The sequence below is a fragment of the Leopardus geoffroyi genome, chromosome A2 (genome assembly GCF_018350155.1).
Source record: "Leopardus geoffroyi isolate Oge1 chromosome A2, O.geoffroyi_Oge1_pat1.0, whole genome shotgun sequence".
Taxonomy (NCBI): Eukaryota; Metazoa; Chordata; class Mammalia; order Carnivora; family Felidae; genus Leopardus; species Leopardus geoffroyi.
In genome coordinates, this window is record NC_059331.1 from 112,571,191 (window position 1) to 112,643,279 (window position 72,089).

A 72,089-nucleotide genomic window follows, 5' to 3' on the forward strand; every position below is an offset into this window, starting at 1 on the left:
TAGTAGTTAAATAAATTGAAAACTACAGTACTTTGGGGGAAAATGCATGTTTAAAATTTGCCTAATGGGTTTTGGAAATGAAACAAACCTAAGTCTGAACCTATACTAATAGATCAATTAGCTGTTGGTTGATGTCCGATTAGCTATTCTTGTAATTCACAAAATGTGTCAGCAGATGGCATATGTGAGCTTTAAATTTGTAAAGTTTCGTTTTAGCCTAAAGTACTGCAGGAATGGCAAGAATCAAGGCAAATATTTATTGGTGGCTTGTTTTTAACCTACAATCCTTAAAAAAGGAACTGGCATAAATTTTTAACTCTGAAAGCTCTTCCTATTTGCTTATTAGATTGCTTAACTGACGGAATGTGCACTGTGCTTACACTGAGGGAAAAAAAGAAGACATTGTATTTTATTGAATTTGCTAGATTTTATATTTTGCAAACTATAGCTATTGCTGAAAATACATAAAAATGAAGTAATTCAGATGTGTCTGTCTGTAAGTTAAGACACAACTGCTTTAATAACGTTTTGTTTTATTGGTAGTGAAACCATACCCCAGAGGATTAATGAGGTTGAAACTAGCAGTTTAAAGCTTGTTTTTCAGAGAACTAATTTCCCCTAACAAGCTATTGTGTTTTTTCAGACCCTACTAACAAATTCATTAGCTGTCTCTGCAGAAACCTGGACCCAAGGTCAACTGATATGGCTCCTTACCTTGATATAAGGAGTCCAAGTCCCCATCCAGTTGATAGCGGCTCTCGACTCTTGGATCATGCCCATAGTCCTTTCTCCTTGTCCTAAAACAATCTCCTGACATCAGGGGCTGAATCCTGCCTCCTTGCTGTCAAGTCTCCACCCCAAAGTGAACATGGGATATATGTTACATATATGTCTTCTCAGTGCATATACCCCATCTTTCTTCATGAATAGTCATAAATTTTCCTGCCCTTTTCATCAATATGTAATCTCAATCCCCATGATTATAAAAACCTCGCTCTTTTCCCCTTCAGGGGGATGGATTTAAGACTTGTCCTCTGGTCTCCTGGTTTGGCTGCCTCTTGGATAAACCCTTTCCTTGCTACACACCTGATGTCTCAGTGATTGGCATTGCTGTGCATCCATCAGGAAGATGGATTTGGGTTTGGTTCCAATGGCCCTGCCTGTCATCAGCATCACCTGATATATGGTTGGAAATACAAATTCTTAGGCCTCACCTTAGGCTTACTGCATTAGAGCTCTGGGGATGTAGCTCAGTAATCTGTTTACCAGGCCCTACAGGTGATTGTAATACCTGCTGAAGTTTAAGAACCAGTGCCTTGAACGAAATTTGAATTATGGGAGAGACTCTGGACTGATCATTTTTATTCAGATATAATTGACATAAATGCAGTAATAATTAACAATGTAGTTGATTATTTCTTTCATGTGATTTAGTGTTCACACACAGTAAAGTTTGCAAAATAAGGAACATAAAATAGTACACAATTTGCATAGACTCAGAGACATAGAATGCTGTTGCTTAATTGTCACACATTTCCTATACTGAATGAAAATTTGTTTGTGTTCCCTACTAGACTGTACTAAAAGGGGTAAATTATGGTAAATTGTGTGTTGGAACTTACCTAAACTAACAAAATTAAGTCAAAATATGATTATTTCCAAGGAGTAGAGAACAATCTTCAGGAAGGAAGGAAAATAATTACCTATAAAGGGAATTTGTATTAACACGTGTGCATGTTCCGTGCTCTCTCAGGCATAGTTAATTCCCTGCAATTTTGTTACTGCAATAAGAGTCGCAACTATTTAATTTAACAACAAACAGGATTGCCTGGGTGGTTCAGTCGGTTAAGCAGCCCACTTTGGCTCAGGTCATGATCTCGTGGTTCACGAGTTTGAGCCCAGCATGGAGCTATGTGCTGACAGTGCAGAGCCTGGAGCCTGCTTCAGATCTTGTGTTTCCATCTCTCTCTGCCCTCCCCTGCTCCCACTCTGTCTCCCTCTCTCTTTCTCTCTCTCAAAATTAAATTAATTAATTAGTTACAAATATACACAGGCCACGTTTTCATTTGTAAATAAGAGAAGTTATGCAAAAATTGTTTATCACTGTGAAAATTTTATTATAAATACTGTTTTGCCTCAATTACCTTCCTACCTGAAAATGTTTTTATTAATTTTTGTGTTAATTCAGAATTTCTCAACGAACACATAAACTTCTGGTTCCCATGAAGAGGCAGTGTTTATTCAACTTCCGCAGTCTAAACGCAACCTGTCTTCTTCTCCATAATGCATAAACACAATTTTTACAGTTTTAATAAATGGATTATTTGTAAATCACATTAGATTCTCACTCTCTAACAATGGAATTATTTGTGTCTTTCTCACTTGTGTGGTAACCACATACAATAATGTTCAAACATCCTCCCTGATCTTTATGCTTGGATTTTACCTCTTGGCTGTAGTTGAGATTCTCTGATTATTACCTAAGAATATGTATTATATTTGTGTATTATAATTCAATAGATAGATCTAGATATATACATATATAATTTAAAATATGGACTTTGATAAAAATCATACTAATTTTCAGCTCTACTTACCTGAGGTTGCAAGTATCTATCTAGGTATCAATTATTAACAGGAAGGCAACTACATACCATTTGGATGAAAGATTCTAGTTAAAAAGGATTGGTTTAAACAGTAAAATGAAGATTATACTTTCTAGCTTCATCCATGTTGTTGCAAATAACAAGATTTCGTTCTTTTCTATGGCTGAATAATATCCCACTATATATATATATATATATATATATATATATATATGGTGTATGTGTGTGTGTATATATATTTCATATCTTCTTCATCCAATCATCTATTTTTTACAGATATATATTTTTAGATTTTTTTTAGATATTTATTTATTCTTGAGAGAGAGATCACAAGCAGGGCAGGGGCAGAGAGAGAGAGGGAGACACAGTATGTGAAGCAGGCTCTAGGCTCTGAGCTGTCAGCATAGAGCCCGATGCAGGGCTCAAACCCACAAGAGGTGAAATCATGACCTGAGCCAAAGTCGGACGCTTAACTGACCTAGCCACTTAGGCGCCCCTATCCATTCATCTATTGATGCATACTTGGGTTGCTTCCATCATTTGGCTATTGTAAACAATACTTCTATAAATATGGGATTCATGTATCCCTTTGAATTAGTGTTTTTGTGTTTTTTGGGTAAATACCCAATAGCACAATTAAATTAACTCCAAGATTCACACTGAAAGGGGCATTTCTGGCTGAGAAGGACCAGTGGCTAATTAAAGCAACCCTTGTGTCTCACTTGCCCTTGATTCCTGCTGTCATGCACCATATCAGTGCTAGAGTGACACCTACAGTGTTAGTTCTTTGAATGAAACCTCTTTTTCCAATCTTCTTTGGCACAAGGGAATACGTTAAGCTAGAGATTTAAAAGAAGAAAAAGATACTGCAAGAAAAGAACATATCTGCTATATGACAGCAAAATTTTGTTCAGGACAAAATTAATTTTCTCTGGAGCTTACTGACTTAATCCCCTGATGAAACCCAGGAAAGGAATAATCTTGCCTCAGTTTCTCACTTCTAGCTCCCTGCCTGTCTCCAACGATCTCATATATTTTCCAACCTTCGTATATTCAAGGTATGGTCAGCTCACGTTTTCTGTTTACTTATCTGGGATCCTTCTTTTGAATTCTGTTTCCTACTGGAGCACATGTCTGTTTACCAGGTGACTAGCATTTTTGTCGAAGCTGCTTCTGTCACCACTAGCTGCTGCTGGCTGGATTTCACTAGCTGATTCAGAAGTAGGGAGTCCTGTTAAACAAACCTGCGTGCCTTGAGTAAAGTGAGTAGCTTTTGTAGTCAAACTTGACAACTACAGAGATAAGGTTTCAGGTCCAAGTGCAGGAACTAAAAAATGAAATCAAAGCACTGTCACAAAACCAGAAATTTGGATCTGAAATCAAAAGAAGCAGAACAAATAAAGGGCAGTGGATCCCAGGGGTTGGAGTTGTGGTTTGTTTTATGGACTTAAGGGTGTCCAAATCGCATTATTTGGTTGAATAGCTTTAAGATTCATGGGTACAACCAGAAATGACCTTATCTTTCAGGTGAAATATAAATGTCTTACTGCTTTATCCATATTTCATATTAAATAAGTTATATTAATATGATAGAGGAATATTCACATTTATAGACAATGTACATTATATAGCACTTGACCAAAGGCTACCTTTCACCTGCTGCACTACCATCCTTTCTTTTGATAGATAGCAATAGGCTAATATCACAATGATTTATGATGACTTAAAAAATATCCTCTCCAACAGTTTTTTTTATTATAAAAGAACTAGAGCCTTTTAAAATTAAATTAAATTTAAAAATGTATTTTGTCTCAGAGATTTGATGCAGAAGTTATTAATAAAATAAATGGCAAAGACACAGAAGTCCAGATCTCAAAAGACTTTAGATAGTATTGAGGGGGAGTGAACATCTAGACAGCATAGGGCCCTTAGAGTGTATTTATATGAATAAAACCTTCCTTGGCTGGTTTACAATTAGGGACAGAGCAAGGGATGATAGAGCCCCCCACAAAGGAATCTGCCGCTTTTCTTTCCAGAGCAATGATCTTGGAGAGCCCAAGGGACATCTTCCAGTCCTCCATCGCGATGCCGTGAAATGGCATTTGAGGACCTCTATCTTAGTGAGTAGGTGAGGACAAATATATTGATTAATTAATACAAGGAGAAGTCATGAGTCCTGATTCCTTGAGGCTAATCAAACACTTGATGCACATTTGACAAGATCTTAGGATTTTCTGTGGGGCTTCAGACAACTTCTAGAGTCTCTCTGGCAATTTTCAGTAACAAAATACATAATGGCTTTTGGGGTGGGGCTTGTAATGTATTGTGTGGCTAAGAGAGTAGAGCCCTTGGGTGTTAATGAAGAAAAAACTCTGAAATCAAAAGTCCCTAGTTGATGTGAAGGAAAGTAAAGATGGATCCTAGTTCTTAAAGATTTCCAGTTAAATGAAGGCTATATGCCTATAACTAGTTAATGTAGAAAATATCAAACTATTAAAATTTTAAATACATTTGTTCAGATCTATGGTTTGACTTTTTACAATATGTTCCTGTATATTTACATTCCTGGTAAAAGACCTTTTGTATTCAGTAAATAATTTTCCTGGAAAAAAAAGAGAAAAAAAAAAAACCCTTCTGTATAATTTTACTAGGCATCCACATTTCCAGAAATTTCTGAATTGGTTTCCTCTGCTCTGAGTAACTCACAACCTGTGATTTATGGTTTTGGAATAACTGAATTTCTTGGCTGTCATATACTTTGAATTAAAAAAATATCACATATGTTTCCAGAAAATGATTTAAGGGAGACAAGAGTGAAGTGATGCCAAGTTCTGAAACTTTATTTGGAAACTGTGTTCTAACCAAATGGTACTTAAGATGCTCTCTCTGAATTTCTAGAACGTGTTTGCTAAATCATCTTTGAAAATGTAGCCTTGGACATACGGTTTCTGAACATGCCACTTTTGAGCTAAGTCAGTAAAAAAGTGGAGGGCAGCATATTTTTCTCACCTTCCCAAGCATAAGAAATGCAGAATTTTTCATTGACGCATGGTAATAGGCTGAATAAATTTCTTCAAAAATGGGAGTTACACATCTCATTTTACCTGTTAAACATAAAATATTTAGTTATTTAGTGGAATCTTTCATGAACAGATTTAAACATGAAATCTCTATAGCAACTTTTAGACTTTATAATGGGTTTGGCCTACTATATATATGTGTGTGTGTGTGTGTGTGTACTGTATATATACTGTATATATATATACACACACATACATACATACATACATATATACTGTATATATATGGCAGTTTTTTTCAGTCCATGGATTTAACTGGTCCATCAACTTCAAATTCCATGGAGACTTTACTGATTCTTTTCACACATTTTATTGTAATGATAATTGGCTGACCGAGGGTTGGGGACAGTTCCGCTCTGTGTGCTTTTGATTAGCATTGTCCAATAGAACTTTCTGAGAAATATTCTATAACTGTTGTTCATATGTGGCTATTCAAGCACTTTGAATGTGGTTAGTTCAACTGAGAAACTGAACATTTAATTTTGTTTTGATTGATTTATACATATATTTAATCACACGTGCTTAGATTAGTGGCTACTCTATTAGATAATATAGGTAGACCTTAGAACAGTGAACTTATGATCCTGAGCAATTCAAGTCTACATTTGTAAGTAGCATTAACATTGGCTGCTCTGGATTGTATTAAAGGGTTTTCTTCACTGGTTCTAAATTAGGGGGCAATATTACCTGCCAAAGAGGCGAAAATTTGTTAGGACATTTTTGGTTATTACAGCTGGGGTATCCTCTTGACATTTAGTGGATGGGGACCAGAGATGCTTAATGACCTGAAATGCATAGGACAGTCTGTACAATGAATTACCGTCTACCCCAAATGCCAGTAGCAACCTTTTGACAAACACAGGTCAGCAGAGTTCTCTGAATATTGTGGTTTCATTTGTGAGATCCCCTACAACTTCAGTCCTATTTATAGCTAAATCTGTCTCTTATAATGTGTATCTTATTAACTCCTGCCTCCTCCAGACCTCACTTTCTTACGTGCATCTTGTCCTGTATCTTCAACCACTCCCTCTCTATATTTCAACAGACTTCAGTGTCTCCTATCTCATAAAATAGCTTTTCTGAATACCGTATCCACTACTGGGACTCTTGCTGCCTCTTCGTGCACAGCATCCTGTCCCCTGCCAATCTCAGAACCTATTCGGAGAAACTACTTTTTCATGATGAAAAGAAAGTTCACACCATATGTAGTTTCAAAGCACACCGTTTTATTACATAGACATATCCATAGAGTCATCATACCATGTTCCACTTCTAAACGATTGTATATATATGCGTGTATGTGTGTTTATACATATATGCACATATGTGTTTAAAATTTTCCAGAGTCCACTTTTATTCTTTTATGCTTCTAATAACTGCATCTTTTTGTAGCTAGTCTCTATAGCACACCACCACACTAGTTTCACATATTTTTTTCCTAACTTACTTTCTCCCAAGGGTAGGCTCATACTAAAACTGTAATGCAGTCACTTAAAATGTTCTAGTTCATAGCTCAATTTATTGTGAAAATTAAATTTTCAGGTACTTGAACAATGTCTTCCTAACTTCCCCTGTTTAATTCAGAAAGAATCGCTATAAATCACAAATAAATCCCTCTAAATAACTGAGCCCTGAAAATACTGGGTTAAAATAACTACATTTAAAGACATATCTATACTTGGTTATATACACTGTAGACTATGTGGATAATTGTAATGATAGCATCTCTTCGTAACTCTATATCAAAGCAATGAGATGCTTACTTTTGTCCTTTGATGGGTGATTTCATAGATTATTTCAAAAGGCATTAAAACATCTTACTGGTGTATTATAACTCTGTATTATACAAACATGTCTACAAAGAAATGCCACCTAAAATTAGAGTCAGTGGTTATTCCTTCAGTACAAAACTACATCCTTGTGTAAATTCAGTAGAGCCAGATATATACAAAATATCTGCATTGTATAGTTTATATTTTCAGTGACAATGATTATGCCTGTTTGTGGCATCAATAGAACAGTGATAATGTTGATTCACTATTGAGGTTGCATTTATGGGCAACTTTTGTAATGTGCTGGATAAAGAAGTTATTCATATGAGTTAGAAGACTTCAAACACTACACCAACCATAGTTCAGTTATTTCTTTTGATTATATACAGCCAGAATTTTCTTATGAGTTGACTTAAATGGGGCAGGTGATGATCATGTTGCTCTAAAACTAAAATACCTTCAGATTTCCATTAACTAGAATTATTATTTTGTTATAATTAAAACCCATATTTTGTTTCTAAATTATAACATGTTCTCATCCTGAACATTAAAGGTTCAATTTACCTATGGCTCAATAAGTAACTCATAAAAATGACTTGAAAACTGACTAGCTTTGGGGAAAAAATAAAAGTATACAATACAGTGAGAATAACATATTTTAAAATATTACATTTTTAAAATCTATTACCAGAGGTTTTATTCTCATAAATATGTCAAAGACTATGCTATTTTCTTGCCTATTCATTTTGTCATAGATTTCTATTTTAACATTCCATTATGGAAGATTTAAATCTAGCTATATAAATGTAGGCCTATTTCCTTCTACAAAGAACTCTTTCAGGTTCTTTGAATAAATGTATTTTTAAAAATGGTCTGTATTGTTTCATGTAAATTACAAAGTTAAAAAAAACTAAATTAAGTTCTACCAAAGCTAATTATAACTTTACTTTTTGGGCATACATCATCGGGGCTGTAAGGTGTTGAAATATAAGTATCATGAATAATCACAAGTCATTATGTTTATATTTATAAGGTGGAAGTATGTGATTTAAAGTTGTTATGTTTATAAATCAGTATTGATCATTGTTATTACATAAATACCCTAAAAGTAAAATAGCCAAATAAGTAATCTATCTTTATACTACCCTATTCAGATATCTCAACTCCATAAATGTCAGTCGGAATGAAATTTACACACAGCAGACATAATAAAAAGAATAAAAATGAACAAATTTAGTAGAAATAAAATGTGTGATTTTGTGGGCATATAAAAGCCTTGAAAAATTGCTTTCCCATATCTTTGGGGATAGAATCTTGATAATATCCCAACAGTATTATAATTTCTTTTTGACTACCTATTTACATTCATGAATGCTATAAATATATGCTGTATATATTTTCTATATTTACAGTGTATGTACACACACACACACACACTTTATTTTATTCTTAGGCTCATTCACGAACATGCAGATCAATCTGCACGGTATAATGAAAGCATATTTATTTTCCTTAAATGATGTTCATTTATAATTTTTCACTCTTGTGCAAAAATGCAAAAATATTATACAGATTAGCATTGTCTCTCTCTAAAAAAATTCTTGTTTATGTTTTTGGTTTTTTTTATCATTTACAAATAAATTATGAAATATAGTTCATTCACAAATTGGAAATAATTATAATGTTTTTACAACAAGGCATTGCTGAGGTTTTGAATTGTGGTATTCATGAAGCCATTGTCTTTCAAAACAAAGACATCAGTAGGTTATTGTTACTTCTTGATATTTGTACTTTTGATTATTTATATGAAATATATCATTACAAATCTAACACTCATGCTAGTCAAATAGTGGTTTTGTAGAATATGAATCTGCTTATTCCTCTTTTTTTTTTTTTCCTGAAAAGTCTTTAGAACAATCTGGAAATTCTGCTAAAATTACTGCATTACTGAAGGCTTCACCCAATAAAAAAGCTGAAGAAATAAATGAGGCAAAACTGTGGGAGAATAATTACAGTGGGTGCTCAAGAGAGATAACAGCAAATGCAAGAACTGTTTTAATTTTATCTCCTAGTCCTTTGGTATTTCCTTTCCTCATGAAAATCCTAAAAAATGTTCAGTTCTTTAAAACATTGATTATACTCTTCCATTAAATATCAGTTGTGGTCCTCCGTTGCTCATGTTGTCTGTCATTTCCTGTTAGAAAAAATAAGATGAATTAGTTAAAGTTTACTTCCAGAGTAAGATACTGATTTGGTTAATGAATTTCCAAAACAAATTTCAAGCCACTGAACAACTTGTTGAGTTTTGGGGAAGGACAAGGATTGATATTGTTGTTGCATTTGAGAAAATGAAATTTCATGGCATCTTGGAGCGCATGAAAATGCTGAAATGATAGTCTGTTAGACCAAAGTCTTCTACACACAAAAACAGTTTAATCTGTCCCCAGTGCTCTGAGTCTCTCCTTTTGTTCCTCAACTTTATTTTGGAAATACCTCACCTAGAAACTAGATGATTAAGCCTATGCACATTGCATATTGCATAGGCTTCTCTGCTGAGCATATCAACAAAGTGCCAACATATTCTAGGGGTTACCTTATTCTATAGAAAAATGGGTGGCCTTTTAGGCCCACAAGGTGATCATTGCTTATATGTAATGGTGGGTTACTAATAAATCACAATAACTGGTTTTCATGACACTATCAATGCTACAGTGAAAAAAAAAAAAAACAACCAACCAAACAGTAAAACCTCAACATGTTTTTTAAGGGATCAATTACTAAGATGTTAATAAGGAAAACTACATGGAAGGCAAATGAAATTTAGATATAAAGGATGAACTAACATAAGTTCCATTTGCAATTTTAGAAAATGTTAATTTAAAAAAAATTTAGATGTTTTGAATTCATGTTTATTGAACAGTAAAATCTTCCCTAAACATTAAAGAAATATGAGGAGATATGAAGCCCATTCCCATTTATAATATTAGTACACCATATTATAAAGAATATTTAGGCAAAAAATATCTAAAAGAATTTTACACTTGAACAAGCCTATTTGCAAAATATATAGTAAATAAAATTCAAATCAAAATTATTTGCTCATTTATCTCAAGCCCATCAGTTTATATCTAATTGCTATTTGGGTGAATTGAAATTCACCATTTAAATTCACCTTTTAAGTACATTAAAAGTTAATGTACTTGTTTTTGTAAACTTTAGAAATTCTCCCAAATATTTATTTGAAAAGTAAAAAGGTATCCATGCCTTATTCTGAATCTCTTCTCTTTGAAAATTCAATATAGGAGATGAAATAGAATAAAGATTCATGCTTCTTGTATTGGGTGGTTTGGAAAGTTACTTAGGAGGATCCAGGAAGGACCGGAAGGTAGGAATTGACCTGGTTTTTAGAACTTTGCTTTTGAAAATTTTGTTGTCTTTTAAAGATTTGGTAGAGTTCCTTCCAAGAAAATTCTGAGAAAGGAGACAACATGCATTGGAGACTTAACCTCTTCTTACATCAAGATTTGTGTCTCTTTGCAAAGTGCCTGGCTCCTTCCAGGCCCTAGGGAGTTGTCTTATACCTGGGTGTCCAATGTGCCTCCTCAGTAAGGTGCCAGGGAATTACAAGGTAATAAGTCTAGAAACTCAAACTCTTTGGAGGTAAAGACTGAGGGAAAGTGAAGGTCCTTTGGTGCCAGCAACCTGCTTTGGTGGCCTGGCGATGGTTAAGTCTATCTGAGTGGTTGGCTTTGCTAGATGTGTACATGGTACAAGTAAGTGTGGAAATGCGGTGGAATTGTTGCCCTGAGGTTAAGTTTATAGATAAGAAGCCTGATTTGAGGCTTCATTCATGAACTCACTGTGGGTGGCGAGATAAGATAGAAATGATTCTTCAAAAATGATCTGTAACAGAATTTACTCATTCAGCTTTCTCTATTCCTTCTATTAGTACAAAAACAAATTCCTAATGAATTTATAGAAGTAAGATTCTTAGGTACTTGTTCTCTTAAAGTGAATTTGCATTCAAAAAGTTGCTTCAGGGGCGCCTAAGTCAGTTAAAGGGCCAAATCCTGGTTTTGGTTCAGGTCATGATCTCATGGTTTGTGAGATCAAGTTCTGTGTCAGACTCCATGCTGACAGCACAGAGCCTGCTTGGAATTCTCTCTCTCCCACTCTCTCTGCCCCTCCCCTGCTCAGGTATACACATTCTCTCTCTAAAAATAAATCAAATTTTAAAAAAATTGGCTTAAAACCCATAAAAATTAATCTAATGTATAATATTTTATTTCAGGGTGAAGAAAAAATCCAGTGTTTAAAAATCTTACAAAAGAAAGGAGTTTTTTCTAACTAAATTCATACTAGTATGGACAAAGTAAAATCACTGATAAGAGAATACAGCATAAATTAGGTTTTAAATGTATTAGCATCTTCAGTTTATTTGCAAATAGGCATGTCCAACTTAACACAAAGAATATACTCTAAATTTGGGCAGGATCAAATGGGACTATTTGCAAATGGATAAACTTTCTGCAATGGGGCCAAAGTATCTGTGTAGCTTTCTACATTTCCAATTATATTGCTTAATCAAGGCAAGAATGGTGGGTGACTAAGTTATTTTTAGCAACCAAAAATACAGGAAATAAATTTGAAATGTATCACATCAGAAAATTTTATGAAAAGATGGCTTTGATACAGCATTTTTACTATATTAGTGTCAAACTTAGGTTACCTGCTCATGTAGTTTTGGCACAAAGGAGATATAGTTTGTCTTTATCAGAGTCACCTATTATTAAAAACAAAACTCTGGTCTGTGAATGATGGTATTGAGTCAGAATCATGATGTAGCAGAAAATAAAGAAGTCATGAATCATCCAAACAGAAATGTGTTTGGATGCTTATAGGAGGCTGAATATTTTAAATACTCAACCAAGTTTCAAGCTGCAAGACTCTGCCATGTAGGTTCATGTTGTGTCCTCAAAGTAGTTCTCATGAAAGCAATACTTTGAGGAACAACAGACATTACAGCAGACTGATCTGCTGACATCATGGCTTCCTAGAAGAGGCGTTGCTTCCTGCAGTGACATTACAACATGGTAACTCCCTAAAAATCAGCGTACCTTGTAGGTAACTCTGGTGTCGGGGGCACCACCGGGCAGCTGGGCAAGTCGGTTATTTCAATAGCCCTCAATCTCTAATATAAATATAACAATCATATAATAAATATTGCACATACACACAAAACAAACTAAAGCACACTAGTATACAAATAGAGAACAAAAGAGCCACTATCCAAATATATAATGATAATCTATTTTTAACAACCCATTTCTTTAAATTACCAGTCCTGCTATTTGTACTATAAAATTCTTTTCAAGAACATGTGTACGTCTGTTTAAAATTGCTTTTTTCCACGGAACAATTTAAGAATGAATATCCAATATCTACTCCCCTTATTTGAATGTATCGACTGCATACAAAATGGAAATGCATAAAACTATAGAACAAATATTTTTTTCTTCAAGATAACATTATAAAGGAATATGCAGTAGCAACTCTTGCTACTCTTTCTTCTATCCTGTGATCATGCAGTTTTATTTCCATGATACCAAGTGAAATATGATGTGGCCATTATCTTAGCAAGTTTATTTTACAGATCTTTTATCTTTTCCTTCAGAGGTCGAGTAACAGGAACTGAATTAAGAAATATGTGCAAAATGTAACAGAAACACAGCTCACTATTTGTGCTTTAAGCAATAAGTGTTGTTTCCGGTATAAATGGGTTTCATGAAATAATTATGCAAGAATATTACTTAAAATACAGGCAAAGCTACCCAAATATGCATGAAGTTTAGATGAGAATTTAGTCAAGCTTTATGTGGATTGTAATATGGGCACTGATAGGCAAGGCTTTTTGTGGCCTTATTAAAAGGTCCTTTTATGCTCGAAAATCTAATTTACATAATCAAATGCATCTACTTACAAGCACAAGAGGTGAGCTAGAAAGGGGAATTCATCAGATTTCTGAAACTGGCATTATTGAGTTGCAAGTGTATTTAGTTTATGTGCTTTTCCTCAGTACAATACATACAAATCCATATTTATAAGGCATTCAATATTTTATGAAATGCTATTTTAGGAACGGTGTTTTTATACAGATAGCTATGAGATTGAAAATAGGTATACCCAAAATAGCAGAGAAAAAAATAATAAAAATTTTCTACTCCTAGTCCAATAGGGCCAAACTTTTATAAAATCCCAATTCCTCAAATTCTCATCTAAGCTGCAAATTGGTTCACCAAGGTTTGACGACAGTCTTCATCCCACGCTCTCAGTGAGCAGAAAAGGTACAAAACTCACTTTCTCGGCCATTTCATGAGAGTGGTGCAGCGAATGCTCCCTTTCAGAGAACATCCTCCTCTGCTCGTAGCTGGCTAGTCGACACGTCAGCCAGGAAGACAGGGTGCAGCCACCAATCCCAATGCACGCGAGAGACATGGAGGCGAGATGCAGAGGATAGAGGGAAGAGGTCTTCTTCGTCACTGCCCGCAGGAACTGAAAGTTCAGGATGCCCCCAATGAGTCCACAGATGCAGCAGGCAGAAAAAAGGATCATCTGATAGGAAGAAGGAAGAGAGTGTCAAAGGTGAGGAAGCAAAGCCAACCTAACACAGCGCCCCATCCTGCCGCACCTCCCGGAAGACTGAGCTACAATAAAGAGAAAGCGCTTTGGGTCTTAGAGGACGAGAGCCATAGTTTCACCAAGTTCCCATGCAACCCAACTCAGGGAAGAGAGTGCAGACCAGTGTTTCAGAATTAATAGCTGACTGTGTAAAGGCCGGGGATACATCTTTTTGAAAACCCTGAAGTAAGCAAAATTTGTCTTCAAGGTAGATTCAGATTTAAATATTTACTGTCTATCATGTGCTAGGAACTTGAGCAGATATCATCTCAATTAACCCACCCAGCAAACCTCTGAGAGAAATCGTGATATATACTTAGGAAAATGGTGAACAGGCAAAACTCAAGGTTAGGTAGGGACTGAATCCAGATTTTCTGACTCTAAATCCAGTTTCACTATGTTAATCCCCCTAAAATATCCAAATATCTTCTCATTGAATTGTCATTAGTTCCAACAAACTTCAAACGTTTATACTGCTCTAGCTAAGGGAGCTTAGAGAATATAGTTAACCTGTTTTCTTCATTTATACGAGTTTTATCATGTATCTGTTTCCCCCATAGGATAGGTTAGGGACTCCCTGTGAACTGGTCCTTTATACTACAAATTTTTTTTAAATCTGTGGCACCACAATGAAGAATACACAATATACATTCCAAAAATACTATCTGGTTGTTTTGGGGAAACACAGGATGTGGCTTTACTTTTGATCTCATTATTGGTTTGATTTGGGTCTCTATAAAGAGAGCTGGTGGGGGTGGATGGTATTCAACCTAAATGTTACATAAATATGTAACTGAATATTGAATATTCCAAAAGCTTCAACGTGGGTTTTTTTTTTTTTTTTTTTTTGTATTTGTATTTGTATTCTCTAAGTTCCCCTATGGGCTTCTTTTATACTTTAGCGTGTGATACTAATATAATTATTTAAACTTATTTCCATTTTTGTCCAGAACACAGTCTCTACTCCAGTTGCCTCTCTTGCCAATCATATAGCTTGTTCATTCCCGCCTCAGTGATATTTCCCATTTCCTGGATATTAGTTTGCTTTTTTCTTGGATTGCTAGAAGGAAGACTCAAATCTAGCCTTACCTTCTTCAGAAAGCCTTCCTGGATTTACTGACTTCCTTTGGCATAATTCCATAGGACAAACAGTTATTTAACTTAATTTAGCATTTAATTTTACATTATTAGGAATCATTTGCTGTCGACAATTAGTTGACTTTAGTGAGCATTTATTGAGTACCTGGCATCTGTTAGGCCCTGAGTGAGGCAGCTGTTGGCATTACAAACAATAATAGCTCATAGTTGTTGTCCTTGAGTACACAGCAGTCTTGTGTGAGAGAAGATCCAACATTTCAACATGGCATAGCAGATATTAAGAAAGAGGGATGAATTGGTTGCCCTTAGAGTAGGGTGGAGGAGAATTTAGCATAACCAAGCGTTTCAGACAAGGCTTCCTGATAACATGTCATCTAAACTAAGTGCATGCCACTCCCAGAAAAGGGTAAGACCATGGATGTATGAAATAGCATAATGAAATAGGATGGTGGGCAGAAAGAATACCAAGTAGTTCGTTTTGTTTCTCTCTCTTAATTCAGCATCCTAATTGTGTCCGTCTCACAGTATTTATTACCAAGCCTATAAATCCAATGATGGGTGACTATATCTTTTTATAGTTAATTAAATATAATACTCAATATCAATTACCAAATAACTGAATCATCCAAAGTGGGAACCTGTAGCTCCTAGTTTCACATAGAATCAATATACTACCTTTTAAAGGATATTCAGATGGCATGCAGTTTCTTGGGAAACACTTTGGTGTTTACATATTCTCAGAAAACATGGAAAGATGTGACATTCTAGCCTTCAAATGATGAACTACTATTAATTAAGAAAGTTAATGACAAATTATTTGGCTATCATAAGAGCACAATGTATCTCTCCTAATATTATTCTTATTCATTCTTTAAAGGCATGCTACTTCATTTAACATATGCAAACAGAACATTCTCACCTAGGTATTAACATGTTAAAATCGATACCCACATTTAAAACCATATACGAGGTTTGAATTTCACCAGACTACAGAATTTAGGCTCTAGAGATACTTGGAGTGGAGAAATTACCATGCACTTTGAAGGGTGAGAATCCTTGATAGCTAAATGTCATCAATGGGAATATCAGAGGGTGAAAGAAGTTAAAGTGAATGGTAGTTTCTAAAAAGCTTAGCACTTATGATTTTTTTCTTTTATAACTCTTAAGAGAATCAGAAAGACAGAAAAAAGACACTAGTGCCTTTAAAAAAATTTCTTCCCTCCCCTTCTCCTATGACTGAATATTTGTGTCCCTCTAAATACAGATGTTGAAGCCTAAACCCCAATACTATGGTATTTGCAGATGGGATTTTTGGAAGACTATTAGGTCAGGAGAATAGAGCCCTCATAAATGGGGTCAGTGCCTTTATAAGAGAGACTTTTAGAGAGCTCTCTTTTTCCTTTTGCCACATGAGATCACAGTCAAAAATTTGCAACCTGGAAGAGAACCTTACCAGAACCCAACTACACAGGGACCCTAATCGAGGTCCAGCCTCTAGCACTGTGCGAAACGAATTTCTGTTGTTGATAAGCCACCCAGTATATCCTTCTTTGTTAATAGCCCAAATGGATGAAGACATCTCCCCTGCCTTCCCTTACCCCTCTTCCCTTTCTCCTTCTCTGCCTCTCCCTGTTTTCCCCTCCCTCTCTCATTCTTTCCTTGCCTTTCCTTCCTTCCTCCCTCCCTCCCTCCCTTCCTTCCTTCCTCTCTTTCCCTCTCTCTCCCTCTCTCTCTTTCTTCTAAGTTCTAAGAAATTGTTCTTATATGGCTATAAAGACAGTAGTAAAATAAAATCATACAAAGAATGAAGGCCAAGTCTAAAAAGTGATGGAAGAATCATAGATGAAAATTAAGAGCCTCCAAAAATTTGTATGGAAAGGTTTCCCTTTATATGATTTTAAAAAATTATACCTCGTATGTCTAAAGCAATGGGTGCTTCATTTTTTTTTTGTCACAGTAGATATTTTCACAAAAAAAGATATGATTGAAAAAGTAGTTAAACAAAAATAGCTGTAATACTCCTATCCCTGTCCTCAGATAACTGGCCTCCCCCTGGAAAACTCTTTTTAGGCTCAAAGCCCGCTTTGTAAGGTCCAAGCATAGTATTAATTTTTCCAACTTAGAAAGGTCTACGATCTTTCCTATTGCACATGATAAAATAAACAACACTGTTTCTTTCTTTTGAACTCTCAAAAAAACATCATGGAGGGTGTGGGGAATCCACACTTCAGCATATAGAAATTGTATTCCAGCCATTATCAGAGTTAACTGGGTGAATGTCTTACAACCCGGAGAGTTGTGATAGTACCGTAAAACATCTGAAAACACTTACAATTACATTCACAGTAATAAAATAAAATTAAATAAGAAAATCATTGGGAATTAACTGTAACTACAACAACACAGCTGTTTTGCTGCATTGCAAAATTAACTTCACAGTCAAAGCCAGTAATCTGTAGGCCCAGTTCCACATTTAAACAGTTAAATTTCCCATGAACTCAAGCCATGTCTTTTTTAGCTTACTGAAGAATTCATGTGTGTCTGGGAGTCTATAAACTGGAAAAGTGGAGATTGTCAACCACAGCAGTCATTATGGGTTGCATATTCATGCATTTAAAGAGTATATCAAAGCTTTTCTTTCTTTTTCTTTTGTCATAGTCTGTAATAATCTTGATGGGTTTTGTTTTGTTTTTTGTTGTTGGGTTTTTTTTTTTTTTTTTTTTTTTTTTGCAAATGAAAAAGCCAGTATTTATTTGTCAGTCTTCTTTTCATCCTAAATGAGTAACATTCACTATGTGAAAGTTGGCTTCTCATCATTTCCATTTTTGGGTTCCAACATTTCAAATACGTCAATGCACGATACAAACAAGGCAGAAACTTACGACAAGTCCAGATTTTTTTTTGGCGCACAATATTCCACATATGCCACAAAGAAGAAACTGAAAAGGAAAAGAATAACAATTATTCCACATTCAAAGATAAGAAGACCTCTAGTTTTTAGCTTATAGCTCACTCATGACACTTGTTCCAGGGAAGCTTGAAAATGTTATATTCCCATCAAAAGCTGGAAAGAAAAATGCCTCATTCTAGAATAGTAAGAGATAAAAATGCAAACTTTAATGAAAATTTGTTCTTTGTAAGGTTGATATAAGTAATTGTGGGACTTGAGCAAACCAGAATCAGTTTTACACCAGGCAAAATTAGGAAGTAAATAAATTTAGAGTTTTGTTATTCCTGTTTTCTTTCACTGTCTTCTTATCCCTTTCTATTTTCTCAGGGAGAGAAGTGGTATGATACATTCATTCATAATAGATTTCTAAGCAATTAGAAATCAATGAGCTTTACTACAGGTAGTGAATCTCACACAAACAAAAAATAAGGCATCAGACAGGGAGATGTTTTTCTTTAGAGACATTCTTTGTATCTCTCAAACTATGTCAGTAAAATGGTAACTTCCTTCCTCATTCTATCAGAAATACTGTCCTTGTGGGTATGTTGGAAGAACTCAAGGAGAATATTGGTGGCATGTAATTTCTTGTAAATGAGCATATTGGTGACATAATTGCTTTGCAAAAGCAGCTGCATGAAATCGTCTACCAGTGACATACTATTAGATATTTTGGTTATTGGAAAACAGCAAATCGTTTAAATTGTTTAAAAATATTTAGAGCCATTTCAAGGTATATTTATACATACATCTGGCTAGAAGCAAACCATATAAATAAAATAATACATTCATTAATAAATAATAAGCCTACTAAGGGCTTTCAGACTAGCAAAGAAAGCTTTGAATGCTGTTAAGGTTTTCCTTCTGATTTTCTTTTACATTTTTCTATCTCAAGCCTGAACTAATAACATAAGTGGTTTTAAATGAGTGTTTCACACAGGGGTAGATTTTTAAATATACACATAAAAATAGTCTACTAATTATCTGAAATCAATCATATGCTTGTGAGAAACACCAACAAAATTTGATAAAGAAATAATGAGTAAGGGAAGTTTCCCTTTTCAGGGAACTTTCTATATAGGGGAACAAAATGATTATTAAGCAGGCAATGATGCAGCAAGATAGATCAGGGAACACAAGGATATGCTATAATTTGCTTCTTATATAGATTATCTTTCAAATTAATGGGAAAAAGATCAAGATCCAATGGGATTGGGATAGTTCATTAACTGTCCTTAACATCATACACCAAAATGTCTAGGAAATGGTTTGAATATTTAAGTGTATAAAAAAAGTATAGTAACATTTAACTAAGTTAAGTATTTATATAATTTTGGAGGAGAGGGAAAGATTCACTAAACATAACAGCAAAGTCACAGACAAAAAGGGAAAATACTTATAAATATTAATACATAAAATTATATTTTTGATAGCAAAAAAATAACATATCTTTCAAAGGCATAAAACAGATTGGGATTATATTTAGAAAGCATATGAAAGACAAAGGGTTAATATACTATATAAATTGAGCTAATAAAATAATTTTAATACCATAAAATCATGAGAAGATAAAAGCTCAGAACTTCATAAAACTTAAATACTTGTATACTTTTCAGAAATTTTAAAAAGCTACTTTTGAGTAACCATTTGTCACCCCCCTTTGTGTCCTGGGTCTAGATGAACTTGTCCTCATGTGGACTCTTTCTAAGTGATGACCCCATCTCACGTCTATCAAGGCTGGCTCAAGCCATTCCAGATTTGGACTAGTTCTGTACCTCTCAGTGCTTCCAAGCTTCAGGTCAAAGCCTCAACATGCCCTTTTCCTTGCTTGCCTGACTAACCCATTACTCACCCTGAAAGTCCATTCACCCAGAACTCATTCTTGAAATAATTTGAAAGCAGTGGAGTTTTGTGTTCCTTGGATCTCTTCTGAAATCTGTAAACATTGCCATTATTTATTCACAGCCAAGCCTGAGGGGACCTCAGGAGCTTAGGCAGAGCTCTCCATCCCAGCAACTTGGTTAGAAGATCTGGGTGGCGCGAGTGCCTGGGTGGTTCAGTGGGTTAAGTGTCAGACTTCGGCTTCGGTCCTGATCTCACAGTTCCTGAGTTTGAGCCCCGCATCAAGGTCTGTGCTGACAGCTCAGAGCCTGGAGCCTGCTTTGGATTCTGTGTCTCCCTTTCTCTCTGCCCCTCCCACATTCACAATTGGTCTATCTCATTCTATCTCAAAAATAAAACATTAAAAAAAATTTTTTTTTCAACGTTTTATTTTATTTTTGGGACAGAGAGAGACAGAGCATGAACGGGGGAGGGGCAGAGAGAGAGGGAGACACAGAATCGGAAACAGGCTCCAGGCTCTGAGCCATCAGCCCAGAGCCCGATGCGGGGCTCGAACTCACGGACCGCGAGATCGTGACCTGGCTGAAGTCGGACGCTTAACCGACTGCGCCACCCAGGCGCCCCTTAAAAAAAATTTTTTTTAAAGAAGATCCAGGTGGCAATAAAATCGCTTCGTTCTATCGTCCACTAAGAAAAGGAAGTTCAGGGCTGGGGAGGGGAAAGGTAGAGTTATGAGGTGAGCCAAACAATATTTTCCACTCTCAATCAGGGGTGGAGTGTAAATACTCTTCAATAGTCACATCTGTCAGGGTATCCAAAATTCACATTCCCTGGAGGAAACCTGGAATCTGAGGAAAAAAACTAACCCATGTAATGGGCAGTATATAAAAATCATGGAATTTCTGAGGAGGATTTAAAGGATTTTACCTGAAATTTAGCCATCGCAGTTTATAAAGAAGTATAAAGGAAGCACAAAAAAAAGCAGTATATGATCTTTTATTTCACTGGCTATCTGAACCCCAAGTCAGAGCACTGGAAAGGATCTTAAAAGATGACTTAATTCAGCCCTTGCAGTTTGCATGTCGGGGAAGTAGAGGTCTAGACAGGCTTAGCAACTTGCTCAACGTCACTCATCAAGGTCACAAATCACACATGTAATATTCTTACTTCTTTAAGTTAATTTCTAAAAATGTAATGGAATGCTTTCCAAAAGGATTTTTCAGTGCTAGTACAGTGTACATTATGTCCAACCAGAAGTGTTCAATGAACATCTGGTCATCTATAATGCTTGTTTCCCCCTGCCATGGTTAATTTTTGGTGTAATAAAAATGATCACAAGATGAATCAATTGTATTACAGTCCAAAGTTAAGTGTACCTTATTATACAGAGAATTTGTTATTTTTCAAACTACTGTTTGTGCTCAATAGAACTTTATTAAGAATGCAAAGCACTTGCCCGACATGAAACAAGTGAAAAAATAGTTTTATTAAAAAAAGTAAAAATGATGGCTGGAAACATATCTAAATTAGATATTAAATTTTACATGAGAAAATATAATTTTATTTCTGAGAAGATGGGCTGTTTAAATCCAGGGAGAATCATTTGCTTTGCTCTTACTATGAAGTTACATAAATGAAGTGATCTACTGATAGGAAGTGCCACTATGTAATGAAACCAGTTAGCCCTCCAAAGGGAATTCATTTGATTCCAATTTAGATTACATTTAATAGATAACCAGAGTTGTGACTCATTGTAGGATAAAATGGAGCAATTATGGAAATAGCATCCTATATTTTGAGTGGACTTTCTTAATGGAATGCCCATGGAGGCTTGTGCTTTTGCTTAAGATGTAGAAAGAACAACGATGCCATTTCCACTTAATAAGAGAAAGCAGAAAAACTCTATATAGATTGATAACTTTGAAAGCCCATCAGAATGCCGAGGTCTAGGGCAGTGGAATAACTGCAATTAAAGAGGAAGAAGGCCCTCGAAGAAAAGTCTGGATACACAAACTGTGCCATTTGTTACAGAGATAGGAGGAGGGGACATGGATTGTCACGTAAGTAGGTGTGGGGAGAGGGAGGTTGGTGGTGCCAAGTTCTGTTCTGTCCTTAGGCCTTCTTTCTTATGAAGCAAATGCTTTAAGCCCCTGGCAAAGGGGTAGCAAAGCCTATCATTTCCAGGGTATATGCAAATGTGGATGGCAACTGTAACTACAGGACAAGTAGAAAAAGATATCTGCACCAAAGATAACTAACAGCCTAAAAGAATATTAAGATAAAAATACAAGATTTTGAAAAAAAGAACATTTGAACTTTGAGCTGTATGTATAGTCAAACTCCATTCCCACAAGAGATTACAAAAAAGACAGGAGCATTTGGGCAAAAGTACTGTGGTGGGCTGAATTATGGCTCTCCAAAGATATGTGTGTCCTACTCCCCAGAATCTACGCATGTTACCTTGTATGGTAAAAAAAAGAAAAAAAAAAAAAAAAGCCTTTGCAGATGTGATTAAATGAAGAATCTGAAGATGAGGAGATTATTGTGGATTGTCCAGGTGGGCCCTAAATGTAATCCCAAGAGTCATTTAGGAGGAAGACAAGAAGGTCAAAAGAGAAAGAAGGCTTGAAGAAGACACAAAGAGACACAGAGAAAGAGATCTGAAGAGGCCATACTGCTGGCTTTGAAAGGTGAGGAAGAGGGCCCTGAGGCCAGGATGTAGGCAGCCTCTGTGAGCTGGAAACCGATTCTCCCAGTGGCCTCCAGAAGGAATCTAGTCCCATAGACCTATTTTAGATTTCTGACCTCCAGAACTGAAAGAGAATAGATTTCAGTTGCTTTAAGCCCCTAAGTTTGTGGCAATTTTTTCAGCAGCACTAGGAAACTAATACAGGCTCCAAAACATTATTCCACATGAGACATTCTATAAGAATTACTAGACGTTGTTTAGGAAAACAAACAGGGAAAGACATGAGATAAGAAAGGAATGTAGTAGAAAAAGCACACACACAAAAAAAACCCAGTAAATCTTTTAGGTTGAAAGTATTGGTTGGAAAAATTAATATCTGTTTACAATGAGTATCCCAGGTGATTTGGGTGTAAGAGATGGTGAGGTGGGGGTAAAGATGTAAGTAGTGGTTCTAAAACTCTTTTATCATTTATCAGAATAACAGAGGAACTAACGAGTTTTAGATATTGACAGATAAGTACAACTTTAAATTTGTGCATTACAATATAGCGACTGAGAAAATAAAAATAAAGAGAAAAATACAATTTGACAATAAAGATTGAACCAGTAGATGTCAGGGAAATTTTTTTTTAAAGTGAAAGGAAATAAAGTGAAACTATAAAATAAGTTGGTATAAATAATTTCAATAGTGCAAGCAATCAGACTAAATGTGAATGTGTCCAATTTTCCTAGTAAGAGGGAAAATAGAAGGGAAAAAACAGTCTACGAGGTAAAGAAGGAAAGGGGTTGTTCAAAGATCCCTAAAATGAATAAATGATTGAAAACTTCTTTATTCCTTCTGCTTTTCTCTGTCTCTGTTTCTCTCTCAGCATTGACCTAAATGCTGGTTAATGAATTCCTTATTAGTATTTCTTTCTGTCCAAGAAATTTTATTTTACTTTTAAGAGTAAAAAAGTCACTGTAGAATTTCTCAATTTTAAACTACATAATGGAGAATGTTGAAACCATGGTTGTAATGGAAGCAGACAAAAACAATGGCCAGAACAAGCAAGTATTGGGTGATGAGATTATGAAAGATGGCCAATCTTGTTCTAAGACAGCTTATTATAGTTTTTGCAGCGTAACACTTAACCACCTCAGATGAAACAATTTTCACTGAAATTCATTAGCCATTACAGAAGATATACATACTATAAAGTAGAAATGACACTACTTTTGCCCCCTTAGGGTAATGAGCTGAACCAAAAATTGAACTTAATACTTTGATACCATTAGTGATTTATGCAGTTTTGCCAAAATTGACATTTCTTTAAAATATATAGAAAAATTGCCAGGAAAACAGACGTTAAATGTTGGGGGGATGGATTTAAAAGAAATCTATTTCTGGTTAAATAGTGTATTTCTCCTTGTACATGGATCAAAAGTTTGATAATTTACTTTTCTACCACCAGTTCTTGAATATTTTTATTCTACTTCAATCACCTATTAAAGCATGATAACTGGAGTCTCTTCAAGGATTATTTTGTAATTTAGCACACAAAATGCTAGTGTGCCAACATAGTGCATATTTTTCCTGATACTGTGACGATATGATTGTGATTTTCTTACATGATACTCTGGCTAGACCCATCAGGATGAGTGGTTTTATTCTCAGTTAAATATAATGAATCATAAACCACCGCATATTAAAATAGATGCAGCTTCAATGACCACCATATTTTATTTTTACTCAGAAAAAAATTTTTACTTGTACATATTCATAATAGTGGCTGAAATAAAGCTTTTATGTTGCAAAGCATTTTGATACTCTCTCAATTCTCTAGCAAAAAATGTATTGAAAAAGGGAATTTTGCTTCATGATGGGCAAGTCAATGAAGAAAAGAAATTATGAAGCAAAAAAACAGTTTTGAACTGCATGCTACATAAAAATGGAATTGAATGTGCTGTTTCGTTTGCCATTACTGGTACTGTTGGGGTGAGGGAATCATCTATTTTTATATCCAACCTTGCCATAACTCCTCAGACAAAGCTCTGCTGTTGCGATCAAGTTTCTGGATAATATGATGGAATTTCAAACTGAATGAATGAATTAGTTAGATGGATGGATGAATGTATCACAGTATTAATCAAATTTAGTGAATTCCAAGACACATAACTGGGTGCAATTAGTCTTTTCACTGAATCAAATCCAATTAACTTCTTTTTTGTTTTTCTGGAACACTCATGATTGGTCAGATTAGGGTAATTCTCTTCTCAATGGTGGCATTTGAAAATAATTGGGATGGCGTTGACCTTTTAAATGTCACAATCATAGCTTTGTGGGTTTCAAAAGTTTCCTTCTCAAACCTCAGATGTCCTTGAGATGTCAGCATCAGCGGACCTTTTTCTACACAAAAGGCACTGAAAAAGATATTACCTTGACACTGAGTGGTAATTGCCAGTAGATCCTTTTTAAATGTGAGAAGCAACTTCCCAAACTAGAAAGGGTTGTATTCTTTTTAAATTTTGTATTGATGTATAATTGACATATAACATTATATTAGTTTGTGCTCTTAATTATGTTGGACAGAACACGATTTGGGAAAGGGCCCTAGGAGTATATATTCCAGCTGTTGACTTATTTTCTCTCAATAGACACAGTGTAGGTGTTTCCCCTTGGTGAAACTAGAAATTGAGCAGTGTGTCAACACTCTCAGCTGAATGTTATTACCTACTATTGGCTAGTCTGTTCTGTAAATGACTGAGTGATTATAGGGCAACCTCCCCTTTAAATATCCTTTTTTTACACTTGATCTTAGCCAAAAGGCCGAGAAGCGATAAATATCCTTTTTTTAAATGTTTTTTTTTTTAATTTATTTTTGAGAGAGAGAGAGAGAAAGAGAGAGAGAGAATGGGGGAGGGTCACAGAGAGAGGGAGACTGAGGATCCAAAATGGGCTCTGCACTGATAGCAGCGAGCCTGATGTGGGACTCTAACTCAGGAACTGTGGGATCATGACCTGAGCTGAAACCAAGAGTTGGAGGCTAAATGACTGAACCACCAAGGCATCCTCCCACCCACCCTCACCCCGCCACCTTTAAATACTCTTTATGCAGACAGCATCTCTTGATGCACACACTATTCCAGTAAGATTCTCAAATTTACTCCTGGAAAAATTGGATACTTTTCATTTAGACAAGATCAAATAATGTAAAAAACAGTCAGCGGGTATCACAGAAAAGCTTCAGGACATTAAAAAATCAGAATATAATATTTTAACCATGGGATCAAGTGGTTTGTTACTTTGGAGTTCTTTCAAGCCCTCGGGGTACTATAGCTGGCAAGCCTTTCTGTCTGAAAACAGAGATTCTAAAGGAAGGAGAGTAGTTCCTCATTTTATGATTAGAAGAAATGGCCTGTCCTGGGAGGACTATGATCAGAGGTAGGTAACTACCATCTTCGTGTGTTCCCTTAGAGAATACTATGGTAGGCAGAGAAGGATCCCTAAAAACAACTTCATCCAACTTTAGACCTTAGGTCACAATTACAGCAATCCTGACCTTAGGGATCCTCCTTGAAATCTTTTGTAGGATCTCAAAGTGAAGGGATCTCTTCCCATTTGAGGACATATGTTTCACACGGTAATTCCATCTGAATGTGTATCCATCCAGTTTCGTGTCGTAAGATTTGCCCTAACACTGTTAAGATTTAGGCAGAGAATAAAAGCTACCCATGCTATCTCCCTTTTTGTTCTGCCAGGATAATCTTTGACAATACACTTTTGGCTGCTTTAATGATTTGACCTACTTTGGCTCAAATGATCTTAGATATAAACACTGACAAGAATTTTTTAAACAATGGCATCTGTAAACCATTTTTAACAGAGTGACATGGGGATACTTGTCATAAATGCAGAGTTATGGGCCCCCATTGAATCAATTTTTGGTGGCATGGGATCCAAGACTCTGCATCTTGGATAAATTCCAGGGTAACTGCTTTGCTCCTTATAGTTTGAGAACCTTAGCTATAGAACCGAGGACTGATTTAATTCTCTGGTTTGACTTAGGTGAGCTGGCCCTGCCAAGAACTGGCTGGATGTGGGACCTTAGCATGGGAGTAGTAGCCCTGAAGGGAGCAGCAACGGATGGATGTCTAATATCAGACTTCGAAGACTCCCTAGGCTTATATGATGAACCAAGCTTATTCTCTTTCCTGAAGGATTTAATAGAGAGTATTTGTCTCTTAATTCCCAAGTATTAAGACAGTTATCAGAAGCCTTACAGCAGAAGTAAAGGGGTTTTGTTCAGGCATATCTCCATCAACCATGGTGGGTGGGGTGGGGAAGGAAATTGATGTTGCTTTCTTGGGATCTTATCTTAGACATTCTGTGCCTTTGCAAGGCAAGTTTTAAGTGGCTTATCTTTGCCAGGTACATTTCCCCCATCAAAGAAGGGAGGCTGTTAGGGTCTTCAAGCGCCCCCCCCCCCCCCCATTTTCCCTTGATGATAAATCACTTCTGGTGATCAGAACACCCAGACTGAAGCAAAGGTGGGGCTATCAGTGCTCCATATAGAGCCTCTAAGAAATGGCAGAACTGTTTCTTTAAAGGGCATTAACAAAAGGAAAGTTTTCTTGCCCAACTTTTTCTGTTCATTGTTTTCTGTCTACTCTCTCTTTTAAAAATTTTTTTTAATGTTTATTTTTGAGAGATAAAGACAGAGCATGAGTGGGGAAGGGGCAGAGAGAGAGAGGGAGGCACAGAATCTGAAACCGGCTCCAGGCTCGGAGCTGTGGGCAGAGAGCCTGACATGGGGCTCGAACTCGGAAACAACGAGATCATGACCTGAGCTGAAGTCGGTAGCTCAGCTGACCGAGCCACCCAGGTGCCCCTCTGTCTACTCTCTTTTAAGAGAATCTGGAATCCTGATTAGGGTCTTGCAAAATAAGTACAGAGAAGAATTTTACTCCCACTCTGTGGTTCAGCATTACAGTTTATATTATTTAGCCAGGTTTCTGTGTCTGCTACAGTTCTCATAATGAATATTTTGGATCAGGTAGGAAATTATAGTTTTCTTCCTAAATATATTTATGCCAGAGCCTGTCAGTATACATAATTGGACTGTGAAAACCATTAGGTTGGAAAGAGTCAACTAGAATAAGATGTTTCCAAACTCCATGGGTAATCAAAGTTGCTGAGCACTATTTATAACACACCTGAAAGTTACTAAGGGTGAAGTATCCTTTGTCTCCATTTACCAATTTAGTTAACTTCAAACTGGTTTCAAATGATGGCAAATGTGCCTTATATCTTTCCTATAACTTGGTTCAGTTTTATTGCCAGAGAGCCCTAAAACCTTGACAAGGTAAATAGACTTGTAAGTCAATCCTCAAAAGAGATCATTAACAAATGTACAAAATTGAGAACTGATCAAAAATTTCTCATTGCCTTAAAACATCTAAAACAAGATCTTTAAAGAACTTGAATTAGGCTTTTAAGACTGTCAGATTCTGGGAAGTGAATCTGGAGAGTGAGGTTTTTGAGGACTAAAGTCTGGAAGAAATCATTGTAATTGAGGTGCAATAACGGTGTAGAAGATTTATAAACCTAAGTTAACAAAGGACCCAGGGAAGATGCCGAGTTTCTGAATTGTTTCAGAATAGCTCTGAATGGTGGTTTCTGAGTCTCAATGATTTATGTTATTAATGTGATGGCTTTCAGCTTTCTTTGGATAAAGAAGATTAGCCTAAGATAACTTTGAGCCCTCCTTCCAGCCTCCCACTGATTCATTTCTTCATTGCTCAGCAACTATATTATCCTGGTGAAGTTGTATAGACACTTACCTGTCTTTGTAGTATTATAACGTGATACTACAGTGAATAGAAAATAAGTTAAACATTCGGTAGAGCCAGACAAGAGGTGCTGGCTCTTAAGCAAAAAGATGAAGCCTGACAGATTTTCTATTTCCTGGAGTTAAGGTGTGCTTTTACTGAAAAACCCACAAAGATTACAGGAAGAAATAATAATGTAGCAAAAAGAAATAATTTCGGAACATCTAAAGACACACTTGGGTAATGGGTTTTGGAGAAAATATTAAACACTGCACTCTCCATCAATATCCTTCAGCACAAAGATTATTTGCCTTACTGGAAGAAAGTTTACAAGATATCTTAGCAGATGGACCTTTACCCTCATCTTCCAGTCCTTTTAGTTTGGTTCCTGTTAAAGGACCCCACATGGCAACACTTTCTCAAGTATTCTGTTGGGATAAATTCTCAAATTTCCAAAGTTTACTTTTTCAAAAGTTCACAACACTTACTATTTGGGTTCTCTCTTCCAATATTTCTGGGAAGTCTAAAAAAACAGTCTTTAATATTTCCACTTTGTGGGTAGAAGAATTAAGAAGCCAAAAAAAATCATACAGCAAGTCAGTGGCAGGAGTTCAACCAGAGCTGAACATTGGGGTTTCCAATTCATTGCTTATTGTGCATTATACCCCATTTCATGTTAGCTCTAAGTATATTAGAAACACTTGTCAAAAATATTCTTTTTTTAAGTTTATTTACGTTTATTTACTTTGAAAGAGAGAGAGTGAGAGAGCGAGCGAGCTAGGAGTGGCAAAGAGAGAGAGTTCCAAGCAGGCTCCACACTGCCAGCGCAGCGCCTGATGTGGGGCTCAAACTCACAAACTGGGAGATCATGACCTGAGCTGAACTCCAGCCGGAGGCTTAACAGACTGAACCACCCAGGCACCCCCAAAGATAGCCTTTTTAATACACAAGTCATAAAATGTTCCTAATGAAAAGCCTGTGAGAGAAATCTCCCTGGTGGGAAGGACAGGTATACAAGAATGACTATCACCTTAGTTTTAACTTTCCTCTGGAATCTGTTTTCTTGTTTTTATTAAAAAAAATTTTTTTTTTACATTTATTTATTTTTGATAGAGTCAGAGCACACGTGGGGAGGGGCAGAGTGAGAAGGAGACACAGAATCTGAAGCAGGCTCCAGGCTTCGAGATGTCAGCACAGAGCCCCACGCGGGGTTCGAACTCACAAACCGCGAAATCATGACCTGAGCAGAAGTCAGACGCTTAATCGACTAAGCCCCCCAGGTACCCGTTTTCTCTTTTTCCTATAGTCGCTATCATATTTGGCCTCAGGTTCCCAGCTGTATCTCGAGCCCAGTGTGGATAAAACCTAAAGTAAGGTAAACCTCTATCTCCTCAAGACAACTAAAACAAGCTGACATTTACAAAAGGACTTGATAAAAAACCAAGAGGTACAAGAGCAAAACTGACAGAGAAATTGTAAGATGCAGGGCAATGGTCCCCTCCTGATGCATATCTCATCTAATATGCATGCCTGTGCCATCCCACATCCCCTCTGAAGGACCCAGGGTTGCGGATTCTAAGAGGATGCCAAACCTAAGAAACAATGTATAAGGGGCCACTCCGGGTTCTTCTGCTCCCAGTTAAAATTACTTTTTTGAGTATTATGTGAGTTGATTTGATAAAAATGGTGATTCTTTTGCATTTCATTCTCTTTTCTATCCAGATTTTTTTTGATGAAATAACTCAGAGAACCTTTATTTTTATTTATTTTAAAGTGCTAAGACCATAAAAATGCCTGTCTATAAGATTACCTGATTCAAACGTAAGTGCTTCTGGTTCTGCAGGACGTGTGTACTCATAGGGTGAAATGAGGACTAGCCAAAATTCTCTTCATTGATGTATCTGGGAAATGGGGGCAGTTCAAAATGTTGCTGATTATTTCTGGATTTAAATGTTATCATGAAGAATAATGGATAGGAGTTATATGGAGCGAGATTTTCACTCATGACCAAGTACTTTTTTCTCATGTCCACAAAGTAGCTTGGACTTCCTCGCAACATTAATGAGGTCCCTTTGGAAATGTATGGACAGTAACTGAGTGACCACCTCTTAGGGTGCAGAGAACAAGTTGATATAAGTCTGATGAGGGACTGAAGTAGGATTCTATGAAATATACTGACATTCTGAATGAGATTAATTTACCACATGACTACAAGATCACTTTAAAAAAAAATTGGCACCCAGGGACAAAAGTGGCTCTGTGCAGTCTCTCTCTCTGATGAAACAGAAGACATTTCAGGCTCCTCTGTGTCCTGGGCTATTTATCGTAGTGACCATAAATTAGCCAAGACAATGTATAAATGTATGGTTAATTGACACCACTGAATATAGAATGCTGGTTAACGGTTTACTGTAACTGCAGAAACAGCCATGCTATTTTTACCTTTCTTTTTATTTAAGGTTAATAATAGATGACTCTTTATGGTTCCTAGTGTATAAAATTATAACTGGCATCCACATACAGATTTTCTGGTTTAGGCCACTTTCCAAAACATCAGTTAATTTATGTTCTTTAGAGCGCTGCGGGAGTTAGGGGACTTTATCACTCCGCCTAGAGCCTCAGCAGGAAGGAACTATGGCCAGAACTAGATTTAGAACTCAGGAGTGACATAATCAAGATGGTGCCATAGGTTGTTCCTTACTTTGTTCCCCCTCACGAGAAGAATAGCTAACAACTGTTCAAGGACACCACTGGAAAAAACCCTGGAACGTGGGGTTGGGACTGAAGCACCCCCTGTACCACAAAGACCAAGGCACACGGCCCTCGAAGAGTAAGAGAAGCAGCTACTCATTGACCACCTTGCCCCTCCCCCAGGCCAACACCTTACTGTGCAGTGAGGTCTCCCCTGAGCCTCTTGCCCCTCCAGTGAGAAAAGAGAACCCGAGAGGGACAACCACCCCCACCAGCATTGTGGGTCATTCTGTGGGAGCCCCTACTCTGGCCTCACACCATGGTGACTGCAGGGGAATCTACAAAACTCAAACACTGGGGAAGCGACTGTGACAGAAAAGGCAGAGTAGGGACTTGCAACCACCAGCACACAGATAGATCTCAGCAGACCGAGTTCACACCCTCAGTGCCCAAGGAGTAATCCCAACCAGCAGCTCTGTACGTCTCTAGAACCGAGTGAGGGGTACACTCTGATCGGGGAACTCAGCAGGGGGCTTATATGCCTGATTCAGACATTCAGTCGAGGAGTTTTCCTGGCCTGAGAGCCTAGTTTGTGCAGGCCCAAGCAAAGAGTTGAATCAGAGCACTGCCTGCTGTGGAGAGTGTCTTCTGGCCCCATCTGACCAGAAGGGCTGGTAACAACAGAGCACTGGTAAAGCTCGGGGGCCCTGAAGCAGAGTGGGCAGGCAGAGCTGACCACCCCAGAGCAAAGCCAGTACCAGGTGTGGAGCCCAAAGTTAGTGGAAGAAAGGAGGTAATAGAGATTAGAACAGAAGTGCATGCAGTCGAGAACAGAAAAGCAATAGAAAAGATGAACCAAACTAAGTGTCGGTTCTTTGAAAAGATAAACAAAATAGACAAACCCTTAGCTAGGCTAACCAAGGTAAAAAGAGAAAGGACCCAAACCAACAAATTATAAATGAAAAGAAGAGACATTATAACTGATATCTAAAAAGACCCCAGGGCCACCTAGGTGGCTCAATCTGCTAAGTGACCGACCCTTGATTTTGACTCAGCTCATGATCCCTGGTTTGTGAGATCGAGCTCCACATCATTAGGGAAATGCAAATTAAAACCGTAATCAGATATCACCTCATGCCTGTTAGAATAGCCCATTATCAAAAAGATAAGAGATAACATTTATTGAGCACTTGCCAGGCTCTGGGCTAAACATTTTACATACATCACCTAATTTAATTCACATCTTCAGCTGAGAAAACTGATCCTCACACAATTTTTACATACCACACAGCTGGCATTTGGCAAAACTGGTATTCAAACACTGGCCTTTCAAACTTTAGAGGATGAACTAACTTCGTATTTCCCAATAATAATTTTACCCCAACTTTTTCAGTATTCAGTGCTGTATATTTCCAGTGCTGTGTTTTAAAGGATGCTCCAGGACAAAGATCCAAATAAGCCCTAAGTTTTCTCTTTGACAGGTGGATATTTTGGTAGTGTGGTAATAGAAATCCAAGGTAATTTGCCATTTAATGACGATCAGATCTTGGATGGTTATGATGCAAATGGGAAGTGATGAAATAAATTCAGATCCACAAATAAATTGTGGTAAGGGAGCTTTTCCCCCAAAGGCTACTGGTTTCTAGTCTCTAAAGAGGTATTTTCCTACCACTTGGTGGCAGTAGCTACCAATTAATTCACAGTGGTGTTTTTCAATTGAACTTAAGTAGTGGTCTTTAATTCCTGTTTGGGAGTGTTTTCTCCTTTCAGTTCATTAACCTTTTCATGTAATACATTTATTTTCCAATAAATATATTTATTGTTATTATTATTATTAATTATTGTGTTGGGCATCATTCAGTTCCTTGGATTTCCCTTTAGAATGAAGATCATACATAATGAAAATAGAAAATTTCCAGTTTCCTCCATTCAACCTTATAGCTTCAGAGGTGTTCACTGTGTATCTGACCAAAATAGGCTAATGACAGAGCTCAGAAATAACAGACAGGATGGCTTATCAAACCATAAATAGAAGGGAACATACAACCAATCAGTATTAACTTAGTATGTGTTCATAATAATAAAGAAACTTCAAGCATGTTTTCTCAGTCCACGTGTACAGTTCACTTTACAGAAGAATAAAGTGAGGTTCAGAGAAGTGTAAGTGATCTTATCCAGCCTACACTTGAATGGAGTATACAGCTAACAAATGGCAGAAGCAGAATTCAAATCCGGATCAGTCTGACACAAAAGCATGTGCATTCTCCACTGTCTCATGCTGCCTTTCTGACAATGGTATTATTATTCTACAGGAGAAAGCCGTCACAAAAGACTTCTAATTTTGGGGCTCAAAAGGGAGTATCAAAATTCTAAGGATGTTCTACTCTCCAACGTAGAGAAAAGAAGAAATGAGTTTATGGTGATACAGAATGCATTTTGTTCAGTTTTAAAGTCAGGTAGAAAGTTGGAATCATCTACTAAATGAGCTAAGGCAAATCTTTTTTGGGGAGGTTTAGACAATATCAGTCTTAAATAATTCTATGGAACTATCTAAAAGCAAAAGACAGGATTAAGGTACTAAAATTTAGGACTTAAATGTACATTTTGTTTTAGGATATGTTAGGCCATGATGAAATCCTTATAACATTATTTTAACAAAACAGCAGAATACAACACTATGCATATTTTTTTCTTATATTGTAAAAATTACTATTTGCATACATGTAAAGCTAAGGCAATAATATCACCATGTAAATAGTGATTACCTCTGAGTGGTGGGATCACTGGTCATTTTAACATCACTTTTGCAATTTTGTATTTTCCCAGTTCTCTGAGGTAAACTTATATAAAATAACAGGATGTTTCATTTAATCTTTCCATAACTCTGTTCTGATCACATCATATCATATCATATTGGTCTATGGCTTTAGCATTTAGAAGAGTTAATGAATATAACAAGATGGAAAATAAGTCAGCCAAGGCAACCTTCTTAAAAGTGAAGGAAGACCTACTCATAAAATATGCTATGGAAAGAGCTCATCAAAATATTTTCCTTGCTGGCTTTTAAATTCCCACCATGTGAATGCTTTATTTGAATTAAGTCACAGAATCCCCAAAAGGCATCCATTTAAAATCCATCCTTTGACTTGGGTGGCTTTTACACACACAAAAAAATTGGTATCTATGTGGGAAAAACACGATTTTCCTATTTTATGTGTATGTGAGAACCTTTGATAATAATCCAATGCAATGCTAAACGTCTTAGAAATTACTGTTTCAGTGAAAGGGAAGGTCAAGGCTTTTTGTGAGTTAGTCTTATATTCATTAACAGCTCCTCCAGATTCCTCTCTACCATTAATCGTCTTTCTTCCAAATACACAACATTCACAAACACTTCTGCTTACTGGGGCTAAGCTCAGTCTGTGGAAACTAGAATGTTAGTGATTCATAATGTGCCCAACATCAATATATTATTTGCATTTCTTACTTGATAATAATCTTTACAGTTTAGGATCAGTCTCTTCCATTAAGAGAGGCAGGCTTTTTCACCTTTAAATAATTCTGATTGCCACAAATTTCTTTCTTTCAGTAAGCCTGAAGCCATTGTCCCTGTGATATACACCCATTGCCCACATTTTATGACAAATACACCGTCAACCCTGTGTGTTCTCTAGGCAAACATGCCCTGGTTTCTCAGTCATCTTCGTGATTGCTCTCTCGTAAATGTTCTGTTGTCTTTCTCTCTGTGTCTCTTTAAGGAAAAAAAAAAAAAAAGTCAGCCATGGAATTGCCTGGTAAGCAAATCGATAAATTGGCAGACCTTCTTCTTTTAGTCAGGAGATTTCTTTCTAGTAAATTTCCAGTTCATTGATGTTCCTAATCATTATTACATCTGGCTTATAACACTTGCCCTCCCTAAAGGTATTTGTATCTCACAAGAATTAACACATATCTATCTTTACCTATGGAGATTTTCTGTCTGGTGGGAGGTAGTTTTAAGCAGTGGCCCTCTGCTGTCCTTTGTCAATTCCAGACCATTTTCTACTCTCAAAAAGTACAACAGCGAGTAAAATATATTGGCTCTACAATGTTTAGAAGTCTATAAACAAACACCATCCATTATCCAATTCCTTTCCTTTACAAATAGTTCTATAATTTATGGAACTCAATAGAAATGACATCATTCCCTCAGAAATAAAGTGAGGCTTGCACAATTTGTAACCAAAATGCAGCTTTAGAATCTATGAATGAGAAACAATCATGTTTTATATCTTTTTGTTTTTTATTTACTAATTTTAATTAATTGATTGATTGATTGATTGATTTTAATATTTATTTATTTGTTTTGAGAGAGAGAGAGCACACATGAACAGGAGAGGGGAAGAGGGAGGAGGCAGAGAATCCCAAGCAGGCTCTGCTCTCTCAGCCCAAAGCCCAACATGGGGCTTGAACTCAGGAACCATGACATCATGATCTGAGCCAAAATCAAGAGTCAGATGCTTAACCGAATGAGTGACCCAGGTGCCTTGTATTATGTCTTTTTAAAATATGTTTTTTAGGCGTGCCTCAGTGGCTCAATGAGTAGAGCATCTGACTCTGACTCTTGATTTTGGCTCAGGTCACGATCTCAAGGGTGTAGAATGGAGCCCAAAGTGGTGCTCTACACTGAGCATGGAGCCTGCTTAGGATTCTCTCTCTCTCTCTCTCTCTCTCTGCCTCCCTCTGTCCCTCTCCCCCGTTCAAGGGTGCTCTCACTCTATAAATAAATAAATAAATAAATTAATTAATTAATTAATATTAAATAAATAAATAAATAATTTTTTGAAGATTACAATTTCCCAATGTGCATTTCCTCGAATAGTGTTTTGTTTCCAAAGTTATCTGTGAGGAGTAGCTATAACAGTCAGAACATGCTGAGGACAATAGTCAAAACTGTAATACAATTTTAAGTTTTACCCTGATTTCTTGGGAAACAATAAGGAAAGCATCTGCTTAGATGAAGAAGATATCATGGTTATATTGTTTTTTGATGCAGAAATAGGAAGTAGGTTGGCATGATTTTTCTACCATTAAATGGCACGAAGAGGAAACACATATATTGGGAGAGAAAATAATCCCTTTGCCCTTACAAGATATAGCATGATGGTCGTACAAATGAGATTATAAACAGGAAGAAGGTATCTGCAACAGCTTTCCATATTGTACTGCTGGGTCCTCTGAATCATTAGAGGAGCTATATGTATGTGTCAGGACATTTCTTGCCCTGGGAAAAGCTTGGTTGATAGGTATTTTCCACTAGGGCCTGGAATATAGAATCAGCACTATTCTTTACAGCCAGAGCTTAAAACAAATGGATGGAATAGAGCATAATGACTAAGAGTACAGACTTTGGAGTAAAGAAAACATGGGCTTTAAATCTGGCTATGCCACAAAGTAGTGGGACTCATAGCAGCTATTTAAATTCTCTGAATCTCAACTTCCATCTATAAAATGGGCATACTATTACAAATATCCTCAAACTTATCTTACAGTGCTATTAAAAGGATTGATGAGACAATATTTATGATGTATTTGGTATAATTTTTATGACCCAATAAACCATAAATAAGTGGAGTTATTAACAAAATTATATAATATTTTTTAGTATCTGATGAGTACAGACTAGTGTCTGAATTCCTGAGAGGAATTATACAAAATATTTCAGATATTGATTCTTTGTTTATTTTCCTCATTCACAGAATCTTGCATTATGGCAAAACTGTGTATATTTGCTCATGTTTCCTCCTTCATGGAGGTGGATTGTCCCATATGAAATCAATATTTACTCAGGAATGTGGACACTATTATTCTCTCCAACTTCCAGCTGTGATATGCTGAGCAGCAATTAACAAGACTTTAAGGCTTATAAGTGGCTTACCTTTTAGAAAGTAATTATCAAATGTATTAATTTCTACTTGATACCAATGAAGTCTTCTAAGTGTTGCCAATAATACTTGCCCTGAATGTGATATTTCAAAACAAAATGTCGTTTCCAAAGTGGGTCCATGTTCTAAGAGATCAGAGAATAACACAGGATGTTGGTCATCATGAAAGCTTTGTCTGTTTTTAGCTTAGCCTACCATCATTTTACAATTCAGTGTGTTCACAGCCGGATGCATTGAAGTCAACAAAAGAGATCCAGCAGGGTACTATACTCACAAGTGAATTTCAAGTCTGCTTCCATTCATCACTTTCCTGTTTCTATCACTCTTACTACTATTTTCTTAAAACTCAGAGGCACTTTTGATTCCCCTCCCCTTTCTGTATCACTCCTATCAATCCAATTACTGTGAGCCATTAATTCTACATCCACAGTGAATCTCTTATTTCATCCAAGCCCTCAACAGCCCTCCCCTGGATTATCTATGAGCTTTCTAGAGAGGATCTCTCTCTGCCTTCTGTTTCTCTAATGTCATTTGAAGTTCATCCTAAGCATGATTTTTAATACCTCACTTCTTCATACACTTTTTTTTAATGACTCAACAAATATCTTGGCCTGCCATCAGACCCTAAATGGATGGTTTCAATCCAATTTGCAAACTAGTCTCCTGCTGATATCCTACAGCCAAAGGGATTTAGTAATCATTGCACACACTCAGCTTATCATCTTTCCCTAAATCCACTTCTCTATTTGCAAAACTTTGTTCTTATTCTTACCTATTCGGCAGAGCCCATCTTAAGTTTTCTGACCAGATGTGATTTCATCTTTTTTTCTGATTTCTCATAGTACCAAATGTACATCTTTTTATGGACTTTATTTGGACTCTAGTCATTTTTATGTTTATTACCTGTATCACTAGACATGAAGCTTTTTAAGGAAGAGACTATTTTTTCATATTTATAACAAACACCAGTACCCTACTCCCAACCAGAATATTTAGAATGCTCCCTGGTGTATGTATAGTACATACTTATTAAATTTTTGGAATGTAAGAGGAAGGTCTTTGGTCATGGTACTTATCAGTCAATAGGTTCTCAATAATTACTTGTTGTATAAAGTAATACGTGCAGTTTTTATTCCCATAATTCATAAAATTGCTCAACGATTATCAATGACACCCTACCGATTATTTCTTTATTTTGAAATAGTCTCCTAACAGGATTCCATGGGACTCAGCTCTCCCCTATTTTTTAAAAATGGTATTTATTTATTTTTGAGAGTGAGATAGAGAGTGAGCAGCAGACAGGCAGAGAGAGAGGGAGCCAGAATCCCAAGCAGGCTCCACACTGTCAGTGCGGAGCCCTGTGTGGGCCTGAACTCAGGAACCGTGAGATCATCACCTGTGCCAAAACCAAGAGTCAGATGCTTAACTAACTGAGCCACTCAGGTGCTCCTATCTCTCTCTTTTTTAAATGTTTATTCATTTTTGAGAGAGAGAGAAAGAGGGCATGAACTTGGGAGGGGCAGAGAGAGAGAGAGAGAGAGAGAGAGATGGAGACAGAGATTCCGAAGTGGGCTCTTCACTGACAGCAGCAAGCCCAGCTGAGAGCTTGAATTCACAAACCCAACTGTGAGAACATGCCCTGAACAGAAGTCAGACACTCGAGTGACTGAGCCACCCAGGCACGCCGGCACTCAACTCTCCTTATTTTCCCATTCTTTTCCGTCTATCAGTCCTCAGTCTCTGTTACTGGGTTCTCTTTTCCCTATCTTACTATAAGCTGGTATTCCTGAAGTGTCAGTCTCTTCTCATCTAAACTCTTTGCAGCTTTAACTATTACTTCTCTGCCAACAACTTCTCACATGTATAGATTGAGAACTGGCCTCCTCTATCTGAAACAGTTCCAACTATATTTTTTACAAAGATGCCCTCCCAAAATTTCAAACTACACATTTTTATCTTTCTGTATTCACTTCTACAGTATCAATGATCTTATGTGGTGGTTGAATGCCATTATTTGGTCTTCAGAATTTATTTACCCATCTTCTAGCAATTATACCTCATTTTTCTGCTGAGGAAGGCATCTATCCCTCACTCTCAGTCATGGGTTTCTCACCCCACAAAGCTCTGTAAACCAACTTTAATGAATTAGGATGTTCTGTCTCCTTTGTCATAGTGATTGCTTCAGAAATGACACAAGATAAAGTAAGGCCAATCAGAGGGAAAAGAATGAATTCTAGAAATTTTATTTCATCATTCAGAGAAACAGACTGTATTTTCCACTGCCCTATGTATGGTGATGATATGACCTGAGAAATAGTAGGGGCTATACTGTAAAAACTAAGAATGACGTCAACAAGGGGTGCCTGTGTGCCTCAGTCAGTTAAGCTTCCAACTCTTAGTTTTGGCTCAAGTCATGATCTGAGGGTCATGAGATCGAGCCCTGTGTCAGGCCACACAGAGCATGGAGTCTGCTTGGGATCCTCTCTCTCCCTCTTTCTCTTCCCCACCCCCACTCATCTCTCTCTCTCTCTCTCTCTCTCTCGCTCTCGCTCTTGCTCTCACTCTCTCTTTCAAAAAAAAAAAAAAAAAAAAAAGAATGAATTCAACCAGAAGAATAGACACTAAGATGCCTCATAAAAATACTTTACCCTTCAGAGTGCCCAAATCATTCCCTGAAAATATTGTGAAAATATTCTCTTGAGAATCCTGTCATCATCCCCCTGGAGATATCCTTCTCCAAAATTTCTCACTTCTGGAAATAACACAGCCATCCACTGAGTTCTCATTCTTGACATCTGGGACTCCTTATTGACACCTGTTTCATACCCTCAGGTATGTCAGTGAACCACACAGTATTCGGTTTGTCCTCAGAAATATATCTGCTCTGTTCACTCTCATTGTTTCCACTCTATTCCAAACCTCATCAGTGTAAGAGCAAAAGCTTCCAAATTGTTCTTTCCATCCTTACCTTCATCAAACCCACTCTTCTCTGAACTTGCTATGTTCACATTTTAACTCTTTCAATTTTATCCCATTGCCTTTAAGAAAAAAATCAAAATCTTGACATGGTCAATAAAGTGTTTCATAATCTGCCTTCTTCTACAGTCTCAGCCTTCACTGATTTCTCTCTTAACTTCTTGGAACTCATCAAATTCCTTCCCCCCTCAGGGACTTGACATCTGATATTTCCATAGCCTGAAATAGTCCTATTCTTCTCTGACTGGCTAACTATTATTCCTGAATTAAATATTACCTAAATATTATTGCATAAATATTACTTCCTCATGAAAGCCCCCCCCCCCACCCCTTAACTTTCTGGACTAAGTTCCCATTTTAAACTCTTACAGCATCCTGACTTTTCCCTTCATAGCATTATAATTAAATGCTTAGTTGTATATTTATTTGTTTAATGTTTGTATCCCTACCATAGATTGTGTCTTGAAGGCAGGAACATTATCTTCTTGTTCTTTATAGTATCACCAGAATATAATACAGAGTGTATTATAAGTTGATGGATGAATATTTCATGAATAAATGCATCAAAGAGGCACAACTTGTCTAAACTTAATTTGTTTTCTTGCCCTACAAACATGCCTCTGTTTTTGCTTTTCTGAGCTCAGTATACTTTTACTCTCTTTAACCTGGGCAGAAAGTCAGCCTTAATTTCAAATCCCTTCCACTGTCATTTTTCATAGCCTGTTTCTCACCAGATTCTTGTTGAATCTGCCTCCATAAAGTTTCTCACATATGCCCTTTAATATCCATTTGCATTCAAGTTAGCTTTCTTCTGATTCTAAATTTTAACCTGAAAGATGTACATAATCCCCATGGCTCTAATTCTTCACACCGCTGCCTAGGTGATTATTCCTAAAATACAATGGCTCATGTTACTCCTGTCTTTCAAAACCTTTAAAACATTCTTAGTACCTGTCCATTTTTTTAAGTTTTTTTTTTTTTTTAATATATTTTGAGAGAGACAGAGACAGCATGCCTGGGGGAGGAGCAGAGAGAGAGGGGGAGAGAGAATCCCAAGCAGGCTCTGCACAGTTAGAACAGAGGCCGACGTGGGGCTTGAAATTAGGAAACCTTGAGACCATGACCTGAGCTGAGACTGAGTCAGAGACTTAACTGACCGAGCCACACAGACGCCCAGTACCTTTTCATTTCTTTAAAGACATATAGTTTACATTCCATACCATACTACTCAAGTTCCTCACAGTTAGGTCAGACCTACCGCTTTACACTCTCTTTTTCTGCACACTGTGTGTTCTGAAACCAATGTTCTCTTTTCCATTCTCAAGCTTTCCATGCATCATGTCTCCGCCAACTTGGAATGCCCTTCTTTCCTCACTTCCCATCAAGCCCTCCCTACTTTATTTTTCCAGACTTGCCACCAAAGTCACATCTTCCATGAAGTCATCTGTCTCCCTTTTTACTTTCCTTTTTGCATCCACAGGATGTTCATACACTACATTCTGTATTTAACTACGTTTATTTGGATTTAGGAGGAGGCACTATAATTTAGAGATAGAATGTCTTCTCCAGAGTCAAATGGCTGAATTTGAATCATGGTTTCATCATTTTCAATTTGTGCAACTTTGAGAAAGTTACTTAAATGATTTGCCACAGCTTTCTCTTTAATTGGATGCATAAGAGAACATACTTCATAGAATTGCTGTAAATAATTAGATAAAATAATTGGTGCAAAGCACTTAGAAGAATTCAAGTGCTCGATATCTGTTATTGTTTGCATACATATGTGTCACCAGCTATAAAGCTCTTGGATCCAAAGCACAGATAATTATCTCTCTCCAAATTCTCAGCAAAGTGCTTCATTTAAACTAAGACCAGTAATTATCTGTCAAATTGATTAATTGCAAAGTTCTAGGGTCCTGTATACCTTAAGGCTTTGTATTACCATAACTGCTTTAATAAGATCCTGTTAAAGGTCCTATTGAAGGAGCAAATATTCAGGAAAGCAAGGAAAAGGGAGGGAAAATTATTAGAATTTTTAAAAGGGAGGAAATTATGTGAAGACATTATCAATAATATTGTAATTGCCACTCTAAACAGGAGAATACACAAAGGAATCTTGTATAAATAAGCTGAAGACTTATGAGAAATGACAGTAGAGTTTGATATGTGTTGTTACCAAAGTGCAGCTTTTGATGGAATTGTTTTCTGTAGTCATGGGCTAAAAGGCTATGACCATGCACGATTGAGAAAAATGTTCTGTACTTTATAACAGAACCCCTAGGCTCCCATTCAGTCTTCCTTTGTCATTTGACTATATTAGACAAGTCAACTGAATTCTCTGGGGCTTGATCTTTAAAAGGAGAGAGTTGGACTGTATGGGATTCATAAATTCCTCCCTGCTCTGATATTCTCTGATTCCTAATCTAAGTGGCCCTGTTTTTACCCCACTCATTTTTAGCAGACATTTCTCCAGTATTTATGAGGTATTTCTTGAGTATCTACCATGGCACTATCACAGCTCTCTGACACTGAATATATCATTTATAATAAATGTTATTCTTCATTCATTTTATATAAATGAGGAGACTAATACTAATATCACATGATTACAGAATTAAAAGAAACAATCCAGTGAAAGTGCTCGCCTTGTTATGGTATGTGGCAGGTGCCAATAAATGTTTATATTCTCCTTCTAATTGCAAATTTTTTTTCTTACACATCAAGATCCAGTATAAGTATTGTTTATTTGTGAAGTCTTTTCAATCCCTGCATGTACTCCTAGTCAGAACCTAACAAACTATATTATATTCAAGTCTATTATAACACTGATGCGCTGATAATATTTTATGGTAATTATTCACTACATATCTGTCACTCCCGAAGGCTCTGAACTCCTAATCAGGTATTACATATTTTTTACCTTTAAAACTTTGGCACTAACACAGGACCTCATACTTACAAAAAGTTCAATGAAAACTCATTGGCGAATGGATAAATGAATGACTGAATTTCCAGTTAGTAGGAGAGGTGGGGAAAAGCCTCTCCTCTCTCAAAACACTTTTGGTATTTGCCAAATGATACCTGAAATCCCCTTAATGAAAAGTCAGACAAAGATTTGGATTTCACCATTTAAAAAAGAAAGGCTGAAAGGCTTATGTCGTGGGGGAAGGTAACTTGGGTGTCCATTGTGGGAAATACTGTACCAGAACACTTAGCATACTGTTTCTACCAGCCAACTAAGTCAATTTAGCCTTCTAGTCCACTAATAGCTCAAATAGTCTTAAAGGTTTTCCTCATCTATAGTTCACGTCTTAGGTAAACAAAGCATGAAGATTTTCCTGATGAGCTAATTACTTCTTTTGATAAGAAAAATGTTTCTAGATTAGAGAAATTAGAAATCCAACATAAGGCACAGATTTGAGTCATATACACAATGTCGCATTTTCTGATAGTCACATTAAAAAAGAAAAAGATGAAAAGTTGAATATATTTTATTCAACTCAATATATTCACGCTGCTATCATTTCTACATGAAGTCAACATTGAAAAGTTTGAAATATGTTGCAGTCCTTTTTGCCATACTCAGTCCTTGAAATCCAAATGTGTATTTTATACTTTTAGTACATCTCAACTCAGATCAGCTACATTTAAAGTGCTCAATAGCCATATGTGGCTAATGACTACTCTAGTTGTACAAATCTAGATGACACCTGATTTTAATTACAGTCACAAGCCAAAGAAAAAAGTTCCCCCCACAAATATCACCCAGGAGATACGATGCTTTCCTAAACTAGTTCATTTCAGTTATGTGTGAGCTCTAGAGACAATTTAATTTCCATTGGCCTGGTTTCCCTGATAATTCAATGGGTGATGTCTGCCAAATTTGTATTTTTTAACTTATCACATACTTTCCCCTTGATATTTCCTAAACTCCTTATGTATCCCTCTAAGACTATTTCGAAGGTCTGAAGACCTAAGATGTTTGGTGATACCCCTTGGCTACAGCAAAATCATGAGTTAAAGTTATACCTCTTTCTCCAAAACAAAAACAAAAACAAAACAAAACCTATTCCTTTGAGGAAATCATTTACTTAATAAGTGACTGGGGTATAAATAAGAATACTTAGTATCTTTTATAATGATATTTTAATTTATTAACATTGCAGTGGAAAACTCAGCTTACCCTAACACTAGTAAATACACTCTGCTGTATCTATAGCCAAGGATACATTTGTGAAAAAGTGCACCTTTTTTAAATGTGGCCCTTTTAAAGTCATCTATCTTTATAAAATATTTTGACAATTTTTAAGACAGTATTGGATAAAGGCATAATGCATATACACATATTTGTTCCTAGCCACTTTAGGCCAATTGTATACTAAATCTGTTAATTTTGATTTCTTTATGTTTGAATTAAGAAGAAAACCCTCAGACAGAAAATATTCAGAATTATATGACTTTGACATTCCCTATCCAAGCTCTTTGAATGTGTATAGATTGATAAATGAGCTTTGGAATCTCTTTTTTAGAGGCTTCCTGAAAGCAATTCACTTACTTACCTAAATTGATCACTAGCTCTTGTGAGTTTGGACAATTTGGTAACCTCTAAAAATTCACTACAATTTCCCTGTTGCTTTGGAAAAGCACCACAGAGAACATGCCATAATTTCTGTAAAAAGCTGTTTTCTTGAAACCCCCAGCTGGGGGGAGACCTCTAAAATGTGTTAAAATACTTACATCTTCATGATAGTTTAGCAGTGCCAATAATTTGAGATCATTCCTGTTCAGTTTGAGACAGTAAGCAAATAACTGCATTTTCCTTTCGGTTCAGCATTTATCTTAAGGAGTACTCAATATTTTGAGGCATCTATGAAAACTGGGTTAGACTAAGTATTAGATGAACTGCCCTCTTGTCCTGGTTCTATAGTTAGCCAGCAGTGTTAACTCTCAGGGCTTTAGTTTACTTATCTATAAAAGGATGAATTTGGAATAAATTACTTCTATGTCTCTATACAGTTTATGTTGTGTGACTTAATTATAATTCTCAACTGATAGGGAGAGGAAACATTTTAATGGCATTCTCTTCTTTACCCCTATAGCCATGACAGACCTCAGATGAGACAGAGAACACAGAAGCCATCAAGGCTCCTCTCACCATTTGCCATTCAGTGTGATAAACTGCATCTTCAGTCATATTCATCTTGCTCTTCTTTTTTTTTAAATACACAAAAATACAATGTATCAACACAAGACCTGCACTTCATCTCTACATTAAATCACCCTTTGTCTACTCAGACTTTCTCTCCCTTTCTACCTACTCCATTATTTACCTCGGCACACAGAAGTGTTCCAAAATCTCCCTTAAAATCAAAAACCTTCCTTGACTCCAAATCCTTTCACATTAATTGCTCTCTCTCTACACAGACCCCTTCACCATCACTACACTTACTATTTCTGTATTCTTGCTTCCCATTATTTCTTTAGCATACTTCACACTGGAGTATGTGTCCTTTACTTCAACTGCTTTTGCTAAGGTCACCAATGACTTCCACGTTACAGTCCGCATCTTACAAGGAAGCTCTCTCCTTTGGGCTTCTCTAATACCACACTTTCTTGGTTTTCCATACATTTCTCTGGTCACAACTTCTCAGTCTCTCTTTCTTACCTTCATATTAATATCCAGCTTCCGAATTTCAGAGGAACTAAAGGCTTTGTTTTGGGTAATTTCAACCAGTAACATGACTTTAAATATCTTTAAATGTATTTAATGTATTTATAGACTGTTCCCATGTTTAGATTTCACCACAGTCCTATGTTCTGAACTCTAGACCCATCTAATAGTCCACAGCATGTCTCTGTCTCACAGGTACCTCTAACAGATCACAAATAAATTCTTGATCTGTCCACATCCTACGCAATTATATCCTAGACACACACACACACACACACACAGTTTTCCCTTTTCTAATCATCTAATTCGCAAAAGAGTAAATGGGATCCTATCAGTTGCTCAGTCCCCAAATCTGACACTTGTTCTTTTGTTTTTTAATTATTACTATTATTTCTTTTATTTTACATAGAGAAAGAGAGAGAAAGTGAAAGCAGGGGAGACGGGCAGAGGGAGAGGGAGAGAGACAAAGAGAGAGAAAGAGAGAGATTGGATCTCAGGCAGGCTCAATGCTCAGCATGGAGCCCCACACAGGGCTTGATCTCATGACCCTGGGATCATGACCTGAACTGAAATCAAGAGTCAGACACTCAACCGGCTAAGCCACCCAGGCGCCCCATCATTCTTAATGCTTTATTCAACAATGACATCTAATCAAACACTAAGTCTTGTCAACTCTGTATCTCAAATATCTGTGCTTCCTCCATTTTATTTCACTATTTCACTGTCATCCATGTAACCATAATATCATAAATGTCAGTAGCATCCTAACTAGACTTGTAAATTCTTAACTTGTCTGACTCAAATATATTTTATAAACTGAAGCCCCAAATGAGCTTCTTTAAATGCAAATATAATCTTGTCACTTTTATGTTTAAAACCTTTCCATTATTTTTAATAGTCTCCTATTATAATTAAGGAAAAATCAAGACATTGCAAATTGTGTATAAAGCCTTAAGTGATTTTTTCCTTTTTGCCTCTTTACTTCATTGAGTGCATTCTATCTCCTTCTGCTCATTTGCCATAAATCCAGTCACCCTGGCCTTCTTTCAGTTTTTCAAATACATCAAACCTTTCCTATTTGAGGGTCTTTATCCATTCTGTTCCCTCGAGTTGGAACAGTGTTCTTCCCCTGTTTCATCCGGGTAATGCCTCATCATCCTTCAGAAAATACTGCTTCCTTGAGATGTTTTAGATGTTTGTGCATTATTTGTTCATTGTATATATAATATATATATATAATATATATATATATATAATATCTATCTATATGTCTATCTCTATCTATCTATCTATCTATCAGCTTCAGAAGATCAGAAATCATGATTATTGTATTCACTGCTAGATCCTCAGAACCTAACTCAGACTGTAAAATGCTGTAGCTGTAGAATCAATATTTGTTGACAAAATCTTATAGGAAAGAGAACTAAGGAGAATAAGCATCTGGCATGAGAATTGGAATGGGAACCTGGCTCTTCTGATTTGTTTTAGCTCTTTCTCCATGCTACATTGTCATTCCTCTTCTTGACTCATCCCAACCCAGTGGGATGAGCTCAGGCCCATTAAATGTCTTTACCATTGATCTCAACATGGAATGGTCCCCATCTCCATATCCCTAACCCCTAGGGGTCCTTGCCCCTGAGCTATGCTATCCCACAACCCAGCTCTCTGGGATTTGTCTGCCTTTATTAGATTTACAAATCTCCTTAATGACCTCTGCTTTCCCCTCTCCCAATTCTTTTGCATTTTTAGCATAATGTTCATCTTTAAAATAAGTCACTTTTCCACTTTCCTATTTATATTTCTTTCTTTTCTTAGTCCATGGAAAACCCTGCTAATTATGCAGTGTTATTTTTTCCCTTAAGCTAGAACTAATTTCTTATTTTCCACCCCAAAACAGAGCACTGAAAAAAGCAAAGCACATAGATCCATATACCATGTTTCTTTCACTCCAGAAAATTATGAAGTTTTCAATATTTCAAAAATTCAACTGGAAAAGGATAAGTGTACATTTTTATCAAGAAAGTCATGACCTCTCACAAATATGATCACCTTTACAAAAATAAAATACCAAAGGAATAAAATGTACAACAGATATGTTGTTGTGCTAAACAGTTCTCCATTAGCATCAGGCCATCTTGGTGGCTTAGCAGGTAGCATGGGGCAAGAGGCAACTACAGTGAAAAAATAAATTGAACCAAAAGCACTCAAGGGAGACATGGAAAGAAAACCCCCACAGTGATAAAAAGGGATGCACAGCAGGCAGTGAGGTAAACCTTTTTCAGAGACTGTAAAGTAACTGAATGAAACCAACAATCACAAGAATGAATTTCAGAAGAAATCATCAAACATAGCACGTAGCTGATTGGCATGTCAAACTTTTCTAGATGAATCCAAGTCCAAAAACCTCAGAAACTTCTGACTGCCCCTGGACCCAAATCCCTCAATGTATAGAAAGAATCAGCCTTGATTCTCAGAACACCATTCCCTCACATCTCCCTTTCAGTGTTCATGGAACTCAGTCTTTCTTGTATTTAATGCATTATGCATTGTGTTCTATTCCAATTCTGCTTTGTGATAGTTTTTCTTTTTAAAAAATAATCTGTTGACTATTTTGAATATGCTGAGTAAATAAGGCTTTTGATGTTAGAGCTGTTTCTTCTCCAAAAGTAGCAAGAAAATTATAAATTTTGGTAGGAGGGACTGAATTTGCAGTACTACACATTTAGGTGTCAATCACCCAAATAATTGTTAGGTATAGTCATTACTCATGTTAATCCTTAAAATGGAACAAAATAAAACTATCTCATATATAGCAGTAACAAAATCGAAGAGTTTATCTTCTGAGTCCAAATTTTTGTTATTTTAGCCATTACAATAAATAAATGAATTTCGAAATTCAAACACGTAAAAATTTAAGATAATTATTTCTGGAGGAAAGTACAAGAAGTTGTCATCAATATTGAACACCCAGGTATGGAAACATTGTCAATAACATTCTGTTTATTAAAGCAGCTTAAACTTTATATATATATATATATATATATATATATATATATATATATATATATATTATATAGGGCCTCTCTATGACCTATGTCGTGATGACAATTTAGTAAGTATTTGTATATAGCTTAAGGTAATTTTACATTAATGTGGGCTATCCTAGTTTGCATAATTTTTGTTTATATTTTTATGTTTAAGATTTCTTCATGTCATTTTCGAGTAAGATTAACATAGATGCTGTAATGTATTTGGACCACACTCAAATATAATGTCCATAACTTGATACACGTGGAAAACACAACAACATTTAAAATGTAGAAGATACATTTGGTGAAGATGAAACAACAACAACAAAAAATACTTCCTTGGGTACGTGCCAGCTTTGAGTCTGTGATTTGTGACCTGTTCTCACAGAATTGAAAATAGCCAAGGACTCCAGGGGACTAGAGGGTAGAAGTTATGTTCTTCCCAAGAATTGTCAACACCATAGAAGAATGTCCACCCAACATGTCTGGCAGTTTCTGAAACCCAGCCAGTTATGGAAATAAGTTGCAGCTCATAGAGGATCACAGCATTGTGAACTTGTACCCAAGTCGGGTTACTAGCAGCCTAAACGCAGCGTATAGTGCATATCAGTGACAATTATCAACTTCCTTGTATGAATTTGTTATCTTTTAATCTCCCCTGCATACGCATATGAGCACATGCATGTGTTCACACACACACACGCGCACACACACACACACACATGCACACATTATCTCTTCAGGTGATTTAGATCACTAAATCCTAAATCTGCTGGGTACTCATTCCTTAGGTGAAGAAACTCATCCTGCTGAGATAAATGGTCTAACACAGCAGTTGGAATTCTTAGGCAATGCAGCATATTCGAAATATAAGCTGCCAGTGTTACTATTATTAATGTGACTGTTATTATTATTAATTCTTCAGAGCAAACAATGTAGGAAAATAGTCAGCAGGAAACAAGTAGAGAAAGAGATAAGAATTCCAACAGCCTAGCCAAAAATAATGATAAACACAAATACATGATCTCTATTTGGGAGAATACACAAAAATTATCCCAATGTTGACCTAGATAATATTCCTGGGACCCTGGAAAATGAACACTAAATCACAACTATTAATGTTTGAAATTGGTTATGAAAAGCACGTATTTTCTAAGAGAGGGTATATGACCTAAATGTTACCAAGCCTTGAGTCCAAGATCAATTTCATCAATGGCCTTACAAAAAGCTACCCTTCAGAAATGTATAAAAATAAAATTTCTATTAACACAAAAATAGAAACCATGTACAGAAAATTGATTTTCCAGACATACAGCAATAGCATGCAGTCATTGTTGTGGGATCATCATAGTTATTAAATACTTAACATGTATCAAGCCCTTTATATAAGTATTCATTTTAATTTTTTGAACTCCATAAGATAGGTATTAGTATTGCTATTTTACAGATAACTTAGCTGATAGCTCAGGGAGATAATGTAACTTACTCAAACTTAAGCTAACAAATGTTAGAGCTAGAATGTGACCCAAGTCTTAATGCCTCCAAATCTATTTTCATTTCTTAATGTAATGCTAATGTTTCCAATTAAATAAGGGAATTCTTATATGTCAGGCAGCTGTAAGAATTATTCAACACAAGAATTACGATCTTACAAATGCACCATCAACAGGAAAGCCACTTGAAGTGGGTTTACATTTGTGATGGTAGATTTACACTTCCCTCAAGTCTCAAGAGTTCCCTCACATCTTTCTTCTGATACAGGATACATGTCTTGGAATCAAGAGCTGGTGTTTTGCCTTGAAATGAGCACCAATGCCCAGTCCAACTGCTTTGGCCTCATGATCATCAAGTTCTAACCAGCAAAGCTCACCAAATTTAGTTGGGAATCAAAGGCAGATTAGTCTTACCATTCTTTCAGGACCCTTTTAAAGCTGGTCTTCTCGTATCTGGATAAGCTATATCTTCACTTGCCAGTTATTATGTGAACATCTCTTTGCTTTAACAAGTCTAGTCTCCTCAATCCTCCACAAACTCTCCATTTTATCGTCCCTTTCATGACTTTACACATGTTAATAGTTCTGCTTAGCACATCTTCTTTTTCTCCTCTGCCCACTGGAAACCTGCCCAATCTCCAAGGCCTGGATAAAGAGCTCCCCCCACAAGGGAGTCAACCCTGATCCCTCACTGATAACTCACATTTTGAACTACGTTTAAATATGGTTTGTATATTCCTGACTTGCTTTCATAATATGTAATGATCATTTGAGATGCATAATTTCAGTTTACTTTTTAAGGCTAAAGCCTAAGCTCTAAAGGTAAGAACGATTTGGTCTAATATTTCACGTTCTTCTGGGAATATGGAAGTTGTGCTTGTTCATCAGTTGACTATGTCAGTCTCTTCTGGGAAACAGGTACAAACAGTGATGGGGACTTGATCTTTATGCCATTCTGCCTGACTCATATATTCAGGGATGTGAGCAAATAATGAGATCAGAACTCAGTGAATGACTTTTTCATGACAATTTCCCATGTTCCACACAATGCAATAGAAAAAGTGTAGATTTTAAAATGAGACTGTCCATCTTTAAATACTAACTCAGCTGATTAAGTAAGAGTGGATTCTAGGTCCTTTTCCCTACATAAGTTTTATATAATACTACATTCTTCACAACGTTGTTAAGATTAGAAATAATAATGTATATAAAAACATCTGGAACACAGTTAACTATTAATAAATCATATCTTGTATTACTTCTACAAGACAAATAGCTCAAGGCACCCTGTCTCCCAAAATGGTCTTCTTAGCCACTAATATTTTCTTTTTTTGTCTTGACCACATAATTTTGTCCAATATTTAATAATAAATCATGAACTAATGGAGCTTATAATTTCTTCTCAGGAATCTTGATACTGGTGCTAAAAACCATGAGCCCTAATTAATAAGAATCATTGTTGAAATCTAGGTATTTCATTGATGTATCTATTAATACTACAACATGTAATAAATATTGCTTCAAAAGCAAAACCATAAAAACCTCCAAGATACTATGTATCTTTTTTTTAAGTGTATTTATTTTGAGAGAGACAGAGTGCAAGCAAGGGAGGGGCAGAAAGAGGGGGGACAGAGAATCTGAAGCAAGGTCTGCTCTGACAGCACAGAGACCGATGCGGGGCTCGAACTCATGAAATATGAGATCATGACTTGAGCCAAAGTCAGATGCTTAACCTGAGCCACTCAGGTGTCCCAATACTATGTGTCTTTATTAGAAGTATTAATTTGTACTTTTATTTTGACTAACGACAAGAACGTATATAGTTTTATATGTTTTCAAGGACTTTGATTTATGGCATAAATAATGGTTCCTACATCCTCACTGTTTGACTTGTCTGACTTAGATAATTGTCTAATTTATCTATTACTGAATATTTTTATGATAGAATTTTTACCATTCTCTTTACCCCCAAAAGAAAAACAGAGAGAGAGAGAGAGAGAGAGAGAGAGAGAGAGAGATAGAGAAAGAGAGAAGTGCCTTACTGCTGTTTCCCCATTCAGTTTTAAGCTGAATATTTTACATGACCTGTCTAATGCAGATATTTTGGTACATTTTTGTAGTTGATAATGTACCTTGTGAATTAAATCAAAAGGTAACTAGACACATACCATACATGAAAAAAAAAAAAAAAACAAAAGGTGAGTCAAACTAAAATTAATCAACGGTGTTGAAGAAATGGTGAGACCCAGTGTAGTACTGGTGTTATCTAGGTCCCAGGCAGTCCTAGGATAGTATAAGGGCAGTTGAAGAAAGAAGCAATTTATGCTCACTGAGCACTTATTCTATGCCAATGTTGGTATTGACGGTAATCCATGAAACTGGTACCGGCATTTCTCTCCTTGACTTCATAAAGAAACAGAAGTTATCCAGTGCCACAGTTATAGTGAGTAGGATATATGAATCCAACCTGTCATTCAATTTGACTATAGTATATATAGCTTGGATCTGCATTCACAAGAAAAGTCGCATGGTTTTCGATATAATAGAAAAAAGTACTCATACAATTTCTTCTCTCTGTCTCCTAGAAATATACTCAATGAAAATATATACTGCCACCCACTTATTCTGGAATTGTCCATTTAGCATGTTGAAATAAACATCTACCTGCAGAATGACCACCTGGTAATTTTACTAAATTACTAAGACAGTAAAGTCAAATATTATTTAAGACTCTGAGCTTATTTATTTATAGAATGTCATTTGAATGAATAAGTTTATATATATATACACATATATATATACATATATATGTATATATATGTGTATATATATACATATATATGTATATATATACACATATATATACATATATATGTATATATATATGTGTATATATATATATATATATATATATATATAGTGTAGTAGTAAAATGAAAATCTGTTTACTTCATAAGTAAATGACCCAACATTACTTGAACATAAAATTTTTGGGGTTTTTCCCCCTCCAGTAGTTGTGTACACACACTTTCACCAAAATCTATTCTAGTTCTTATAGAATTTTAAAGACAAGCATTTCAGTTTGGATGGGTGGGTTATGCCATCAACCAATAAAATTAAATATTATCTGAGGGCTAATATAGAAAGTTAAATCTCTTGGCCACATTTGAAGCATGTATTGGATGATCTGGTTAATAACCATGTCAATACAAGAAAACCAACTTGAACACTTTAGGCAAAATCATCCAAATGAAAGGGTTTGACTTTATTCAAATCATGTTTGTATCAAGGAAACTGTCCACAAAAAGGTGACTGATGCAATTATTATCAATTATCCCCTAATATTCCTATGCCAAAGTCTTCAAGATAGTTATACTCTCGGATCAGGGCCAAAATCCTGAGACATAATTTGTCACAGGCCCTAGATAAAAATTTAAGCACATGTCACTTTATGAGGATGAAATATAGACTAAAGCAAAATACTTCATCAGATAATGACAAAAGTCACCATTTTTCTTCTATTTTACCATTATCAATCAATACCAGAAATAGAATTTTGTTTATGTTTCATTTGACACATAGTATGGTTCCTTGAATAATAACTACACTTCCTAGTAGTTTGACTTATCCAACTTCTTTAATTGCCAATATCTAATGGCCCTAACCCCAGTAGATAAAAGTGGCACTTGACAATAATCGTATACATCAAATAAGGAAGAGATTCTTTGCCTGGGCTTTACAGAGTCCATGAATGGGCTTCACTACATCCAAAACTTCATCAAAATTGATCTACATGTTCAAACAATACTATTTATATGTGGAGCAATGCCTGTGAGATTACACACCAAATTTATAATGGTGGCTAATTTTGATGAGTTGAAAGAGAATATCAGCTTTGATTCTTTTTTTAACCCTTTGATATGAGAATATGTATGAATTACTTGTGTAATTAAAATTAATTCCAAAGTTGGTTTTAAATGTATATTTGTAATTTTTATGAAGGTGGGGCAGAGCTTTCATCTCATGCTCAGATATACAAATCTCTTATGTTATATATTTTGAAGCTGGAGAAAATTGATATATTATCTGATTAGAGACACATTAGCTTCAAATTTTGTGCATTTGAAGTAACTTCAAATGTTTCAGATTTATTTCTCCTTATTGTTTTATTTTTCCTTAAATTAATTGGATAGATTTAAAAATTAAAAATAACACTTTGAGGCAGATATCATTTTATATATAGCACCTCCCTTACATTGCTAATGTAGGATTAATTTCACCACAAACTTCCAATTGGCTGAGTTGTTGCAATGGTAAATCAGGAGTCCACATAACAGGTGGCCTTGATTATGCTATAAATTTCACCCACCTAAAGTATCAGATTTATTATCTGGAGAAAGTTATAATATACAAATCAAGTATTGTCCAGAAAAATAAGCAAAGTCATTCAAACTTTTAATTATTTTAAGGTAAATATTTTTTTGAATATTTAAAAGACTGTGGGCTAAACAAGGCTTAGAAAAGTTTCTTTTAATACTTTTGATTTATAGAATGAGTATTAGATATAGATGGATGGAATTTAGCATGCTATATCTCAAATACAACTTAGCACTAGATGTTGTTCTGGACACAACCATCTGAATCCCTACATTTTCAAGTGCCAACCTAGAACAGCAAAATAAAATTCTCTTGGAACCATGAATCTGTGTAGTACTAAATACAGTCCATTTCCATTACAGATTCATTATTGATGGGGAAATGTAACTATCATACAGCAACTTGGAAACATAGCTCCGTCTATTGAACTCTGTCAATAAATTGTACACGCCAATTATATTTCACATGACTGTCTTTTCCAAAGCAGTTTACTCAAGAGTTCATTCATTGTTATCTAGCAGTAATGTCTTCTTTCAACAAGGTTACTATATCAGCTATAACAAATGAACAGGAAGAAGCAAAAATCCTATAAGGGATTTATAACTTTCTTTCTGTATAGCGAAATAATTTTTTTTCCTGCTTATTGGCCACATCTTTAAACCGATGACAGGAACCTGATCACCCTTTGCTTCATTATAAAACAGTGAGTAGAAATATAAGCATCCATCCCCTGGGTTTCTAAGACTTTTATTTTACTATTTAATTTTTAAATCACATTTTGCAAAATTTGCATATTTGGGTTCAAAGATCAAAATAGTAGCCTGAATTCTTAGTGTACTAGACTAGATAAAAAGCTTATGTCAGAGTCAATATATAAAAAAATAATTCCTTCACAGTACAGTTTTATTTCTATTGATTTCTAAAATTTAATTCAGACATCTTGTAATAATGACAATAATGTATTGAAAAAATACTTCATGGCACCAATCAAAGCACACTCTGATTATAGACTGTGGTTATTGTGACAGGTTAATTATGTAAAATCCCAGCTAGTGTTTATAACTAACACATATTTTTAATTCATAAAATACCAAAGAGATTAATAATTTTTTAATCTAGTTTTTCTCTGCTTCTCCTTGAATCTCTTTGGGAAGTATGAATTGGTATTATTATCATTATTATTATTATTATTATTATTAAAAATATGAGGCAATAAGTCTATTGCCTTAGACTGGCACACAGCCTCGCATGGTCTGGCCCCAACCACTCTTTCCATCCTTATCTTCGTTTCACACATAAGCCCCAGAAAAGTAGAAGAGCCTATTCTTTCTGGAACATAACACATCCCATCCCAGTTTGTGCCTTCATCCATGCTGTCTGAAAGGCTTTCCTTTCTTATGCCCTTCTGCCAGTTTGTGCACCCAGTATTAGTGGCTTGCATTTATTCAGTGCTCACTACACACTATATATTTACTAAGAGCATTATTTCATTTATGCCTTTTAACAGGCCTGTTTTACAGAATATGAGAACTGTGGATGTTATCTCGATAATAAATGACAGATCCGCACCCAGACTTTGGAGTCCACTCTGTGATGCATTACTTAACACTGTGATACATAAATTACAAGTCCCAATAAACTTCCAAGATCAAGAGAAAAGTAATTGTTATCCCATGGATATTTCACTGACCACCCCATACTCTCACCCTTATATCTGCCCCTATATCTCTCTGAGGTCAAACTTTAATTTCTCACCACTGATAAAGTTAGTGATATACTCATCTTGTCTGCTTTACTAGTTATTCTGATTTATCTTAATAATCTTTGTATTAAATAGTAAAATGCACATGGTTAGCCCTCTATAAATACTGGTTATATGAATTCATCATTGACAGAAATAAGAGATAATTGAGATTATATCACAAATGACCTCTGAAAAACAATTTAAAAAATCAATTTAGGAAGTCTATAATTTAATAAATAATGATCAAAACTGAGTATTTCTTCATAAATTTGATTTTTTAACTTGAGTTTATAAAAGTGATCCCCAAAGGGACTTGTTGGGGCATCCCTGTTTCAATCCATTCATTCAATCACATTTATTTTTTAAAAATTTTATTGAATCAGACAATAGAATTTAGAACTGTTTGAGCACCCTAGGTGAATTTTCGTTACTCTAAAGAGCCAGTTAAAGATGGAAATAATTCTCTATGATGACTATATGTATATTATATATAAATAATTATTTTATTTGCTTTTTACTGGGCAGATTCAAAACTTTCATTTTTGGTAACAAATACATATGTTGGCTCATTTAGATAATGGTACGTTGTCTGGGAAGAGAAAAAAATAATCTGTTTTCCTTATGTGATGCCAAGCAAATGTAACCATTCTTTTAATTCTTAAAGATAAAGTGGATACTTTAATTCCACTTAGAGACAACCTATGTTTATTCATCCAATTTCTCAAAATTAAGAGGGGAAGTGATTTGAAGAGTATTTGAGGATTCTCCTTCATAAGTCATCAAAAGGTCACATTTTGCCCCATTTGTTTTAAATGTTGATATTATATTCAATTTTGATAGTTGTCTGATAGAAGTTTTAAAGTCTGACTAATTCTGTTTAAATACTGATAACTACAACTCTCAATCACTATTGCATATAAGATGTAAAGTTCTCAAATTTAAGATTTGCCTTTTAGCCTTTCATACTTAAGTTTAAAATGTATATTGATAAAATTTACATAATAAAGAAAAAGGTAATTATTTGGAGATGATAGTAACTTACTGAATTCAGAACAAGGATTTTTGGAAACATTCAGTGGTAGAATTGAGTACCATTTTTACTTTTCCTTTTAACTTCTGCAGTTTAAAAACATTTGCTTCACTTTGAAAAATTAAAATATAAAAACTAATTTTCCACAGCACAATTGTACTAGTTTTAGGAATGCTGGAAGGTCTCTCAAATCTGAGTTACTTTGAAACGATTTTTCTTAAACAAATAGTCTTTTTTCTTCTTCATTGACTTAAAACAAAAATACTCAAGCCATGATTGTTAATTACACCTACCGATCATCAGTGACAGAACAACATCCTTTTAAATTATCTTGAAAACTGGAATCAAGCTAGAAACCAAGAAGGATATAGCGTCTATATACTCAAAGGAGAAGAAAAAAAAATGATTTTTCACAATCAGGGCCACACTAGGAATAGTGCTGAGTTATTTTATTGGTCTTTGGTGGAAGGAAAGAGTCTCTAAAGCTTTCCTGGAGATTCCACCCACAGTAAACAAGAAGGTCATTGGGTCTGACATCTGACCTAGAGGAAATTATGACATTCTCTCTGAGCATTAGGTACTCTTTAAGCCGAGTTATTCTCCAATTAGAATGTAGTTACATATCCTACCATTTATTGTTTAACTTATTGCCTAGAACTTACAGAAGAGTTTTTAGATGTGAAGTATCAGAAAGCTAGCAAAGAAAAATTAAGAGCAGTGTTTTCTGGGATAAAATATTCCTTTTACACGCATACCACATTTCTCTTTCTGTTTTATCAGTGTTGTCTTTAGTCGGACACTGTTGCCCAGAAATACATGCATCAATCTACCCTTGCTTGTTCCTGATACAAGAAATGATGTAACACTTTCATTTTGATATTCCTTGTAAAAGAAACAGGCTAAGTGAGTCTGCCCTTGACAGGTGTGACTCCCTAATCAGCACTATTAGGCAGCCTTTTGCAGATTCAGCCAGGGGAAACTGCTGAACCCCGCTAACCACCACCACCACTTTAAACAAAGCCATTTAATTTGGTCTTAAGCAAGGTGAGGGGGAAAAAGCCAATTAGTAAATAAAGGGACAAACATAAAGAGGAATAATCTGCCAACAAGAACCTACATGCAAGCCAGAGATTTATGATTTTCTTCCCCAGGGAGGGAGTGACTAACGCACGCACACTGACCATCACCGTAAAGAGGTAAAGAGAGAGTGAAATGGCTCAACGTACACACACCCCGCTCCATACCGGGGACGAGTCTCCGAGCTGCGGCTTGTGCTCTCGGAGGGCCAGGCTGAAGCTGACCGCCCCCACGGCCACGCTGGACACCCCCAGCCCTATCTCCAGCACAGAGAGCACCAAGAGGCTCCCAATAATCTGGCCGCTGGTGCACATCCTTCCTCGGTCATCATTCCTTCCAGATCAGAGAGGGAAACCAACCATCCACCTTCTTTCTTCCACTATCCTCCTTACCCCTTCCGCCCCCTACCAGACCCCAAAACTTTTCTTTCACCAGCGAAGCATTCTCCACAAGGACTAGATTTCCAGAACCGGAGACCCTCTTCCCTGACCGGGCCAGAGGCAAGAGTCGCTCCGCCCCCTGGCACGTTCTGACAGCGATCGTCGGATTTTCCCGGGTTCGGTGGTCGGGGTCAGGAGAGGAGAGTGTACCCGCAGAAGGGCTTTCAGGAAGGAGCCAGAAACCTGGCGGAGCCAGGAGTAAAGGAGCCCTGCTCGAGAGGCGCTGTCCAGAGTTCTGCCGCGTCCCAAGTCTCCGCAGGAAACCTGCTTCCTTCGTAGCCTCCCAGACCCTTCAGGCTTCCCTTTCTTTCCTTGCCAAGGAGATGAGCCTTGCTTCCCAGAGATCCAAAGCGGAACTGTTCAGAGCTTCTCTCTCCCTCTCGCTCTCGTCTCCTCTCCTTTGTTTTCGTGGTAACACAAAGTGCTTCTGCGAGTCCCTCGGTCCCCAGGCTGAGCGGGCGGATATATTCAGCACCACGCTCCTCGTAGTTGCTGTGTCGCCAGAAAAAGCGACCTTGTCTGATGGCCTTTTTCCGTCTGGGTTTCTTCTCCCTCCTCGTCGTCCTCTTCCTCCCCCTGCCTCTTGCTCTGATTCTCTTTCATTTCAGTGACCTCATTGGGATTTGAGAGGTTGATGGAGGAGGAAAAAGCCTGATCTATTTGTGGGTCTAGAACCAATACTCTTGGCTGGCTCCTGATCGGCCCCCCCTGGGGACCCTAACCACAATGATCCTCGCGATCCCTGCCTTCGCATCTCCCCTGCTTGCTCCCTTCTGGGTTTGTATCCAGATGGAAGGGGAGGGATGCCTACGTCAACGCGGAGCTCATTCTGTGTAAAACTTTCTTTTGCGTATACACGGGGTAGGGTGGGGGCACAGTGGGCAAAGAAATAGAAAGGCAGAGAGAGCCGAAGGGATGGAGAAAGGCCAGACTCCTAAATTCACTAGGACCCCTATCGACTTTCACCCAGGAATTCCACACTCTAAAGAGCTAGACTCAAGCCTGCTCATAGGGAGCGTCAACTCTCCTTTGTTTCCACAAGTCCCTTGCGTGTTGGTGGCGGAGGTGTGGAGACTCAATGGGCCGAACACACTTTAGTGGGGATGTTGGTGGTCCTTCTTCTTCAGCAGACCCTTGCTCTTATCCAGTAGCACTGCTATCCGTTTGGGATGCATCGCCAGATTTGAGCATGACTAGGACCCTGTGTTCACACTGAAATTCAAGACATGTGTACATTTAAGTATTACGTTGGAAAGGGCATTATTAAAAACAAAAATCTGGCTCTTTGAACAACTGATAGTTGTCAGAGTCATCAGTGCAGGAGCCACCCCTAGCTTAGGTGTTTTGTGTTATAATCTGATGCACATGGTGTTCTAGAAGTATGGAAATCACTATGTCTGTTTCCCATTTTCATATCTCTGATTTTACTTCACGAAAAATCACAAGGCATCTCATCAGGGAGACTCAGGAAACAGGGAGATGAGAAGGTGTTTTTGGGGTGTGGGCCATCTTTCTCAAAAACTGAGTTTCACAGTTGGAGATAGATTGGAGGAAAATAAAAGAAAGGAGAGGGGCTTCTGGGTGACTCAGTCTGTTAAGCATCAGACTTTGGCTCAGGTCATGATCTCAGAGTTCCTGGGCCCAAACTCCATGTCGTGCTCTGTGCTGACAGGTCAGAGCCTGGAGCCTGCTTCAAAATCTGTGTCTCCCTCTCTCTTTGCCTCTCTCCCACTTGCATTCTGTCTCTCTTTCTCTCAAAAATAAATAAGCATTAAAAAATTAAAAAAAAAAAAGAGGAGGATTGAGTGAGGATATACTAGACCAAACCAGGGCATCTTGTCCTCTGCATACATGCAGACTAATGCAATGTAGGCATCTCTCTGATTAGAAGTTTCTTTTTTTAAAGCCCTAATGCTGAGATCACTAAAGCTGAGTGATACATATTGTATAGCCTAAGTGTCAATTTCAGTTTTCTCTTAAATTTGATTTGGGGCTTATTTAATCGTTTAAACTAAACTATTAAATTATCAAACGATTATAATTTACTTTCTTTATGAGGTGTTTATATTCTACATTTAAAAAGAATTGAGTCCTCTCACCTTTAAAAATATAAAAGCAGGAAGGAAGAATTATAAGTTATTAGGCCTTTAATAGTCCTCAGTTATTGTGATATTTGGAAAACAACTCAAACATTTATGTTGATTAATTAGTGAGTTCTTTTTCCACGTCTTGAAAACCCAGTCCACCAAACAGCCAGTTGTTAGAATCCTTCAAGTATTTTTTGGTTTTTATGAGGCACAGTTTATTTTATTTAAATCTTGTAGAAATCATCTAAATGATCCAATTTATATGTAGAAATAATGAAGTATCTAGGTTGCCTAGCTTTGGTTTGTCTTTAGTCATTCCTTTTCTTTTTTTTTTTTTTTAAATTCTTCCCCCACTTGAAAGAGAATAACAAACTAGAGTAACTGTTCAAATAGATTTGCCAATGCAGACATACAGGAAGGAGTGTGACTTACGGAAGGGAAATTAATTTTGTAGAGGACATACAAGTAGTGTTAACAATAGATAGATTTCAGAAAGAGAAAGAAATAAGTAAATCATATATTATGGTTGTATTATTTCTGAATGCGATGCCTAGAAATATGTTCACTTAAATGCCCCCACAGCTTAATCATATGCCTGAATATAATCAATCTTGATTGATCCTAGATAACTGGTGCATAACTCATAACTTTTAAAAATCAAATGTATACAGAAGAAATTAAATCTATCTTCACTTATCAGTGACTACCAATGAATTACACTTACTTATACAGAAATATTTAGAGGAATAAAATAAAACCAATAATTATACATAGAGGAAATTATGTTTTACGTTTAAAAACATGAGAATCAATGCTGTTAGAACTTTCAAAAGAATACTGCCTGTTCTGGGAGCAAAGTAATTTTACATGCCCCTTTAAATGATGTAAAGTTCCCCCAAAGTAAACAAAAGGACCACTAAAATTTATTCTTAATCATAGAAATCATAACAAAAATGGATTCAAATTGGCATCTTTTATGCTTCAAAACTGGTTTTTAGAGAAAGAATTATAGGATGAAACTGCAAATCAAATTAAAACTAAACACATACATAAATAAATAAAGTGCATTGCTATCCAAATACCAGCGGCTCTACAGTTAGATGGTTTAATTTTTAAATCATGGACAACAAAGGAGCTATTCATGAGATCCAGCGATACATGGCTCAATACTTGTACATCTTTAACAAGAGTCATAGTATAAAAAAATCTCAAGTTTGCCACCTGCTGGTTTATAAATGACACAATGAATATGAGTGTATAGGTAACCTGAAACAATTCATATTAAACTTATCAGCTAATCAGAAAAAAATCCTTCATAACTGATTTCTTTAAGGACCTAAGTTCTGCCAATAAGCATTTAAGAGTTCTGAGATACTCATGCACCCATCTTCCCAAATAAGGCTCATAGAAATTTTAAAATATGGACAAAGGAAAATCCAAAAGTTGTTAAACAAATACCACCTGTCTTAGTATAATGAAGTAAGCTGATGAAACAAGCAAGTCAGTCACCAATACTGGATAGTAACTGAAAAGGTCAAAATTTTAAACATTAATTCTGAAATCTGATTTCAAGTGTTCAAGCTACTATAAGCTAAATTTGTATGGTGACTGAACGACTAATTTAGTATAAAAATTAAAGAAAAGAAAAATCACAAAATCATTACCAACCATTTGGCAGTTTTTAAATGTTACAAGTACATTTAATATCTTAATACTCTTGTCAGTGTGGTTAGAAATGATTATACCTAAAGACTTAGGTAGGATTTGATAATGTGATTCTGGTAAAAAGGGAAAAAAGAAAACAATATGTTGAATATTTTTTTAATTAAATATCAAGAAGTGAAGATAATTAAAACTAAATTTATCTTTTTTTTGTTTGTTCGTTTTGTTTTCTGGTGATAGATCTTAGAAGTCATTACCTAATAATATTGTTAGTGCTTATGAAAATTAGAGAAAGTATGGTACTTAGTACTGTATTTATCACAATTTCTCATTTATATCCGAAATATCCTTTGACTATTAATGACTTTTAAACATGTATAAAAATAATCCCAAATGATGTATTTATAGTGATTTCTACCTTTAATAAAGTATGGGTATTTCTACTCCTGGCCATTATGGAGTAAATGGGACTGGATTTACTCTATTACTATATACAATGTATTCAAATAAACTGTTCAGATACTGTGTGACAGACAGAGCACCATTGTAATCTCTGGGTGAGGAGAAATAAAAGCAAGGTTTTCTCTCCTGGTCTTTTGACTATAGGCACTTAACAGATTGTGTTACAAGAAAAGAAATACTAAACAAAGCATGGTAGTCTTACTGAATTTCTGGGACAAAGAACAGAGTTTTGGGAGGTTGAGGTAGCAACATTTTCAGGACAGAATATTACAGAGGAGGGTCTTTTCAGGGGAAAGAGATCTCTACAGGGATCCCTTGAGTGTGTGCTTAAATTCTTAGCCCCACAATCATGAGGTGCAACTTCACAAGACTAGAAACAGAATGACGAGAGAACTAAAATCTGAGGCTTACAAGATGTCTGGGAAGGTTAAGGTTCAAAAGCAGCAAAAAAGAGTCCTTGTTGAACACTCGGCCTTCAGTGGAAAACTGAGGTGGGACACTCATAGGTAGGAGGGCTAACCTATGCCTGGAGTAAAGGCAACTACATCTGAATGAAATACTGAAATACTTCCAAACAGGCCTCTCAACTATCAGTCTCTTCAGTAAGTAACTTAACAAAGTCTAACATATCTTGGGGCACCTGGGTGGCTCAGTCAGTTAAGCATCTGACTTCGGCTCAGGTCATGATCTCACAGTTCTGGAGTTCAAACCCTGCATTGGACTCTGTGCTGACAGCTCAGAGCCTGGAGCCTGTTCCACATTCTGTGTCTCCCTCTGTCTCTCTGCCCCTCCCCTGCTCATGCTCTGTCTGTCTCTCAAAAATGAATAAACATTAAAAAAAATTTAAAAAAGAAAGTCTAACACATCTTAACGAAAATTACCAACCATTACTCAACAGTGTAAAAATCACAGTATACACTAACCAATTAATATCTTAAATATGAAAAAAACTGGAAAATGTGATCTATAACTGGGGTATCAGAGATGATGGAATTAGATAATACTTTAAAACCTCTGTTACACATATTAGAAATATATTCAAAGGTGAAGAGGAAAACAATGTGAAACTATATGAATTATAGACATAGCAGGCAATAAAATATAATTTCTGTAGATGGAAAATTGTATATCTGAAATCAAAAACAGTAATTTGAGAATAATAGCAGATTAGACACTAAAGAAGAAAAGATCAGTGAATATTAAGATGCAACAATAGAAATTAGAATTACAGCAAAAAAAAAAGGAAAAAAGAAAAAAACCCACACACACACACAAAAAAACAAAAAACCCCACCCCAAACCCACAATACAAATTAAATCACAGAGAGAAAAAAAGACAGAGAAAAAAAATAGAGAGTCATTGACCTACAGGACAATTGAAGAAGTGAGGCATGGATATAATATAAATTATAAAAGAGGAAGATAAAAAATTTGACATAATAATGGCATATTGTTTTCCAAATGTGGTGAAAACTACAAACGCACATACCCAAGAAGCTCAATAAACTGCAAACAGGATAAACACACAATGTACATCACAATCAAATTGCTGGAAACCCGTGATAAGGATTAATCATTAAAAGCAGCCAGAGGAAAAATGACACATTATGTACAGAAGAAAAGAAGAATGAATTTCAGACTTCTCACCTAAAATTACTGAATCCAGAGGACAAATGAATGACATTTTGAAGCAATGAAATGTAAAAACAAACAAAAAACTCTATTAATCTAGAATCATATGCACAGAAAAATGCCTTAAAAATCAAACAGAAAAAGATTTCTTTCAGACAAAAAACTAAGAGAATTTACTTAGACATAAGATCTTCATCAAAATGAATATTAAAAGAAATATTCTTAGGGTGCCTGTGTGACTCAGTGCGTTAAGCATCTCGTTCTTCATTTCAGCTCATGTCAGGATCTCAGGGTTCATGAGATCAAGTCTTAAGTAGCATTCTGCCCTGCTAGAATCGGGCCTGCTTGGGATTCTCACTCTTCCTGTCTCTGTCCCTCCCCCCACTGTGCCTATATGTGTGTGTGTGCACATTCACGTGCTCTCTCTCTCTCAAAATAAATAAACTTAAAAAAAATAAAAGAAAAGAAATATTCTTCAAGCAGAATTAAAATATGGGCCTATAAAAGGAACACTGACCATAATATATTGGTAACTGGAAACAATGTTTTCGGACTTGGAGACCAAAGATTCTGCAATTGAGACCAGAGATGCCATGCAAGGTAAAAAGTTTGCAATTCTAGTAAAGCCAAGAAGATGAATAGCTAAAACAAAAGAGAAGGCCAAAATTCTTGCAACCAGAAAGACATAGGTTTCATACCCATTTCTTTTTTATTTTTATTTTGTTAAGATTTTATTTAAAGTCCAGTTAGTTAACACAGTTTAATATTAGTTTCAGGTGTACAATATAGTGATTCAGTACTTCCATACAACACCTGGTGCTCATCACAAATGTACCCTTACTTCCATATTTCATGCATCCCCCAAACTCATTTCCCCTCTGATAACCCTCAGTTTGCTCTCTATAGTTAATAGTCTGTTTCTTGGTTTGTCTCTTTTTTTTTCCTCTTTGCTCATTTGTTTTGTTTCTTAAATTCCACAAATGACTGAAATCATGTGGTATTTGTCTTCCTCTGACTGACTTATTTCACTTAGCATAATGCCCTTTAGCTCCATCCATGTTATTGCAAATGGCAAGATTTCATTCTTGAAACCTTTTTTATGGCTGAGTAATATTTCATTGTATATAACACCACTTCTTCGTTATCCATTCATCTATCAATGGACACTTGGGCTGTTTCCATAGTTTGGCTGTTGTAGACAATGTTGCTATAAACATTGGGGTGCATGTATCCCTTTGAATTAGTATTCTTGTATCCTTTGGGTAAATACCTACTAGTGCAATTGCTGGACTGTAGGGTATTTCTATTTTTAACTTCTTATAGACACTCCATACTATTTTCCAGGGTGGCTGTGCCAATTGGCCTTTCTATTAATAGTGCAAGAGAGTCCCTTTTTTCCACATCCTCACCAACACATGTTGTTTCTTGTGTTGTTGATTTTAGCCATTCTGATAGGTGTGAGGTGATATCTCATTGTAGCTGTGATTTGCATTCCCCTGATGATGAGTGATGTTGACTATCTTTTCATGCCTCTACTGCCCATTTTTTTTTTTAATTTTTTTTTCAACTTTTATTTATTTTTGGGACAGAGAGAGACAGAGCATGAATGGGGGAGGGGCAGAGAGAGAGGGAGACACAGAATCGGAAACAGGCTCCAGGCTCTGAGCCATCAGCCCAGAGCCCGAAGCGGGGCTCGAACTCACGGACCGCGAGATCGTGACCTGGCTGAAGTCGGACGCTCAACCGACTGCGCCACCCAGGCGCCCCACTACTGCCCATTTTTAAATCTTCTTTGGAGAAATATGTTCATATATTCTGCCCATTTTTAAATTGGATTATTTGTTTTTGGGGTGTTGAGTCTTGTAAGTCCTTTATAAATAAATAACCTAACCATACACCTAAAGGAGATAGAAAAAGAAGAACAAAACCTAAAGCCACTAGAAGGAAGGAAATAATAAAGATTAGAGCAGAAATAAATGACACAGAAACTAAAAAACAATAGAACGGATCAATGAAACCTGGAGCTAGTTCTTTGAAAAAATTAATAAAATTGATAAACCTCTAGCCAGACTTATCAAAAGAGAAAGGACCAAATAAAATCACAAATGAAAGAGGAGAAATCACAACCAGCACCAGAGAAATAAAAACAGTTATAAGAAAACAATATGAAAAACTATATGCCAACAAGTTGGACAACATGGAAGAAATGCATAAATTCCTAGAAACATATAAACTACCAAAACTGAAATAGGAAGAAATACAAAACCTGAACAGACTGATAACCAGCAAATAATTCGAATCAGTAATCAAAAAAAAAAAAAAAACTCCAAGAAATAAGCATCCAAGGCCAGATGGCCTCACAGGTGAATTCTACCAAACATTTTTTATTTATTTATTTATTATTATTATTTTTTAATATATCAAATTTATTGTCAAATTGGTTTCCATACAACACCCAGTGCTCATCCCAAAAGGTGCCCTCCTCAATACCCATCACCCACCCTCCCCTCCCTCCCACCCCCCATCAACTCTCAGTTTGTTCTCAGTTTTTAACAGTCTCTTATGCTTTGGCTCTCTCCCACTCTAACCTCTTTTTTTTTTTTTTCCTTCCCCTTCCCCTCCCCAATGGTCTACCAAACATTTAAAGAAGAGTTAATACCTATTTCTTCTCAAACTACATGCATTTGTAATTTCTGACCCTCTCTTACACTTAAAAAATTAGTGCTAAGATATAATGTTATGTATTTCTCAACTGAACAATCATTCACATCATTACTTCAGAACCAAAGAAATTGTTAAGAACAAGCTCTTAGGTTACATTACCAAATATGAAAAGTAGATTAGCACATAATGGTAGAATTGACAGGGCCATGAGAATACTTGTTAGATTTCATCTTATGTTTAGATCCTTTCTACTATATTCCTGACCTCTTCAACTCATCCAGTGACCCAGAACAGACTGTATTTTAAAAAGTCTGCATAATAAATCGACATCTGTCTTCTGGACTAACAAAAAACAAGTAAAGATTATTTTTATTGTTATGATCATGCAAATATTTTACAATTTTCATGCCTTGTGTCACATCGAAAATTTATGGGAGAAATTTCCAAGTCCCTTCAAGATCAGGTACAGGTCACTGATACTAGGGAGTCTTAACTTGTCCCTGCTTCTCTAATATAAAAATACTTACACTGTGTAAAGTACAACAGGTGTGTTCCGATGAGAACCATGTACTAGAGGATAATTTTCTCTGTGGTCCTATATTTTTTTTGTAAATGTACCCTATAACAATTTTGGCCATTTTTGATCACACTCTGAACCCTGATACAAGGCTGAGTTTTCAACCAATGAAAACTGCATAGTACTTGTCCTATGGATTGTCCTCTGTCTCCAGTCTTGTACTCATAGAGGTTTTTGTTTTGTTTTGTTTTGTTTTTTTTGTTTTTTTTAACCTAAGGGCTGGTTGATTCATTTATCTCTATCTAATTTCATCTTGTTGGCTTTTGCCCCTCATTGTTTCCTGCTGAGATCTTTTTGGATGTTCTTTCTGTCATCCTCTGCACTATCTATTCCTTAAAGAATTATGCATCATTTGCCCCCAAGCAGTGGGCCTATTCTGGCCTCATTCTTCTTCTTCTTAACATTTCTAAAAATGTCATTTTTATTGTCTTTGGCATTTTTAACAAGCTTCTGCTCATTTATGCTTCATACTTTTCTGTCTCTGTATTTCCAGATTCCTGCTACTCTAAGGTTTTATCATCATGTACATGTCCCAACTTTCAGCTTTTTCTATTCCCCTCAAAATACATGCTTATCTGATTAATTCTTGTACAGGTACAAGATTCAATTATTTTTACAATTTTATTTTCCCTCAAATGGGGAATTTGTTGTTATAATAATAATTTTAGTTTTAAGAGATTCCTGTCCAGTTCAGCTATCTTACAACTACAGTATTTGGCTAGGGGCTTATGTTACGTATAGTAGAAATTTGGGTGTATATCTCACTATGTCGATATTTGTTTCCCCTATTTTGAATTGACACTAACTTATAAACTCACTTAACACTTAGAAATTATCTGTTGAACAAATATATGAGCAATTAAAATAAAGAGTTGATGAAAGATGGAGATATGTTATTTTTCCAAGACTTTATCCACAACTTCTTCAACTGATATTTACAAAAAAATCAAATCAGCATAGTGATTCCTCTCCTTGTTTCCTTCACTGACCTATTTAAAAATAAAATGAAAAAGGCAAATAATAACCTGGAAAAATGTGAAACAATAATAACAGTTTTTCTTAACATATAAAAAGCTATTTCAAACTAAAAAAAAAAACAACTTGATTGTAAAGATCACAATGTATTAACAGTCAATTTTCATATGTAAACAAATATAACAAATGACTAGTTATTATTTTAAAAAATGATAATTCATATTGGGGTGAAGTTAAATATTTATTTTCATAAATACTATGGAAATCTCCATGGGTACAATATTTTATTTTATTTTATTTTATTTTTTTAATTTTTTTTTCAATATATGAATTTATTGTCAAATTGGTTTCCATACAACACCCAGTGCTCATCCCAAAAGGGGCCCTCCTCAATACCCATCACCCAACCTCCCCTCCCTCCCACCCCCCATCAACCCTCAGTTTGTTCTCAGTTTTTAACAGTCTCTTATGCTTTGGCTCTCTCCCACTCTAACCTCTTTTTTTTTTTCTTTCCCTTCCCCCATGGGTTTCTGTTAAGTTTCTCAGGATTCACATAAGAGTGAAAACATATGGTATCTGTCTTTCTCTGTATGGCTTATTTCACTTAGCATCACACTCTCCAGTTCCATCCACGTTGCTACAAAGGGCCATATTTCATTCTTTCTTATTGCCATGTAGTACTCCATTGTGTATATACACCACAATTTCTTTATCCATTCATCAGTTGATGGACATTTAGGCTCTTTCCATAATTTGGCTATTGTTGAGAGTGCTGCTATAAACATTGGGGTACAAATGCCCCTATGCATCAGCACTCCTGTATCCCTTGGGTAAATTCCTAGCAGTGCTATTGTTGGGTCATAGGGTAGGTCTATTTTTAATTTTCTGAGGAACCTCCACACTGTTTTCCAGAGTGGCTGCACCAATTTGCATTATGGGTACAATATTTTAAAACGATATCCAGCAATATTTATCAGGAGTATTAAAAATGCTAATATATTTTGACTCAGTAATTTAACTTATGCATTTTTATTCTAATAAAATATTCATTGATGATCAAAAGGATGACATATAAAAATGTTCGTAACAGTATAATTTTTAGGAAAAAAGTTAAAATCAGCCTAATTCTCCAATTAAAAGCTAAAATTATAAGAAAGAATTGTAAAGTTATAAAACAGAATAATCTATAGTCATTAAAATTATATTTTAAAATTATATACTATTTAGCAATAAATATGACTTGAAATTATACTTTAAAAATCATATAAGAAAAAAATCCTAATTTTCCTTAAAAGTATGAATGTAAAAAACACTGTAAGGAATTATACATTTTATTAGTGCTCTAAGTGGTGATTATGTTTTTTATTCTCTCCTTTATACTTTCTGTACTTTTCAATTTGTGAACAAAATCTTGTATTAATTTTTAATCAGAAAAAGTTATACAATGAGAAACAGAAACTAAAAAGCACAGCAGTGTGAGGTTGCTTAATGTGGGTGGGAAAACACCTATGAATCTCAATACCTCCATAGAGTATTATTATATTTAAATTTAATTTAAAAATTTAAGTTATGATAATGCTTGGAAATTAAAGTTGTGTTAAATATTCCCAGCTTAAGAAGCCAGGGGAATAAATCATAAATTTAAAAATAATTTTTTTTTAATCAGAAATCTTTAAGCTTTAAAAAAAATACATTCTTATGCCTTTAAATCATAAGGGAATATGGAAAATCCAATGAGAAGAGTTTATTCCTCCAGTGATAGGTCATAACTCTAGTAGATCAGAGGCCATAACTGTAGTAGATTATATGCCACAGGAGCTGAATAAGTGTAAGGTTTCTGAGATTCCAAGGGAAACTTTTTGTTCAGCTAACTCTATATTCTCTCAACTTGTATGCCAATTGTTGGGAATAAATAAGAAACATCAGAAGTTCTGTTCACTTTTTCAGGCCACTGAGACACAAATAAAATTAGTACTTTATTTCACTTCCTACATCTTCAATCAGTAAATCGTGAAGAATAAAAGCAGCTTTTACATTTTATTGATAACTTAGGAATGTTCTTTGTTTGGAACTCTGTACACAGCCAACAGCAGTTAAAAATTTTAGGTTTACTGATCGGACAGTTGCATTGCCATAAAAGTAGAATATTTAAAGAAGTAGGTCAAACTTTATTCTGAAGAGCGTGAGTTAGGAAGAGAACTATTACATAATATCAAAAATAAGTTAGATAATATTAATTATTCTTCTCGATTACTGTAATTAGTTTACTCTCACCCATACATCAGAACTTGACTATCTGTGGGCTCAGACCCTGAAAACATTTTCTGAGCAGGGCAGGGTAATACTAATTCATGAGATAATACTAAAGATGAATAATAGCTAGTATCTATAGAGTGCTTACTGTGCATCAGACACTCTTTTAGCTGCTGGGAATAGCCCATAAATAAGACAGAATATCTGCCCTAACCAGTTTACACTCTGTGGGGGATTCACACAACAAACAAGTCAACAAATGATTATATAATTTCAGATAGTGAAATAAATTGTTAAGGTATGGGAATGAACTGCTGAATGGGTATTTTAGGCAGTGTCCAGTATAGGACACATGATCAGAGAAATCTGGATGAAGGAGTGTGTGAACCTGAGGAAGAACTGGGGAAAAAAGCACAGCAGGCAAAGGGCAGAGTGTTTCTGGAATGGCTAAAGCCCAGTGAGTTAGGTGGAAAGTAATTGGAAATGAGAATGAAGAGGTGGCCAGTCACTAGATTATTTAAAGCTGCTTGACCATGGTAATATTTTTTTTTAATTTTTTTTTCAACGTTTATTTATTTTTGGGACAGAGAGAGACAGACCATGAACGGGGGAGGGGCAGAGAGAGAGGGAGACACAGAATCGGAAACAGGCTCCAGGCTCTGAGCCATCAGCCCAGAGCCCGACGCGGGGCTCAAACTCACGGACCGCGAGATCGTGACCTGGCTGAAGTCGGACGCTCAACCGACTGCGCCACCCAGGCGCCCCGACCATGGTAATATTTTGTACTTAATTCTAAGTTGATAGATT

General features: G+C 36.0%; 1 protein-coding gene across 6 annotated transcripts; it reads right to left on the minus strand.

Annotated features, from left to right (window-relative positions):
• Nucleotides 1-6,892: 6,892 nt before the first annotated feature.
• Nucleotides 6,893-59,263, minus strand: TMEM196 (transmembrane protein 196). Of its 6 annotated transcripts, none has more exons than XM_045495040.1 (5): nucleotides 58,964-59,263; nucleotides 18,117-18,173; nucleotides 13,816-14,070; nucleotides 12,576-12,649; nucleotides 6,893-9,652 (listed from the first exon to the last, which is right to left on the minus strand). In XM_045495040.1, exons 3-5 carry the CDS (start codon nucleotides 14,068-14,070, stop codon nucleotides 9,646-9,648), a joined length of 336 nt encoding a protein of 111 aa, XP_045350996.1. In that variant the 5' UTR covers nucleotides 18,117-18,173; nucleotides 58,964-59,263; the 3' UTR covers nucleotides 6,893-9,645. The 6 variants fall into 6 exon arrangements, with proteins under 6 accessions (XP_045350996.1, XP_045350995.1, XP_045350992.1 ...); XM_045495039.1 differs by having other exon boundaries at nucleotides 58,924-59,079; XM_045495036.1 differs by having other exon boundaries at nucleotides 58,699-59,079.
• Nucleotides 59,264-72,089: the final 12,826 nt, after the last annotated feature.

What these genes read in the sequence shown, in the direction of transcription:
- TMEM196 (XM_045495035.1), bottom strand. Translation starts at nt 58,845, where the DNA reads ATGTGCACCAGCGGCCAGATTATTGGGAGCCTCTTGGTGCTCTCTGTG. An exon ending in AAAAAAAATCTGGACTTGTC is followed by an intron (nt 14,071 to 18,116) that starts GTAAGTTTCTGC and finishes TCTTCCTATCAG; the next exon opens with ATGATCCTTTTTTCTGCCTG. An exon ending in CTCATGAAATGGCCGAGAAA is followed by an intron (nt 12,650 to 13,815) that starts GTGAGTTTTGTA and finishes TATTTATATTAG; the next exon opens with AGATTGAGGGCTATTGAAAT.